We start from the raw sequence: 72089 nt of genomic DNA, 5'->3' as shown, positions 1-72089 counted from the left end.
CATTCTGCATCAACATCATCAACACAGTCTCCTTTCATAGAAGACTCAACAATGGCTGCATTTGTAGTGGAACCGGCATTTGCAGTGGAACCACCCTCTTTCTTCTTAGCCTCTTTGGCCTTCAACTTAGGACACGACTTGATCAAGTGATCATTAGCTTTACAATTCAAGGCAAGATTCATCACAGAGGTAGCCAGTAGTGACTGGTTATTTGCCATTGTGGTAGTGCCCAAGAAGAATGGAAATCTCAAGGTATGTGTGGATTATCAAAATCTGAATGCTCAAACAATCAAGGATCCTTTCCCATTACCTTTTATGGACATGCTTCTTGATGAGATTGCGGGCCATGAGATGTATAGCTTCATGGATGGCTACAGTGGTTATAATCAGCTAAAGATTGCTCCTAAAGATCCAGTAAAACCACTTACATTACTAAATGGGGTGCATTTATGTATCTGGTCATGCCATTCAGTCTTTGCAATGCTCTAGCAACATTCCAAATTTGTATGATGGAGATATTCAGTGAATTTCTGCACCAATTTTTTTCCATATTTATGGATGATTTCACTGTGTTCTTGACAGGGGAGAAGCATTATTATTCCTAGAAATGGTCTTCCAAAGATGTAAGGAAAAGAGGATCTGTTTGAACCCATTCAAATCTATTTTTCTGGTCTGGAAGGGACAACTACTGGGACATATAGTATCCAGGAATGGCATAGAGATGGCCAATGATAAAATCCAGAGTGTCCAGCAGACCAAGGCACCCTGCACAGCATCAAGTTAAGTTCATTCTTGAAATATATAAATTCTTATAGAATATTTGTTCATATGTTTTCTTCCAAGGCAATACCCTTGTATGAGCTCACAAAGAAGACCAACAAGTTCATTTAGACTATCGAATGTGAGGAGAGTTTTCAATGTTTGAAGAATGCCATTATTAGTAAGCCAGTACTCCGACAACCTGGTTGGAAGTTATTTTCCATGTGCATGCCGATGCATTGGGACTGGCAATGGGAGCAGTCCTGGCTCAATTAGAAGGAAGGACTGACTATCCAATGTATTTTGCTAGTCGGAGATTTAGTCACGCTAAACAAGGATACACTACTACGGAAAGAAAAGCCATAGGGATGATTTTTAGTGCTACTAAGTTTTGACATTATTTGTTGGGCAAGCTATTTCATTTTATGTGGATCATTAGGCATTGTTATTTTTTATTAACAAAGTTATTAATCAAGGGAGATTGATAAGATGGATGATGTTTTTGATGGAATTTGAATTTTGCATCTTTCATAAGCCCGGTAAATCCCATTGTGGCAATGATTTCCTGTCCAAAAGCACTGATGGCTACTCAGAAGTATCCTTGAGGGATGAGCCAGTGGATGCAGAACTATTTCAGGTAACGGCTAAGGAAAACACAGATCCAGAGTGGTATGAGGTATATCAAGTCCTTTCCAAAGGAGGATTCCCAATAAATTGGACTCAAAATCAGAAGAAGGCTTTGATTTATTAAGAGTCTGAAGTTCACCATCATAGAAGGATTTCTCTATAGACTGGGAGTAGATGGGGTTCTTCAAATATGTGTGCCAATGGAAGGAAGAATGAAAGTCATTTTTGAGGCACATGATGGGGATTCTAGAGGAAATTTTTCCACTAATATTACTTAGAGGAAGATTTTGCAGGCTGGATTGTGGTGGCAAAATCTGATATATGATGCTAGAAGTTTCTGCAAAACATGTGAAATTTGTCAGAGGATGGGCAGACCAACAACAACCAATATGACTCCACTTACTCTAGTTCAATCACTAGGAGTATTTATGAAATGGGATGTGGACTTCATGGGGCCATTGAAGAAGATTACTCCAAGGAAGAACTGGTATATATTGATGGCTACATGTTATGTCACCAAATGGGTAGAGGCCAAGGCTCTTTGTCATAAAATATAATATCTAACTAACCCAAATGATTTTCTCATATTAAATTGATCACTTAATGTGGGAGAATAAACGGGAACAAGTGTTAAGATATAGGAATGTGCTTTTAGATCTATCTCAACACGGGGCCAATGTAAAGGGGCCCAAAAGGGAGATGGTCTATCAAAGAGCAAGGCTAACCAATGGAGCATAAGACCTTAGGGTTAGCTTCATTGAAGACCTCCAATAAATGTGTGTAAAAGTCCTTTTGACCTTAAGTAAGCTAGGGCTGAGCTTGAGGTGGGAACCCGGCCCAAGCTCGAGGTGCTTGTCCTACTTGAGGTGCTTGTCATGCTTGAGGTGTTTTTCATGCTTGAGGTGCTTGATTAAGATGCTTGAGGTGCTTGACTGGCTCCATGCTTGAGGTGCTTGTCTTGCTGCATGATTAAAGTACTTGAGGTGCCTTGAGAAGCTTGCCTGAGATGCTTGTGGGAACCCCCCCTAGTTCAAGTGCTTTGTCATGCTTGGTGAGTAAGGTGCTTGATCACCTAAAAGTCAAAAGCATTCCTACAAGAGGGGGGGCGAGCCCTTTTCCTAGGGCCTAGAGAGAGAACACCCACTCACACACACAAGGGAAGCCCATCTTGAAGAGGCAGCAAGGACACATGTCAGGCACCTACCCATGTTACCTTCATGTGTTGCTTGAAGCCTATTGCCTAGGCTTCAAAGGGGTCCAATGATAAATTACATGAATTATCTAATTGTTTTAGCATTTATCAAGTCCCCTCTCTCAAAGGGGAAAGGGGGACACTTGTCCCAAGGCTACCCATGTTGCTTGTAATGGCTCCTGCTTGTGATTGGCTAGGCCTGGAGGGGTCCAATGAGCTTCAGGCATGAGCTACAAGGGGGGGTCGACCCAAGCAAGCTAGGGGGGTTCCTAGGGGGTATACTCACCCACACACACTCACAAGAACTCTCATTGTGTGATATGCAAAGTGCAAGAGCTCCCTCTCCAAGCAAGTAGAGGTTGAGAGCCTACACCAACACTCTTGGCTATGGAGTGTAAATCCAACCAAGAGCCATGCTTCAATGCTTAAGCTTGCCATCTCCTTCTTCTTCATTACTATGCTATTATGTATGCTAGCAACAAGAGTATGATAAGTGAGGAACTAATTCTTTCTCCTACGAAATGTTTCTTCTTCCTCTTCCCTACCCTCATTTCCTGCTAGCTCTCTCCACCTTCGAAGGTGTTTGAGGTCTTGGGACTGAGGCTTGGGATAGTTAAAGCTTTCTTCAAGTTTATGTTATGTTTGTGGTGCATGAAGCCTTCCATCTTCATGGCATCACCTAGGTCACAAGGAACACAAAGACTGTATTGTAACAAGTCTCTCTTTATGGGAGAAATCATAATACAAATGCCTATTGGAGGGGGGACCGGCTCCACATAAATCCGGTCCTCAATTGTTGTCATGTTCTCTAAACTCTCTCTCTTGCAAAAGTATTGTCTATGCCAAGTTAACTAATTTCTATGATTATGTTGCTATCTTCAATTATGTATACCCGCTATGCTCACAAAATCATTTCTTGAAAGTACTCTCATTAAATTCCGCTATTCTCAAATTGAATAGGCAAATTCCATTACATTGGTATCAGAGCATTTGGTTTCTCTTTTTTTGCTTAAGAAGAGAGGTCCTTAAGTAGCCTATAAATGGTTGATGTTGTTAATTATAATAGAGTAAGTGGAACTGGGATCTAATACCGGTTTTGTTAAGCCCACTATGTGGGGGATGGTGCACACCTCGGGAGCTTTGGACTTAATAATGGAGTCTTTTTAGACTTTCCTACGACTTTACCATTATTGAGCCATAAGAAGTCCGAAAGGAGCTAGCCCTTGGCAACTCTGCTATGTTAGACCTACTCCTCTACTCTCTATAATTAACAACTTTGAGCCGTGGGTGTAGATACTTAAGAGCCGATTTTCAAAGGCTAAGAGGAGTGGCAACTAAGGTTTTGAATTGCCAAAGCATACACTAAGTACATACATAAAATTTTGTTAACATGGCTGACAATAATCAAGAGAGTAGAATGAACATTGATAGCTTTGATTTTGCACATGAAGGTGCTAATGATGATGCTCCCATGTTTGTGAATTATCTTGTGACTAGGTTGCAACAAGCTATGGGCAACCCTACCTTGCAAGCTGAAGTTACTCAACAACTTCGTGCCTATGGAATTTCCCTTCCTCTCCAAGAGGAGAGAGAGCTTAGGAGGCCTCTTGAAGAGACCCCCAAAAGAAGACTCTCTCCCATTCGAGAGGAGGAATCCAAAGAGAAAGAAAGCAATGAAAGTCTAAGTTCTTCTGAAGATGTGGCTCCACGAAGAAGGCGGTCTAGACGATCGCCTACTCCTCCCAAGAGGAAAAGAGCAACCCATAGTCCTTCTCCTCATCACTCTCAAAGGCAAGAGAGGAAACAAAGGAAGAAAAGGGCTAGGAAGAGGTCACCCTCTTCTCCTTCTTCTTCACCTTCCTTCTCTTCCGATGAAAGTTATGGCTATTCTCCTAGAGAATACAAGAGGGGAGGGCATCGCAAATCATTTCCTGCATGGCGAAGGTCACAAAAGCTAAAGAAGTTCAAGGAGGGAGGAAAGAGTATCTCTTTTCTCACCTACGATGGCACCTTTGGTGCTACCGACAAAGTGTTGGCCTTCATCCAGCAATTTGATGCGGCCTTTGGGGACGAGGGCTTCACAGAGTCCTCCAAGCTACGCCATGTAGCTATGAACTTCCAAAAATCAGCTCGTCAATGGTGGGCTAGCCTTCGTGGCAATGGAGAAGCCCCAAAGACATGGAAAACTCTACGAGTTTCCATCATGAAGCAATTTCTTCCAAGCGATACTAAAGATAAAGTTCTTACCGAATGGCGCGGCTTGAAGCTCCTCTCTCATGAGTCTATCAACAAGTATGTAGATAAGTTTTGGGATTTACATCTCAAAGCTACTGTCTTTCAAAAGATAGACTTTGCCGAGCAAAGACAACAATTCTGTGCGGGATTACCTGAAGAGATGGCCGAATATATCAACTCTCAATGGCCCGGTACTATTACCGAAGTAATCCACCACACCATGGTTGCTTCACGCATCAATTTCCATCAAGGGGCTAGACGTAATGTCAAGCCCATGGAAAACAAAGATAAAAATGATGCAAAGGGGAAATCCAATGCTCAAAATAATTCCCAAGGCACTTCCAACAACAACAACAACAATCGGTCCAAGGAGAAGGGAGTTTACAAAGGTAAAAACAAACTCTCTCCTGAAGAGCTTGAAGCTTTTCGCAAGGACCATAAGTGTTTCAAGTGTGGGGAGCAAGGACATGGCTATCATTCTTGCCCCAAGAAGAATACTCGCAATGAGACTCCTAGGGCTTCCACCATCGAAGCTCCAAAAGAGGATGCTCATTGCAAAGGATCATCACTCTCCTATGCTTGGGGAAAGGTAAGAGAGCATGATGCCTTCATCTTGTTTGACCCTGGCTCTACTCTCAACTTCATATCAATAGAGTTGGCCACCAAGTTGGGCATTCAAGCTTTTGAGATGGGAGATATAGTAACAGCTGATGCAGCTTTCAAGGGACAACAAGCCTCCGTTACTCCCTTGATTGGGAAGTTGAGGCTTCATGTCCAAAGCTATGTCGACAAAGAAGACTTCTTCATCTCTCCCCTCCAACATCAGGATGTTATCCTAGGGGCACCATGGTTTGATCGCATGGCTGCCAACATGAAGTTCCCTGAAAGGAGAATTTACTTCACCTACAGGGGAAAGAACATGTATATAGATGCTAGTGAGCGTGGTCGCACTATTCCACTTGTAAATCCTCTTTCTTTTGATAAATCAATGAAGAGCTCAGTTTCTGCGTACATGATTTATGTCAAAGAGTCTCTAAAAGCTAATAATGTTTCATCAAATGAAAATGATAGGAATCAAGAAGAGTTAGACTTGTCTACTTTTCTAAAAGGATTCCAAGATGTGTTCATCGATGATATCCCTATGGACCTACCTCCAAAATGAGGGGATGATGACCATCGTATTGAGCTCCTTCCAGGAAGCTCACCGCCTAACAAACCTCCTTATCGAGTCTCACAAGCTCAACAAGAGGAGATCATGAGGCAAGTACAAGAGCTGGTAGACAAAGGGATGGTGAGGCCTAGTTCCTCTCCCTTTTGTTCTCCAGTCCTTTTAGTGCAAAAGAAAGATGGTACATACCGTATGTGTGTGGACTATCGAGCACTAAACCATATCACTATCAAAAACAGATTTCCCGTACCTCGGGTAGAAGATCTGTTTGATAAGCTACAAGGCTCTACCTACTTCAGTAGGATTGACCTTAAGAGTGGCTATCATCAAATAAGGATAGTGGATGAGGATATCTTAAAGACCGCGTTTCGCACAACATTTGGTCTTTATGAATATCTAGTCATGCCTTTTGGCTTGACTAATGCACCAGCTACGTTCAATCGTTTGATGGAGAAAATTTTTAGACCATATCGAAAATTCACTGGAGTGTTCTTCGATGATATCATCATCTACTCCAAGTCTTTGGAGGAACATAAGCAACATCTCCAAGTGATTTTTCAAGCCTTGAGGGAGAACAAACTTTTTCTCAACCAAAAGAAAAGTGAATTCTTCCTTCAAGAGATTCAATATCTAGGCCATATTATCTCTCACGATGGTATTCGTATGGATCCATCAAAGTTAGAGGTAATAAAATCATGGCCTAACCCAAGGAATCTACATGAGCTAAGAAGCTTTATTGGTATGTGTGCATACTATAGACGCTTCATAGCAAAATTCTCTCAAGTAGCAGGACCACTACACGACTTAACCAAGAAGAACGTTAAGTTTGTATGGACTGCTAAGGAGCAAAATGCTTTTGAAAAACTCAAAGAGAAGCTTACTTCCCAACCAGTCCTCGTGCTTCCGGATCTCTCAAAGCCATTTGAGGTCCAATGTGATGCTTGTGGTGATTGCCTTGGAGCGGTTTTGCTTCAAGAAGGGCATGCCATAGCATATGAGAGCCGAAGGCTCAATGGTGATGAACGAGCCTTGGGCATTTATGAGAAAGAGCTTTTAGCTGTTCTACATGCCCTAGACACATGGAAGCACTACCTATTGGGGACTCCATTTATCCTACGAACCGACCACCAAAGTCTCAAGTATTTCATGACGCAAACCAAGCTTTCCGACAAACAAATGAGGTGGGCAAATTTTCTTTCGCAATTTAATTTCCATATTGCTCACATAGCTGGTAAGCACAATCAAGTTGCCGATGCACTTTCACGACGACCAAAAGTTAATGCGGTGTCTATAGCTACTCACAATGATCTATCCTCTATGATAGATGAGTATGCTACTGACCCTGACTTTAGAGACATAATGTCAGCCCTTGCTTTGGGGAAGAAAGAGGAACCATTCACCTTGCAGGATGGTTATCTTCTCCACGGCAATAGGCTATGTGTTACCCATTCCCTTCGTGAGAAGGTTATGTATGAATCCCATGCTCCTCCATATGCAGGGCATAGAGGTATTCAACCTACTCTCCGAGGAGTAGAGACGTATTTCTATTGGCCTACCATGAAAGTGGACATACAAGAGTATGTTTCAAATGTGTAGTATGCCAAAAGACCAAGTATGATAGAGGGAAGCAACCTAGATTACTCCAGCCATTGCCTATTCCAAATTCACCATGGGAGAGTATATCCATGGATTTCATCTTTGGATTACCCAAGTCTATTCCATGGGAATACAAGAATATGGACAATAGTCGACAGGTTTAGCAAGCAAGCACATTTTATTCCTGTCAAAAAGACTATTAAGGCACATCAAATGGCAACTCTCTTCATATCTCAGATTTTCAAACACCATGAATTACCCACATCCATCGTGTCAGATAGAGATCCTAGAATGACCAGTAATTTCTGGAAAGGTCTCTTTGAAAATCTAGGAACAAGATTGAATTTCTCTTCGGCCTATCACCCACAAACGGATGGCCAAAGTGAGATAGCCAATCTTACGATACTCGATCTACTCAAGACTTATGTTACCGAAGTAGATCAACGCTCACAATGGGAAAAGTATTTACCGCTAGTAGAGTATGCCTACAATAATACTGTACATACTTCTACGGGCAAAGCACCTTTCGAGATCATAGAAGGAAGACCTAAAAGTCCCTTGCTACTGAAAGTACATGGGAAGATCTTCGCCGCCGATGAGTATAGCCGTGACCTACATGGATTTCATCTTTGGATTACCCAAGTCTATCCATGGGAATACAGGAATATGGACAATAGTCAACAGGTTTAGCAAGCAAGCACATTTTATTCCTGTCAAAAAGACTATTAAGGCACATCAAATGGCAACTCTCTTCATATCTCAGATTTTCAAACACCATGAATTACCCACATCCATCGTGTTAGATAGAGATCCTAGAATGACCAGTAATTTCTGGAAAGGTCTCTTTGAAAATCTAGGAACAAGATTGAATTTCTCTTCGGCCTATCACCCACAAACGGATGGCCAAAGTGAGATAGCCAATCTTACGATACTCGATCTACTCAAGACTTATGTTACCGAAGTAGATCAACGCTCACAATGGGAAAAGTATTTACCGCTAGTAGAGTATGCCTACAATAATACTGTACATACTTCTACGGGCAAAGCACCTTTCGAGATCATAGAAGGAAGACCTAAAAGTCCCTTGCTACTGAAAGTACATGGGAAGATCTTCGCCGCCGATGAGTATAGCCGTGACCTACAAGAATCTTTTCAAAAGATTAGGGAGGCTATAGCCATCTCTCAACAAAGAAGACCATATTAGGTAAAGTGGGAAAATCCCAATTCCCAGGTTGGACAACTTTCAATATATCATGTATAAAATATAGAGATTTTGTCAAAAATTTGAGTTTTCTTTAGGTCTCATTCCACTTTATGCACATACAATACACAATGAAAAAAACTAAAATATCATGGTTTCAATCAATTGGATTATTAGGAGAGGAGTATATTGCATCCATTATCGTTGTCTATGTTCTACTGTCCTACCTACAACTTATCTCAACATGGAGAGCTTGGTTTCTAGGTCCACCACTTGTCCAAGTTAATGTAAAAGTGACTCAAGGTTCACAACTTGTGAAAGCAAGGATCCATTGAGGAATACAATCCACTTGGCTATTTTTCCTTAATTTATTGCATGTGACATTTAAGCAAGGTCCACTTCTAATCTATAACTTCTTAATTTGAGGCATGGGGCATACATAAAATATGTAGCATATGCTCTATTGCCTCATAGGAAGGTTGGTTTCAAGGTGCACTTATCCATGCTAGCCTATCTTGGAGAAATGATGGAGCTTGCTTCTCTCCTTGTTTCAATGGAGACTAGCTTGGACAAGTGGTGGACCTTTGCTTCTCTCTATGTTTCAACAGAGTTAGCTTGGACAAGTGGTGATCTTGGAACAAAACCCCCATGTAAAACATATCATGGGTATTCCAAGTGATTAGAAAGATTACCATTTAAGATATAACCTTATAGGTTGGACAACTAGATCTTGGCTTGGAGAAATGGTGGACTTTTGATTCTCTCCATGTTTCAATGGAGTCTATCTTGGAGAAATGGTGGAGCTTGCTTCTGTCCATGTTTCAATGGAGCCTAGCTTGAATAGTTGGTGGACCTTTGCTTCTCTCTATGTTTCAATAGAGTTAGCTTAGACACGTGGTGGATCTTCAAAATAAACCAACTACTATCAATGTTGCCTAGCTTGGACAAGTGGTGGAGTGTTTCTCTACTCCATGTTTCAATGGATCTTAGCTTGGACAAGTGTTGGACCTTAAAACAAAAACCCCATGTACAACATAGAATGGATTTTCTAGATTTCAATGGAGTCTAGATTTAACAAATGGTGGAGCTTGTCTTCATCCATGTTTCAATGAAACTAGCTTGGACAAGTGGTGGACCTTGTAACAAACCCTCCCATGTACAACATATCATTGGTTTTCTAAGTGATGGGAAGGAATACCATTCAAGATATAAACTTATAGCTTGGATAAGTAGTTGACTTTAAAACCAAATTCATCATAATACAATGAAATACAGGTCAGCCAATTCCTAAATCTTGAGACCAAACCTCCCATGCTATTAGAGATAATATATTGGATAAGTGGTGGACCTTCTATTATTTTCCCATGCCTAGTTTAGACAACCGGTACACTTCGCAGCTATAAAGGTTGGACGAGTTGTGGAGCCTTGTTTCTATCCATGTTTTAATGGATCCTAGCTTGGACAAGTGGTGGACCTTGGAAAAAAGCTTCCATGTACAACATATATGAGGTTTTCCATGTTTTAATGGAACCTATCTTGGACAAATGGTGAAGCTTTCTTCTCTCCATGTTGATTTTGGAACTACCTTAGACAAGTGGTGGAGCTTTTCTTTTCTACTCTTCATAATACAATGAAGTATATGTTGGTTACATGGTGAATCTTAAGGCCAAACCTCCCATTTTACTAGAGATGATAGGTTGGACAAGTGGATCAACCTTCTATCATTTCTCCATGACTATATTGGACAATTAGTAGACATAACATCTCTCTATGTTGTCTAGAGATGAGCTTGGACAAGTGATGGACCCTGCTTCTCTCTTCCCTTGGTTTACTAGTTTGAAGACTCAGTATATATACTTTCTTAGATCTAGCTTGAACAAGTGGTGGACCTTGCATCCACAATCTTAATTCAGTACAAAAAAGAATATGAAAAAATAACATAGGAATCTTGGTTTGAAGGTCAAGCAATTAGGTTCCAAATGCACATAATAATATATTTTCCACCCATATTAAAAGAAAGTTAAATATGTTATTATCAAATTGACAAAGGTAACGTCCAAGAATTATATCTTTCCATCTTATCAGATCTAAATCTTCATCAAGGCGACATGCATGTATACATCAACTTTCAAGCCATTCAAGAATACATGCACTTAGATTCCATAGTTTTGTTTTCAAAGTCTTTTAGGTTCTAAAACTCTTTCACATAAAGTATGTAATGACAAAATTCTTGAAGCAAACATTTGTGCCCAAGAAAAAGATCCCTCTCACATATTTAAAGTCCATGAATTCTCTGATCCACACTTACAAGTTTTATTTTGACATCAAACATCAATTCTTTCATAGTTCCAAATAAATGCAACCTCGATATGAATTGACAAAAAATGAATTTCTTTTACTATATGACCTAACATAGGCCCCAATCAAATAAAAAATGAGTCCCCAAAAATTTGGGTGCACTCTAGCAATACATCAGAGTCCCCTTACAATAGGATGCACTCCAATAGTACATTGAAGTCCCCTTAGAGTAGGCTGCACTCCATTCAAGTGTTCATAAAATTGACACACCTTTTAAAAAAAAAAAAAAGACTATATCAAATTATACAAATGTTGAAAGATACACACTAGAATAAAAAAAGCATCTTATAGCCATATTTATTCAATGCTTTCGTGTTGACAAGTACACACCAAGGACATAATTTGTCTCAGAATCACTATACTGATTTACAATTGTGTTGTATGTATAGACTCTCTTATCTCTTGCATACAACCATCCTACCAACCATGGAATTATGGTTCTCTGCAAGAAGTTTTGAAGTTGCTCGGAAGTTTGCCTCCACATCTTTGGAAATATAAGATATGTCCCTGGCATGTTCCACATCACCCTATATGGAGTGTCATCAAAAATTAAGGTATTGTTTGCATCCAAATCCTCAAATATCTTCCAAATATCACTCAGATTTTTGTGATAAACCCTTGTAAATCCTAACATGATATTTGGATTTTGGCAATTTTTGTTACTCATAAACACCTTGAACTTGGTATACTGCTCAGGAAAACACTTTTGTGTGATGCGTTGCACCCTTGTTAAGTTATAGCAACTCCATATCCATAGCTCAAAGTATTCAGCACAAAAATCCAAAAAACTTTGTGCGTCTGGTCGCACCACATGATAAACTTCATCTTTGTCCTCCACAAGTCGCATGTGTTGAGCCCAAGATGGCATAGAATCTCCATGTTTCATTTCAACTGTCTTGAGAAGTAACCCCTCTAGATCCAAGATAAGTACTCTTTTGATGTCCTTGAAAGCAAGTGGTAGGTGATAAGGAGGTGATTCATTCCTTGGACAAGGTCTTGGAGGAGGTTGGATGGGTAATTCAATAGTTTTCTTCAATTTATGCCAGCATATAGCCAATCCATTTTTCTGTAATGGTTCTGAAATTAAAGAACAAGAACACTTAATGCAAACACAACAATAGACATGAGTTTTACATTGTCTACCCTAAGGTTTTATTAGATACCAAAATCCATCTATGATCTACTCATTAATAGAAAGAAAGTCAAATTAAAATCCTGACTCTTTTTTATGCTACACTCTCTCTTAGTCTCAATACCATGGAGTTCAACTAGACTTAAGTCAACTAATAACTACTACTTGTTGTTAAAGGTATTCTTGAAGTGTATAAGGCTTAACCAATGCTCTAGTGTAGAATGGGTATTTAGGTCTCAAGGTCTACCACTTATCCAAGCAAAGATCCATTTAGATATGGAAACCCAATTTTTCTTAATATAATGATATAGAGTGGACAAGTGGTGAATCCTGAGACCAAGCCACTCATGCTACTAGGGATAATAGGTTGGACAAGTGGTGGACCTTGAATGTAAACCCCCCATGTACAAAGTATCAGGGGTTTTGGGTATTTCAATGGACTCTAGCATCTTGGAAACATGGTGGAGCTTACTTCTCTCCATGTTTCAATGGAGTCTATCTTGGATAAATGGTGGAGCATCATTCTCTCCATGTTTCAATGGAGCCTACCTTGGACAAGTGGTGCACGTTTGTTTCTCTCTATGTTTGAACAGATTTAGCTTGGACAAGTGGTGGACCTTGGAACAAAATCCCCATGTAAAACATATCATGGACATTACAAGTGGTGAGAAAAAATACCATTCAATATATAACCTTATAGGTTGGAAAAGTGGTGGACCTTAACACCCAATTATTATTAATATAATGACATAGAGTGGACAAGTGGTGAATCTTGCGACCAAACCTACTAGGAAAAGTACGTTGGACAAGTGGTGGACCTTGAATGCAAACCCCCCATGTACAAAATATTACTCATGCTACTAGGAATAATTTGGTATTAAGGTCCATGTTTCAATGGAGCCTAGCTTGGAAAAGTGGTGGACCTTTGTTTCTCTCTATGTTTCAATAGAATTTGCTTGGACAAGTGGTGAACCTTGGAACAAAACCCCCATGTAAAGCATGTCATGGGCATTACAAGTGGTGAGAAAAAATACCATTCAAGGTATAACCTTATAGGCTGGACAAGTGGTGGACCTTAGCACCCAATTCCTCTTATTATAATGACATATAGTGGAAAAGTGGTGAATTGTGAGACCAAACCTACTAGGGATAATAGGTTGGAGAAATGGTTGACCTTGAATGTAAATCACCCATGTACAAAATATCATGGGTTTTGCGTATTTCAATGGAGCCTAGCATCTTGGAGACATGGTGGAACTTACTTCTCTCCATGTTTTAATGGAGCCTATCTAGGAGAAATGGTGGAGGTTCCTTCTCTCCATGTTTCAATGGAGCCTAGCTTGGACAAGTCGTGGACCTTTGTTTCTCTCTATGTTTGAATATGGTTAGCTTGGACAAGTGGTGGATCTTGGAATGAAACTCCCATGTAAAACATATCATGGGCATTTCAAGTGGCGAGAAAGGATACCATTTAAGATATAACCTTATAGGTTGGACAAGTGGTGGACCTTAACACAATAGAATGACATAGAGTGTACAAGTGGTGAATCTTGAAACCAAACCACTCATGCTACTAGGGATAATAGGTTAAACAAGTGGTGGGCCTTGAAATAAAACCCCCTAGAGTGTTTCAATGGAGCCTAGCTTGGAAACATGGTAAAGCTTGCTTCTCTCCATGTTTCAATGCAGCCTATCTTGGATAAATGGTGCAGCATCATTCTCTCCATGTTTCAATGGAGCCTAGCTTGGACAAGTGGTGGACCTTTGTTTCTCTCTATGTTTGAATAGAGTTATCTTGGAAAAGTGGTGGACCTTGGAACAAAAACCCCATGTAAAACATATCATGGGCATTACAAGTGGTGAGAAAAAATACCATTCAATATATAACCTTATAGGTTGGACAAGTGGTGGACCTTAACACCCAATTATTCTTAATATAATGACATAGAGTGGATAAGTGGTGAAATTGGGACCAAACCTACTAGGGAAATAGGTTGGACAAGTGGTGGACCTTGAATGTAAACGCCCCATGTACAAAATATCACTCATGCTACTAGAAATAATTTGGTATTAAGGTCCATGTTTCAATGCAGCCTAGCTTGGAAAAGTGGTGGACCTTTGTTTCTCTCTATGTTTCAATAGATTTATCTTGGACAAGTGGTGTACCTTGGAACAAAACCCCATGTAAATCATGTCATGGGCATTACAAGTGGTGAGAAAAAATACCATTCAAGCTATAACATTATAGGTTGGACAAGTGGTGGACCTTAACACCTAATTCCTCTTAATATAATGACATAGAGTGGACAAGTGGTGAATCATGAGACCAAACCTACTAGGGATAATAGGTTGGACAAGTGGTGAACCTTGAATGTAAACCCCCCATGTACAAAAAATTATGGGTATTGGGTATTTCAATGGAGCCTAGCAACTTGGAGACATGGTGGAGCTTATTTCTCTCCATGTTTCAATGGAGCCTATCTAGGAGAAACAGTGGAGGTTCCTTCTCTCCATGTTTCAATGAGCCTAGCTTGGACAAGTGGTGGACCTTTCTTTCTCTATATGTTTTAATAGAGTTAGCTTGGACAAGTGGTGGACCTTGGAATGAAACCCCCATGTAAAACATATCATGGGCATTTCAAGTGGTGAGAAAGGATACTATTTAAAATATAACCTTATAGGCTGGACAAGTGGTGGACTTTAACACATATTTCTTCTTAATATAATGACATAGAGTGTACAAGTGGTGAATCTTGAGACCAAACCACTCTTGCTACTAGGGATAATAGGTTGGACAAGTGGTGGACCTTGAATGTAAACCCCTCATGTACAAAATTATGGGTTTAGGGTATTTCAATGGAGCCTAGCTTGGAGACATGGTGGAGATTGCTTCTCTCAATGTTTCAATGGAACCTATCTTGGAGAAATGGTGGATCATCCTTCTCTCCATGTTTCAATGGAGCCTATCTTGGACAAGTGGTGGACCTTTGCTTCTCTCTATGTTTTAATGGAGTTAGCTTGGACAAGTGGTGGGTCTTGGAACAAAACCCCTTTGTAAAACATAGCATGGACATTACAAGTGATGAGGAAAAATATCATTCAAGATATAACCTTATAGGTTGGAAAAGTGGTGATGGACCTTGAAAGTGGTGAAGGATACCATTTAAGATATACCCTTATAGGTTGGACAAGTGGTGGACCTTAATACCCAGTTATTCTTAATATAATGACATAGAGTGGATAAGTGGTGAATCTTAAGACCAAATCACTCATGCTACTAGGTATAATACGTTAGAGAAGTGGTAGACCTTGAATGTAAACACCCCATGTACAAAATATCATGGTTTTAGGGTGTTTCAATGGAGCCTAGAATCTCTGAGACATGGTAGATCTTGATTCTTTCCATGTTTGAATGGCACCTATCTTGGAAAAATGATGGAGGTTACTTCTCTCCATACTTCAACGGAGCCTAGCTTTGACAAGTGGTGAACCTTTGCTTCTCTCTATCTTTGAATAGAGTTAGCTTGGACAAGTGGAGGACCTTTGCTTCTCTCTATGTTTGAATAGAGTTAGCTTGGACAAGTGGTGGACCTTGGAATGAAACCCCCGTGTAAAACATATCATGGGCATTTCAAGTATAGGTTGGACAAGTGGTGGACCTTAATACATAGTTCTTCTTAATATAATGACATAGAGTGTACAAGTGGTGTATCTTGAGACCAAACCACTCGTGCTACTAGGGATCCTAGCTTGGACAAGTGGTGGACCTTGGAAAAAAGTCCCCCTATACAACATAGATGAGTTTTTTCATGTTTTAATGGAAGAGAGATTCGACAAATGGTGGAGCTTGCTTATGTCCATGTGGATTTTAGAACTAGCTTGGACAAGTGGTGGAGCTTTGCTTTTTTACTCTTCATAATACAATGATGTATAGGTTGGTTACATGGTGAATCTTAAGGTCAAACCTCCCATCTTACTAGAGATGATAGGTTGGACAAGTGGTCAACCTTCTATCATTTCTCCATGCCTATAATTAGACAATTAGTAGAACTAGCATCTTTCTATGTTGTCTAGAGCTGAGCTTGGACAAGTAGTGGACCTTGCTACTCTCTTCCCTTGGATTATTAGTTTGAAGACTCATTATATATACTTGCTTAGATCTATATAATTACTCATTAGTTAGGTTACAAGTGGGTATGTAATTTGTTAGCCTCAAGGGACTTTGAATATTGAATAGTAAGAAAGTCAAGTGCTGGTTTGAAGATCTTTTGCTTATCTAAACTAGACTCTAACTCAATAATAAGTTTCATAAGTTCCACGAATTGTCCTATCTAGGCTCCAAAAGAGTCTTAATTGGTTTGTGCTAGATTCTAACTTCCTTGATGGGGTAGAATCCTAGAAAAATGAGGCACTATAAGTTTTACCTTAGCTCAAATGGATTTTTCACTTAAACTCGACTGCAATTTGGCTATCTAGTCTTTGTCTCGATGGAGTTTAACACTAGATACATAGTAGTGATATTTAAGCTTCATGTCTCTTCACTTGATCGAGATATGAGACCATACTTTCAAGGTCACCACTTGTCTTACCTAAAGACCAATGTGAGACATGGGAGCAAGAAAGCCATCCGATATTGTTTTAAGGACTATTACATAGGCAATCAATAACTTAAGTAAAGCAAAAAGACTTGGATCTTTCACAATTAATAACTTAAGTAAAGCCAAAAAGACTTGGATCTTTGACAGTTTTTTTCAAACTAAAAAAGCACAATCTCATGCTAACAAAACTATAAATCACAATTGAAAGGTTTGAACAAGAAAAAGATCAACAATCTTAATAAGAAGGATACTTTTCATTTCATTTGATGATTACAAACTAAAATAAAGTCTCTCAAGAAATTGATAAACAAAAAATGTAGGTGACTGCTTCATTATTTTGAGCAAAAATATCAAAATCTCTATTGATTGAGCTCCATCTAGTAGTATCCTTTGTAAGATCCTGCAAGAAGGAATAAAAAGAAAGATTTGTTAGATACCATGCACATGAGTGTTCAAGCATGTGTATCAAGAATATATGACATGTCACTAGTACCTTAGGGTTGCTTTCTATCCAGCCTTAGAAGATTGTTCTCAGCTTTCACCTTATTTATATAAGCCTTTGCTGTGGTTGCCTTCAAAACTCCTTTTGTGTTACAACCCAATTGCCTAGCTAAAGTGGTCAATTGTGACGCCTTCATGCTTTCAATGGGTGTACGCTCCTTTGCCAAGATCTCTTGTATTTGGGCTCTTCTCATTTCATTGCGGTGGCTTGTGTCACTTGCATCTTCAATGATAGTTTCATCTCTGTCACCTTTTGCAGGTGGTATTCTTCTTGTAAAGAACACCTTAGCTGACCAAACATCATTTTTCTGCTTCCAATACTCCATGATTTGTTTGTATTCACTATCATTTGTCACTATAGGTTGTCCATAACGATTAGAAGCAATTAAATCACGCACATCCCTTCTCTCATCAAGCTGAATCAAGTATGGCAGTAGCTCCTCCAAGAGCATATTGTCAACCATCTTCTCAGCATCAAATTGTGGTGGAAAAATGCAATTGTTTGCTGGTGAAATACATCCCTTGTAAGGAGAGTCATCAATAAGCACTGTTCTTTGTGGATCACATTCAAACCCCATGGCAATTTTGGCTAGAGGCTTGAACATTGCCTCAACGTTTGGATTGTCGGGTCTAAACAATTTTTGAGTTTGAGCGGTGTAGCAAACATCTTGCGACCAAATTGCAAAGAAAGGCAATGTATCCTCAGCTAAGTTGTTTAGTGCTGCAAGGATTTGATACACATTATTCCTAGTAGCTGTCGACCAAATTGCAACATTAAACCTTTGTAAAATAGTCTTCAAGAATTGGATGCAACCTGGCCTGAGTATAATATATCTTTTTGAATCCATTTGCACTGAGTTGTGGTGTGAGGATGGTTGAGGGGAACGTTTCAACAATAGACCATTTAAATCCAATATAATTGTAAGCATGGATTTCTCAACATCTACGCTACATGACGTAGTACCAATTGGCAATAGCTCGTGAGTGGACTTTTCAGTCTCTTTTGATGTATGTTGCATTTTTGAAGCATCGATTTCTTGGTTCTCATTATTGGAAGCTTGCTCAAGTTGCACAACACTAGACTCTAGTATAGAAATATCATCCATCTTGGGCACTTTAGAAACCATAGAATCTATGGATTCTATAGTTGTTGACTGAACCATAGGAGCATTATCCATCCCAGTTTGTGAATCTAAGAAAACACACACACAAATGGTATCTCAAAACCACTAGAATTTTATTCACCATATTTATATGTAGAACTCCTAGTAAGAAATTTATTTAAGGTAAAGTCGTTGTTAGAATCCTTGCAACCATTTTCAGCATTCGTACACCAAACACCACTTGTCTAAAATACAATCTACTAACTCAACATTTTCCATCCTACACTTTATTAAAGATGAGTACTTAAAGTGAAAACTAAAAGCCACCCTTGTTGAGGAAACATGGATACAAGGTCCACCAAATGTCCAACCTAGACTACAAGAAAATAATTAGAGATTTGGCTTAGATTTGGATTCAAAGGCCACCACTTATTCAAGTAAGATAACTCCACTTGTTTAAGACAGTAATGTTTGAAGCCCCACCACTTGTCCAACCTAGACATTGATTAAATTTTGGTAAGATTTATCACAAATCTAGAGTAGAATCAAGATTCTATGGCCAAGGTAGTCAAATATGTTAGACAACACACAAAGCATAAGAGCACTCTAGATTCTCGTTGAGCATAAACTAAACAATAATCAAATGTTATATTTACTTGAGATTTCATCCATGAAAAATGAAAATGATGCATGTACTTGAGATTTCCATCCATGTACAATACTTTACAATGTCAAGTAAAGTTATAGTCAGCAAACAACTCTTCTCCTGCTTCAACTTGACAAATAGTCTCAATGCATACATGGCCATATTCTTCTGACTTGATGTGTGAAGAGGTGCATTTATGCCAAGGTGGCAAATTTGGATCAAATGTATAGCGTACGTTGGGACAGACATTTGTACTGTGAGAACTATTTATATAGCCCGACACGTTTCCTTCTTCTACACAACCAATAATGTATGATTGATCTTCCTCTTCTTCTATGTTTGGATCCTCTAGAAGAGAATATTTATAAGCTCTTGGAAATATTTTGCATATCTTTTTCCAGTCTTGAAATCTATACTTATGCCCTCCATAGTTTAGAATAGTCAAACCACTTTCCAGGGTAGTATGCACAAATAGCCCATAACCAGCTCCTTCAATACATGAAAGTCGCACTTCAAAATCCACACCGTTAATATGGAAAATTACATCTTTGGGAATAGGAAAAGTTGGTGTCCCAAAAGGATCTTCATGCCAATCATAGTGTGAAATACATCTAGTTTTTATATCACTTAACTCCTTTGTGTCTGCAAAAAGAAGAAAATATTATGCATAAAATAATGACAATATCAAAGAAAGATATCATTATTTTATAGTCCAATAGGTCCATTGTATGGAAGACTTAGAGTGCCTCTTACATGGTGCCTCCAAGGTTTCCAAAAAATAAAATCATTGGAAAAAAAAGGCCACTGTGTCTCCAATCTATTGCCCATTTGAAGCATAGAGAGAACCAAGGTCCACCACTTGTCCAAGCTAGACATGGAGCATTGACACAAGATCCAACACTTATCCAAGAACCCTATAGTATATGTGGTAACATGGGATGCATTGATGCAACAAAAGTAGTCTAGCCTCCTCATCCATCTCTTTTTTCTTGTAGCCTAGAGGGATTAGTTTCAAGGTCTATCACTAGTCAAAAACTACACATAGAACATTGATACAAGGTTCCACCACATGTGAAACCTATCATCTCTAGTAGCATGGATGGTTTGATATCAAGGTTCATCGCGTGTCCTACCTATACTCTATTGTAGCATATAGATTCTGGTTTGGTGGTACTACACTTGTCCAAACTTGGCTTGTTGTTGATATCTGGAGGTAATCAAGGGTCCTCCACTTGTCCAAGTTAGGCATATAAAACAATTGCAAGGTCCACCATGTGTACAACATATGATTGATTATAGCATGCATGGTCTTATTTCATGGGCAACCATCTTCTCTCCAACATGTGTCCAACCTCGGCTCCATTGAAGCATGGAGAGAAGCAAGGTCCACCACTTATCAAAGCTATTATTTTCTCCCAGTGCTTTCAAAACCCATAATACGTTGTACATGGGGGGGGGGGATTCTTGTTTCAAGGTCCACCACTTGGCTAAGATTGGATCCATTGAAACATAAAGAGAAGCAAGCTCTACCATTTGTCCAAGCTAGGAGCCATTGAAACATGAAAACCCCATAATATGTTGTATACGGGGGGTGTTTTTCAAGGTCTACCACTTGTCTAAGCTATGGTCCATTGGAACATGGAGAGAAGCAAAGCTCCACCACTTTTCTAAGCTAGGATCCATTGAAACATGGAGAGAAGCAAGCTCCATTGTTTGTCTAAGCTAGGCTCCATTGGAACATGGAGAAAACAAGCTCCACCACTTGCCTATTATTGCATAGAGATTCTGGTTTGAAGGTCCACCACTTGTCCAACCTTGCCTTCATGTATGGAGATAATCAAGAGTGCAATGCTTCTCTAAGCTAGGGACATAAAAGAGTTTCAAGGTCCACTACATATACGATCTATGATGGGTTGTAGCATGGGAGGTTTCATTTTAAGGTTGACCACTTCTCCAGCTCCGCTTGTCCAACCTCAGATCCATTGAAGAATGGAGAATAAAGGTGTACCAACTCTCCAAAATAGGCAAGACAATCTCTATAAAACCCATGAATTGTTAATATATGCTATGCTGTGGAGTTTTGTTTGAAGTTCCACTCCTTATCCAAGCTACAATCCATTGAAGCATGGAACTAAGTAAGATATATCTCTAGTCCAAGATAGGATCCATTGAAACATAGAGAGAATCAAGGTCCACCACTTGTCCAAGCTATGCATGGGTAATTGATATAAGGACCACTACGTTTTCACCTATACTATGCTCTATCATGGATGGTTTCATATCCCACCAATTTTCCAACCTATTTAGTAGGTTGTATTATGGGGGTTTGGTTTCAAGGTACTTCACTTGTCTAAGGTGGGTTCCATTGAACCATGGAGAGAAACTATGTCTACCACTTGTCCGAAATATGCTCCTTTAAAACATAAAAACAAGGTCCACCACTTGTCCAAGCTAAAGTTTCTCTCCATTGAAGCATGGAGAGAAACAAGGTCTACCACCTGTCCAAAATATGCTCCATTGAAACATAAAAGCAAGGTCCACCACTTGTCCAAGCTAATATAACAAATGGGTGTTGGTTACAAGGTGTACCACACTTGTCTAAACTAGTCTTCATGCAAGGTCTACCACATGTCCAAGCTATATGAGCTTGTTTTGAAGGTCTACCACACCTCTTGAAATTAGGATCCATGTAAGGTCCACCTTTTGTCAAGCTATGCATTTAATGAGTACTAAAACTAAGTAAATTGCAGTACTTAAATACCTTTCCAAGCTCATTAAGATTTTGGTCTCTAAGGCCGGCCACCACCACATGTCTAATCTATGCTCTAATTGATTACTTATGCTAGTTCTCAAAGTCCAAACATAAGCTCCCTTCTAGCAAGGTTAGTTTAAATTTAGGCTCCAGCACCTGTCTAAGCTAGGTTCAATTTATGAAGCATCACCATTTAACCATGCTACGATCTAATGTATCATATCAAGGGGGTATTGATAAAAGGTCCAAAACTTATTGAGTTCAAGCTCTTAAGTAATTAAGTCTTTGTGAGTATTAAATGTTATAGTTTTAGTCTACAGATCCACCATTCAAAAACTCAAGTAATTTACTATTTACATTCAAACCTTGAATGCTTGAGATAAAAAATACAAACTCAATCAATACTATATAAAGCAAAATCTAACATTAAGAGTATCAAATCAGTAACAAGAAACACTAACATGCACAAGAAACTCAAAACATACGTGTCTCCATTTCCAAAAAGTCCTCCATTGACAGAGGATGGTGTTGTTGTTGTTCTTCTTCTCTTTGTGGAGAGCACTCCTCTGTAACAGGCACAATGTCGCCTGATTGCGAAGTGGATTGTTGAAGTCCAGCCCATTTTTCTATATCTTCATGAGACTTAACAAAGTCTAGCAGCATGGTCTCCACGCTTTTTGCCTCCTCCACACTATCAATTAAGCAGATAACTTCTTTTTTCTGTTGTATTCCTTCTTGTGCAACCAAGGAGCCATCACCAAAAACATCAACAAGCTTGCGGTCTTCAAAACAATATGTACGAATGTAGTGCTTGACCAAAGCTCTTTTTTTGGCCTCCAAATATTGCAAATCTGACATATCGTTATCTGCTACTTGAAGAAGAGAACAATCAATTGGCATGGGATGTTCCTCTGATCTTCTTCTCAGGTCTTCAAATGCATTGCCTTGTCCCAAGAAGGCAATAACTGTTAGGAATTGAATTGCTCCTTTGCAAGGAGCTGATGGAAAGTGATGCAATGCACCACAACAATGGTAGCTCAGATTATCTCCCATGGCGTGAAAGGCACATTGCAATTTTGTGAAGTTAGTGAAATCCACAAATGCAAGAAAGACAAATCCAGGATCTGTTGACCCTCCAGCAATAGCCAAGATCCCATCCAAAGCATTGTTAAATGTCTCCTCACTCCACTTCAAATTGCCTCCAACGTTTTTTGTCATATCTAAAACACATAAGCCAATAGGCACTTTATTATTGAAGTGGCGCATCAAGTAGAGATTGCCTTCCATTTGTAGGCTCACCACATAGATTGACCATGGCAAATCTCTAGGCTCAGTTTTCTCCTTTTGAAGGTGAATTGCCCATTGCATGTATTTTATTGCTCCATCTGGAAAAGCCATTTTCTTTGTTCCACGCGTCAAACTAGATCTGATCCATTCCTCGCATAGCATTAAAATTGTTTTATAAACAACATCATTGATGTTATACATTTTGACCACCTCCTCCCAGTCTTTACATGGTGAAGACTCATTCAAATTGTTGAAGCCTTCAAGAAGTGCATCTTGAATCAATTTGTCTTGCTTCAACTGCTTGATTCGATCATACATGTCAGTTGCATCACCATCCTTTGCACTCTTTGACAGTAAAATCTTCTCATCTCTAATCTCTTCTTGAATAGTCTTTACCTCTGATTCCTCAAGGCCACAAAGGTATCTAAATACAGTTGTTGGGGGTTTCTTATTCTCCTCTTCTAGATTTTCAATGATTTCTATCCAGCAATCATAAACTAAATCAGAGTACGTGACCATGTGTGCCTGTTTAGCAATCCAACTTGCTGCTGCACTCATTCTTGCCAATCGAAGAAAAGCCTAAAAAGAAATAGAGAAATAATTAAACTATTGAGCAAGATTTGTTAATTAAACACTATCAAAAAGACAAAGAAAATAACTTACATCCCATCCGGCACGAGATGCATGTCCCTCTGCAATTCCACTTGCTGCCTTTGGTGGTCGTCCTGAGAAGATCCATTGACTCCGTAAATGTCTCAATATTTGGCTGTAAGGTTGCTTGACATACAATGCCTGAGCCTCCTCATTTGCAATGGCAGATATAGCAGTTGCAACAAATGGAGGAGCATTCACAACAATGCGAGCCTTTCTAAATTTATACACGCTAATCAGTCTTTCAAAGATCTCTTTGTTGTTTTGTTCATTGTGAAGCAAAACTTTTGCAGCATAGATTGAATGCTGCCCATCAAGAATCCAATAATGATAATCTTTAATTTTTTGCTCCTCTACCTCTTCTACTGCCAAAGGAGTCCCCTTCTTTGATTTTGCATTTCGAACAGGCATCAAATATGCACATGCTGCAGGCTTGGTCGTACTCCGTGAAAATCCAAATAACACACTTTCAGCGTGTTTTTTATCCATAATACGTGCATTATAGTGATCAGGAGCAAGCCAACAATTTTGAATAGGGATATCAAATTCCCTATATTGGAAAGGAAAATAATTTATGTACTTATTCATTCCACCTGTATCTTTTTCTTGTCCTTTCATGGCCTCAGCTTCTAAAACATCTGGATCCACAATTCTCATCTTTGACATTGAACCCTCTGTTGATGAGGATGCCAAAGATGCCTTGTCTACATCCAAAATGGAACTAGTTCGCTTAGCTTCTACTTTCTGCACTTTTGCTTGCTTCTTTGTGGATGGTGGTCGTGAAGCTTTCACCTTTTTTCGTTGTAGTGTGGCAATGATGGAGCTTTGAAGTTGATCTGCTGTGATATTTGGATTTGATTCTGCAAACTTCCATCCTCGAGAAAACATTGTCTCTTCTTTGTTTCTAGACATGCGCTCCAATGCATATGCTCCTGGAGATAGTTGAAATTCTAGATTCATTGGAACTAGAATGTCAATGCATTCCACCTCTGGATGACTATCAACTACAGAGACAGATGCTTCCACAACTTGTCCAACATCTTCAAACAAGCTGTCATTCTCCTTTTTGGCAATAAATAGATGCACCTTATGAAATTGTGCACCCTCTATACCATGTATGTCCAAATACCATTTCCTAAGATCATTGCAAGTATAGTCAACTGAGACAGCAACCCTTGCAACCTGTTTCTTTGGAGCCATCTTTCCTGAAACAAAAAAAACCAAATGTTATTTTAACATATACTTTTTTGTAATGGATTAAGTTTGTGTGAATACAAGTTCCACCACTTGTTCAAGCTAGATCTAAGCAAGTATACATAGTGATCATTTAAGCTAGTAAACTAAGGGAAGGGAGAAGTAAGGTCCACCACTTGTCCAAGCTCTAGACAACATGGAGAGATTTGAGGTCTACTAATTGTCTAATATAGGCTAACTATATTGAAACATAGAGAGAAGCAAAGGTCCACCACTTGTCCAATCTAGGGTCCATTGAAACATGGAGAGAAGGATGCTCCACCATTTGTCCAAAATAGGCTCCATTGAAACATGAAGAGAAGCAAGATGCACCATGTCTTTGAGATGCTAGGCTCCATTGAAATACCTTAAAACCATGATATTTTGTATATGTGGGGTTTAAATTCAAGGTCCACCACTTGTTCAACCTATTATCCCTAGTAGCATGAGTGGTTTGGTCTCAAGATTCACCACTTTTCCACTCTATGTCATTATATTAAGAAGATCTGGGTGTTAAGGTCCACCACTTGTCCAACCTATAAGGCTAATATCTTAAATGGTATTATTTACCACCACTTGGAATGCACATGATGGGTTTTACATAGGGGTATGGTTTCCAATGTCCATTATATTAAGAGATCCAGGGTGTTAAGGTCCACCACTGTCCAACCTATAAGGCTATATCATAAAGGGTATTTCTTTTCTCTCACCACTTGGAAATGACCCATGATAGGTTTTTATACATGGGGGTTTGGTTCCCAAAGTTCCACCACTTGTCCAAGCTAACTCTATTGAAACATAGAGAGAAGCAAAGGTCCACCACTTGTCTAAGCTAGGGTCCATTGAACATGGAGAGAAGGATGCTCCACCATTTGTCCAAGATAGGCTCCATTGAAACATGAAGAGAAGCAAGCTGCACCATGTCTCCAAGATGCTAAGATCCATTGAAATACTTTAAACCCACGATATTTTGTACATGGGGAGTTTACATTCAAGGTCCACCACTTGTCCAACCTATTATCTCTAGTAGCATGAGTGGTTTGGTCTCAAGATTCACCACTTTTCCACTCTATGTCATTACGTTAAGAAGATCTGGGTGTTAAGGTCGACCACTTGTCCAACCTATAAGGGTATATCTTAAAGGTATTCTTTCTCACCACTTGAAATGTCCATGATATGTTTTACATGGGGTTTGGCTCCAAGGTCCACCACTTGTCCAAGCTAACTCTATTGAAACATAGAGAGAAACAAAGGTCCACCACTTGTCCAAGCTAGGCTCCATTGAAACATGGAGAGAAGGATCCTTACCATTTGTCGAAGCTAACTCTATTGAAACATGGGGTTTACATTCAAGGTCCACCACTTGTCCAACCTATTAACGCTAGTAGCATGAGTGGTTTGGTCTCAAGATTCACCACTTTTTCACTCTATGTCATTATATTAAGAATATTTGGGTGTTAAGGTCCACCACTTGTCCAACCTATAAGGCTATATCTTAAGGTGTTCTTTCTCACCACTTGGAGTGACCAGCATAGGTTTTACATGGGGGTTTGTTTCAAGGTCCACCACTTGTCCAAGCTAACTCTATTGAAACATAGAGAGAATCAAAGGTCCACCACTTGTCCAAGCTAGGGTCCATTGAACATGGAGAGAAGATGCTCCACCATTTGTCCAAGATACCTCCATTGAAACATGAAGAGAAGCAAGCTACACCATGTCTCCAAGATGCTAGGCTCCATTGAAATACTCAAACCCATGATTTTTGAACATGGGGGTTTACATTCAAGGTCCACCACTTGTCCAACCTATTATCTCTAGTAGCATGAGTGGTTTGGTCTCAAGATTCACCATTTTTCCACTCTATGTCATTCTATTAAGAATATCTGGGTGCTAAGGTCCACCACTTGTCCAACCTATAAGGCTATATCTTAAACTTTATTCTTTCTCACCACTTGGAGTTACCAAGATAGGTTTTACATGGGAGTTTGGTTCCAAGGCCCACCACTTGTCCAAGCTAACTCTATTGAAACATAGAGAGAAGCAAAGGTCCACCACTTGTCCAAGCTAGGCTCCATTGAAACATGGAGAGAAGGATGCTCCACCATTTGTCCAAGATAGGCTCCATTGAAACATGAAGGGAAGCAATCTGCACCATGTCTCCAAGATGCTAGGCTCCATTGAAATACCTAAAACCCATGATATTTCGTACATGGGGGGTTTACATTCAAGGTCCACCACTTGTCCAACCTATTATTCTTAGTAGCATGAGTGGTTTGGTCTCAAGATTTACCACTTTTCCACTCTATGTCGTTAATAATGAAGATCTAGGTTTTTTAAGGTCGACCACTTGTCCAACCTATAAGGCTAGATCTTAAAGGGTATTATTTCTCACCACTTGGAATGACCATGATATGTTTTACATTGGGGTTTGGTTTCAAGGTCCACCACTTGTCCAAGCTAACTCTATGGAAACATAGAGAGAGCAAAGGTCCACCACTTGTCCAAGCTAGGCTCCACTGAGACATTTAGAGAAGGATGATCCCCCATTGGTGGAAGATAGGCTTCATTGAAACATGAAAAGAAGCAATTGCACCATGTCTCCAAGATTCTAGGATCCATTGAAATACCTTAAACCCACGATATGTTTACATGTGGGGTTTAACGTCAAGGCCAGTCACTTTTCCAAGCTATTATCCCTAGTAGCATGAGTGGTTTGGTCTCAAGATTCACCACTTTTCCACTCTATTCATTATATAAAGAAGATCTAGGTGTTAAGTCGACCACTTGTCCAACCTATAAGGGATATCTTAAAGGTATTCTTTCTCACCACTTGAAATGTCCATGATAATGTTTTACATAGGGTTTGGTTCCAAGGTCCACCACTTATCCAAGCTAACTTTATTCTTCTCATAGAGAGAAGCAAAAGGTCACCACTTGTCCAAGCTAGGCTCCATTGAAACATGGAGAGAAGGATGCTCCACCATTTGTCGAAGCTAACTCTATTGAAACATGGAGGTTTACATTCAAGGTCCACCAGTTGTCCAACCTATTAACGCTAGTAGCATGAGGGGTTTGGTCTCAAGATTCACCACTTTTCACTCTGTGTCATTATATTAAGAATATTAGGGTAATTAATGTCCCCACTTGTCCAACCTATAAGACTACATATCTTAATGGTTATTCTTTCTGACACACTTGGAGTGACCATGAAAGGTTTACATGGGGTTTGGTTCCAAGGTCCCCACCACTTGACCAAGACGAACTCTATTGAAACATAGAGAGAAGCAAAGGCCACCACTTTCTAAGCTATGGGTCTATTGAAACATGGAGAACGGATCTCCTCCCACCATTTGTCCTAGATAGACCCCATTGATACATGAAGAGAAGCAAGCTGCACCATAATCTCCTAGATGCTAGCCTCCATCGAAAACTCTTAAACCCACGTTATTTTTGGACATGGGGAGTTTAACATCAAGATCAACAATTTGTCCAAACCTATTATCGCTAGTAGCATGAGTGGTTTGCTCTCAAGATTCACCACTTTTCCACTCTCTGTCATTATATTAAGAATATTTGGGTGTTAAGGTCCACCACTTGTCCAACCTATAAGACTATATCTTAATGGTTATTCTTTCTCACCCCTTGAAAGACTATATCTTAATGGTTATCCCTAGCTATTATTGCTAGTAGCCTGAGTGGTTTGGTCTCAAGATTCACCACTTTTATTAAGAATATGTGGGTGTTAAGGTCCACCACTTGTCCAACCTATAAGGCTACATCTTAAAGGTTATTCTTTCTTACTACTTGGAGTGACCATGATAGGTTTTACATGGGGGTTTGGTTCCAAGGTCCACCACTTGTCCAAGCTAACTCTATTGAAACATAGAGAGAAGCAAAGGTCCACCCCTTGTCTAAGCTAGGGTCCATTGAAACATGGAGAGAAGGATGCTCCACCATTTGTCCAAGGTAGGCTCCATTGAAACATGAGGAGAATCAAGGTGCACCATGTCTCCAAGATGCTAGGCTCCATCGAAAAACATTAAACCCACGATATGTCGTAGATGAGGGGGTTTACATTCAAGGTCCAACACTTGTCCAAGCTATTATTGGTAGTAGCCTGAGTGGTTTGGTCTCAAGATTCACCACTTTTCCACTCTATGTCATTATATTAAGAATATGCGCGTGTTAAGGTCCACCACTTGTCCAACCTATAAGGCTACATCTTAAAGGTTATTCTTTATTACCACTTGGAGTGACCATGATAGGTTTTACATGGGGGTTTGGTTCCAAGGTCCACCACTTGTCCAAGCTAACTCTATTGAAACATAGAGAGAAACAAAGGTCCACCACTTGTCCAAGCTAGGGTCCATTGAAACATGGAGAGAAGGATGCTCCACCATTTGTCCAAGATAGGCTCCATTGAAACATGACGAGAAGCAAGCTGCACCATGTCTCCAAGATGCTAGGCTCCATCGAAATACATTAAACCCACGATATTTCGTAGATGAGGGGTTTACATTCAAGGTCCACCACTTGTCCAAGCTATTATTGCTAGTAGCCTGAGTGGTTTGGTCTCAAGATTCACCACTTTTATTAAGAATATGTGGGTGTTAAGGTCCACCACTTGTCCAACCTATAAGGCTACATCTTAAAGGTTATTCTTTCTTACTACTTGGAGTGACCATGATAGGTTTTACATGGGGGTTTGGTTCCAAGGTCCACCACTTGTCCAAGCTAACTCTATTGAAACATAGAGAGAAGCAAAGGTCCACCCCTTGTCTAAGCTAGGGTCCATTGAAACATGGAGAGAAGGATGCTCCACCATTTGTCCAAGGTAGGCTCCATTGAAACATGAGGAGAAGCAAGTGCACCATGTCTCCAAGATGCTAGGCTCCATCGAAAAACATTAAACCCACGATATGTCGTAGATGAGGGGTTACATTCAAGGTCCACCACTTGTCCAAGCTATTATTGCTAGTAGCCTGAGTGGTTTGGTCTCAAGATTCACCACTTTTCCACTCTATGTCATTATATTAAGAATATGCGCGTGTTAAGGTCCACCACTTGTCCAACCTATAAGGCTACATCTTAAAGGTTATTCTTTATTACCACTTGGAGTGACCATGATAGGTTTTACATGGGGGTTTGGTTCCAAGGTCCACCACTTGTCCAAGCTAACTCTATTGAAACATAGAGAGAAACAAAGGTCCACCACTTGTCCAAGCTAGGGTCCATTGAAACATGGAGAGAAGGATGCTCCACCATTTGTCCAAGATAGGCTCCATTGAAACATGACGAGAAGCAAGCTGCACCATGTCTCCAAGATGCTAGGCTCCATCGAAATACATTAAACCCACGATATTTCGTAGATGAGGGGTTACATTCAAGGTCCACCACTTGTCCAAGCTATTATTGCTAGTAGCCTGAGTGGTTTGGTCTCAAGATTCACCACTTTATTAAGAATATGTGGGTGTTAAGGTCCACCACTTGTCCAACCTATAAGGCTACATCTTAAAGGTTATTCTTTCTTACTACTTGGAGTGACCATGATAGGTTTTACATGGGGGTTTGGTTCCAAGGTCCACCACTTGTCCAAGCTAACTCTATTGAAACATAGAGAGAAGCAAAGGTCCACCCCTTGTCTAAGCTAGGGTCCATTGAAACATGGAGAGAAGGATGCTCCACCATTTGTCCAAGGTAGGCTCCATTGAAACATGAGGAGAAGCAAGGTGCACCATGTCTCCAAGATGCTAGGCTCCATCGAAAAAACATTAAACCCACGATATGTCGTAGATGAGGGTTTACATTCAAGGTCCACCACTTGTCCAAGCTATTATTGCTAGTAGCCTGAGTGGTTTGGTCTCAAGATTCACCACTTTTCCACTCTATGTCATTATATTAAGAATATGCGCGTGTTAAGGTCCACCACTTGTCCAACCTATAAGGCTACATCTTAAAGGTTATTCTTTATTACCACTTGGAGTGACCATGATAGGTTTTACATGGGGGTTTGGTTCCAAGGTCCACCACTTGTCCAAGCTAACTCTATTGAAACATAGAGAGAAACAAAGGTCCACCACTTGTCCAAGCTAGGGTCCATTGAAACATGGAGAGAAGGATGCTCCACCATTTGTCCAAGATAGGCTCCATTGAAACATGACGAGAAGCAAGGCACCATGTCTCCAAGATGCTAGGCTCCATCGAAATACATTAAACCCACGATATTTCGTAGATGAGGGTTTACATTCAAGGTCCACCACTTGTCCAAGCTATTATTGCTAGTAGCCTGAGTGGTTGGTCTCAAGATTCCACTCACTTTTATTAAGAATATGTGGGTGTTAAGGTCCACCACTTGTCCAACCTATAAGGCTACATCTTAAAGGTTATTCTTCTTACTACTTGGAGTGACCATGATAGTTTTACATGGGGTTTTGGTTCCAGGTCCACCACTTGTCAAGCTAACTCTATTGAAACATAGAGAGAAGCAAAGGTCCACCCTTGTCTAAGCTAGGGTCCATTGAAACATGGAGAGAAGGATGCTCCACCATTTGTCCAAGGTAGGCTCCATTGAAACATGAGGAGAAGCAAGGTGCACCATGTCTCCAAGATGCTAGGCTCCATCAAAAACATAAACCCACGATATGTCGTAGATGAGGGGTTTCATTCAAGGTCCACCACTTGTCCAAGCTATTATTGCTAGTAGCCTGAGTGGTTTGGTCTCAAGATTCACCACTTTTCCACTCTATGTACATTATATTAAGAATATGCGCGTTAAGGTCCACCACTTGTTCCAACCTTAAATAGGCTAAATCTTAAAGGTTATTACTTTATTACCCACTTGGAGTGACCATGATAGGTTTTACATGGGGGTTTGGTTCCAAGGTCCACCACTTGTCCAAGCTAACTCTATTGAAACATAGAGAGAAACAAAGGTCCACCACTTATCCAAGCTAGGGTCCATTGAAACATGGAGAGAAGGATGCTCCACCATTTGTCCAAGATAGGCTCCATTGAAACATGACGAGAAGCAAGCTGCACCATGTCTCCAAGATGCTAGGCTCCATCGAAATACATGAAACCCACGATATTTCGTAGATGAGGGGTTTACATTCAAGGTCCACCACTTGTCCAAGCTATTATTGCTAGTAGCCTGAGTGGTTTGGTCTCAAGATTCACCACTTTTATTAAGAATATGTGGGTGTTAAGGTCCACCACTTGTCCAACCTATAAGGCTACATCTTAAAGGTTATTCTTTCTTACTACTTGGAGTGACCATGATAGGTTTTACATGGGGGTTTGGTTCCAAGGTCCACCACTTGTCCAAGCTAACTCTATTGAAACATAGAGAGAAGCAAAGGTCCATCCCTTGTCTAAGCTAGGGTCCATTGAAACATGGAGAGAAGGATGCTCCACCATTTGTCCAAGGTAGGCTCCATTGAAACATGAGGAGAAGCAAGGTGCACCATGTCTCCAAGATGCTAGGCTCCATCGAAAAACATTAAACCCACGATATGTCGTAGATGAGGGGTGTACATTCAAGGTCCACCACTTGTCCAAGCTATTATTGCTAGTAGCCTTAGTGGTTTGGTCTCAAGATTCACCACTTTTCCACTCTATGTCATTATATTAAGAATATGCGAGTGTTAAGGTCCACCACTTGTCCAACCTATAAGCCTACATCTTAAAGGTTATTCTTTATTACCACTTGGAGTGACCATGATAGGTTTTACATGGGGGTTTGGTTCCAAGGTCCACCACTTGTCCAAGCTAACTCTATTGAAACATAGAGAGAAACAAAGGTCCACCACTTGTCCAAGCTAGGGTCCATTGAAACATGGAGAGAAGGATTCTCCACCATTTGTCCAAGATAGGCTCCATTGAAACATGACGAGAAGCAAGCTGCACCATGTCTCCAAGATCCTAGGCTCCATCGAAATTCATTAAACCCACGATATTTCATAGATGAGGGGTTTACATTCAAGGTCCACCACTTGTCCAAGCTATTATTGCTAGTAGCCTGAGTGGTTTGGTCTCAAGATTCACCACTTTTATTAAGAATATGTGGGTGTTAAGGTCCACCACTTGTCCAACCTATAAAGCTACATCTTAAAGGTTATTCTTTCTTACTACTTGGAGTGACCATGATAGGTTTTACATGGGGGTTTGGTTCCAAGGTCCACCACTTGTCCAAGCTAACTCTATTGAAACATAGAGAGAAGCAAAGGTCCACCCCTTGTCTAAGCTAGGGTCCATTGAAACATGGAGAGAAGGATGCTCCACCATTTGTCCAAGGTAGGCTCCATTGAAACATGAGGAGAAGCAAGGTGCACCATGTCTCCAAGATGCTAGGCTCCATCGAAAAACATTAAACCCACGATATGTCGTAGATGAGGGGTTTACATTCAAGGTCCACACTTGTCCAAGCTATTATTGCTAGTAGCCTGAGTGGTTTGGTCTCAAGATTCACCACTTTTCCACTCTATGTCATTATATTAAGAATATGCGCGTGTTAAGGTCCACCACTTGTCCAACCTATAAGGTTACATCTTAAAGGTTATTCTTTATTACCACATGGAGTGACCATGATAGGTTTTACATGGGGGTTTGGTTCCAAGGTCCACCACTTGTCCAAGCTAACTCTATTGAAACATAGAGAGAAAGAAAGGTCAGCCACTTGTCCAAGCTAGGGTCCATTGAAACATGGAGAGAAGGATGCTCCACCATTTGTCCAAGATAGGCTCCATTGAAACATGACGAGAAGCAAGCTGCACCATGTCTCCAAGATGCTAGGCTCCATCGAAATACATTAAACCAACGATATTTCGTAGATGAGGGGTTTACATTCAAGGTCCACCACTTGTCCAAGCTATTATTGCTAGTAGCCTGAGTGGTTTGGTCTCAAGATTCACCACTTTTATTAAGAATATGTGGGTGTTAAGGTCCACCACTTGTCCAACCTATAAGGCTACATCTTAAAGGTTATTCTTTCTTACTACTTGGAGTGACCATGATAGGTTTTACATGGGGGTTTGGTTCCAAGGTCCACCACTTGTCCAAGCTAACTCTATTGAAACATAGAGAGAAGCAAAGGTCCACCCCTTGTCTAAGCTAGGGTCCATTGAAACATGGAGAGAAGGATGCTCCACCATTTGTCCAAGGTAGGCTCCATTGAAACATGAGGAGAAGCAAGGTGCACCATGTCTCCAAGATGTTAGGCTCCATCGAAAAACATTAAACCCACGATATGTCGTAGATGAGGGGTTTACATTCAAGGTCCACACTTGTCCAAGCTAATATTGCTAGTAGCCTGAGTGGTTTGGTCTCAAGATTCACCACTTTTCCACTCTATGTCATTATATTAAGAATATGCGCGTGTTAAGGTCCACCACTTGTCCAACCTATAAGGCTACATCTTAAAGGTTATTCTTTATTACCACTTTGAGTGACCATGATAGGTTTTACATGGGGGTTTGGTTCCAAGGTCCACCACTTGTCCAAGCTAACTCTATTGAAACATAGAGAGAAACAAAGGTCCACCACTTGTTCAAGCTAGGGTCCATTGAAACATGGAGAGAAGGATGCTCCACCATTTGTCCAAGATAGGATCCATTGAAACATGACGAGAAGCAAGCTGCACCATGTCTCCAAGATGCTAGGCTCCATCGAAATACATTAAACCCACGATATTTCGTAGATGAGGGGTTTACATTCAAGGTCCACCACTTGTCCAAGCTATTATTGCTAGTAGCCTGAGTGGTTTGGTCTCAAGATTCACCACTTTTATTAAGAATATCTGGGTGTTAAGGTCCACCACTTGTCCAATCTATAAGGCTACATCTTAAAGGTTATTCTTTCTTACTACTTGGAGTGACCATGATAGGTTTTACATGGGGGTTTGGTTCCAAGGTCCACCACTTGTCCAAGCTAACTCTATTGAAACATAGAGAGAAGCAAAGGTCCACCCCTTGTCTAAGCTAGGGTCCATTGAAACATGGAGAGAAGGATGCTCCACCATTTGTCCAAGATAGGCTCCATTGAAACATGAAGAGAAGCAAGATGCACGATGTCTCCAAGATGCTAGGCTCCATCGAAATACCTTAAACCCACGATATTTCGTAGATGGGGGGTTTACTTTCAAGGTCCACCACTTGTCCAAGCTATTATCGCTAGTAGCATGGTTTGGTCTCAAGATTCACCAGTTTTCCACTCTATGTCATTATATGAAGAATATCTGGGTGTTAAGGTCCACCACTTGTCCAACCTATAAGGCTATATTCTAAATGATATTTTTTTTGACCACTTGGAATGTGCATGATATGTTTTACATGGGGTTTTGTTCCAAGGTCCACCACTTGTCCAAGCTAGATCTATTAGATATATATTATACATACAATATTCAACTAGATTCCCTACCTATCATGTACAGTAGCATGGATGCTCTAGATTGAAGGTCCACCACTTGTCCAACCTATACTCTCTTATGTAAGGGAGATCTCGCTATAAATTCAAAACCTTCCCGCCTAAATTTAAAATATCCCTCCCAAATCTTAAATATCCCGCCTAAATTTTAAACTATCCCGCCCAAATTTTAAAATTCAAACTTTTTTATAAAAATTTAAATTTTACTACTTAAATTTAAAATATTCCACGCAAAATTGATTTTAAATTCAAGTTTACCACAAAAAGATATCATTATACCACCTAAATTCAAATATGCAAACCTCAAATCATTATATTGTACATAAATTCAAACAAATTCAAATTAACAAGCCTAAACTGATATTAGTTTGCATAGATATGAATTTATCACACCTAAATTATGTCACCATGTTAGAGAGAGTGGTTAGAGAATTTGAACAAGGTCCACCACTTGTCCAACCTAGATACCAAGAAGGATTGAGTGTACAAGGTATTGTTTGGAGATCCTTATAGTCCATTGGTCTCAAGGTCCACCACTTGTGGTAAGGGTCACCAAAAAGTGTATATATTCATCCAAAGAAATACACGTATTTTTGGTCTACATGTCCTAGTTTAAACCATTTATGTCCATTAGGTGTATCACTAAACAACACTACTATTTTTGAGAAACAGAAGTTACAATCATATCTACAAATGGATTAGAGGAAAATCAGCTCAGCATACATCCGGAACTCGCTACAAGAATCGACTTTAACAGATCACGCAAGTAAGTCTTCCATTCAATTTTACTAGTATTACAATGTGTTAGTTATTTGTGATATTTATGTATGTATATATACTATGTGTGCATATCGTAATTAAGTGTAATTGTGTATCTGCATTATGTATGAGTATTACAATGAAATAACACAAATATACATACATACACATAGATAACACAGACGCACACATACATGAGCATGTATTTTCAAGAGAGAGATAGCAAATACAGAGATAGATAGATAGAGAGAGAGAGAGAGAGATAAATAACTGTTTTTTAGAGAGAGGAGAGAGAAAGATAACAGATTTCACTGTGTTTATGTATGTGGAAGAGAGGAAGACGATGTATGGGAATATGTGCATGTATTTTCAAGAGAGAGACAACAAGATAACAGATTTCATTGTGGTTATGTATGTGGAAGTGAGGAAGACGATGTGTGGGAATATGTGCATGTATTTTCAAGAGAGAGACAGCAAGATAACAGATTTCACTGTGGTTATGTATGTGGAAGAGAGGAAGACGATGTGTGGGAATATGTGTATGTGTGCGGGGATACTTTTAAACTATGTATCTCTGTCTTTTGACGAGAGAGTGTGTGTGCAAGAAGAGTTACAGAGAACCATCTTCTCTATATGGAGAAAGACAAAGAGTGAGAGAGAGAGAAATACCTGTTTTTTCTCTATTCGTGAGGTGTGCAATGTCTCCTGAGAAGACTGCCCGATCCTGCCCTTCTGGAAAGCGTTGTGTACGCTGCTGTTTCTTTGTCTTGTGCGCGAACTTTCAATCCTGTGCACTCCACCTGCGTGTTGTGTACGATGCCGAGCTTGCTCCTCTACGCGCGCGTATACTCCAACTTGACCCCTTGACCCCGCCCCTTGACCCCGCCCGGGGCGCTGCCCCGGACCCCGCCCAGAACAATATCCCAAAATCAACCTCCCAAACCCCGCCATCGAGAGCGCTATATTCCACATCCCCATCAAGAGCGCTACCCCCAAACCTCACGTGGAAGCGCTGCCTTGTCACCCCATTGTGGCATTGCCCTAAGACCCCGCATCTGGAGTGCTAAATGGGAACATTCTTCATTAGTGAAATTTTGAACATAAATTATATTAGCATATACTTAAATATAATACAAATATTAACATATTAGCTATACTACTAATTTACTATAGCAGTTCTAGATTATGTCCCATACTATATTTAAGGTGCCAAAGGTTTGGCCTTATGGTCCTAGATTTAGCCAAGTGGTCAACACATATAGGACCAAGTGCACACTGTGCCACAAAACTTGGCCACCACTTCACTTGCCAAAGTTTAGGCCACATGGTCAATCCTAACTTTCCAATGTTCTTATTATGTCACCTTTTGCCTCGTGGAAAACCTAGGCTTGTTTTCACATACTCAGGCACTTCAAGCCACAATAAATTGTCATTACTCTTCGACAACCCTTTTGTTCAAGTCTTTGAAAAAACGTTGTTTAAGGCCACCCTAAACCATTTTCATTTAGGGGTGTCTAAAACTAGCTTTTTGGCAATTCGAGAAGAAAATGGTCAAAGTTTTATACTTAGTTTTAACCACTTGACCAATTCAAATATTGGAAAGCAAGGTCTTGTAATAATTTTCTTTGGACATCACACATTAAAACTAGGTCCCTCACTTGTCCAAGCTATGCTCTAATACAATAAAGGGCTTTTGGTTTCAAGATGCACCACTTTCCCAACCTTGATTCCATTAAAGAAGCTAGCTCTACTTAGACATTTAATAGCAAGGTCTTGCAGCAGTTCAGATTGAACATTTTCCATGGCAGCTAGGTCCACCACTTATCTAATCTATGCTCTAATAGAGTAAGGGGGTTTTGGTTTCAAGATCCACCACTTGTCCAAACTTGATTTGGGAAGCAAGGTCCTATAATAGTTTGCTTTGGACATTCACCATTACAACTAAGTCCACCACTTCTCCAAGCTATGTTCTAATACACTAAGGAGGTTTTGGTTTCAAGGAGAACCACTTGTACGACTCTGTTTTTGGAAGTAAGGTCTTTACATAGTTCACCATGGACCTTGGACATTGGATACTACAACTAAGCCCACCACTTGTCCAAGATATCCTCTATATATAGCCAAAGGGTTTGGGTTTCAAGATTCACCACTTTTCCAACCTTTCTTCCATTAAAGAAAGGAGGGGCTTTATAACTAGGTCCACCACTTGTCCAAGCTATGCTCTGATATGGAAAGGCACCACGTGTTCAACCTTGCAAGACTCAAGGGATACTTGGACATTGGAAAGCATAGTCCTATAGTAGTTGATAGGTGGCAGTGGGTATTACAACTAGGTCCAACCTATGCTCTCATATAGCAAAGAGGCTTTGCTTTCAAGGTCCACCACTTGTCCAACCTTGCTTCCATTAAAGAAATGAGGGGCTACGTAAACATTGGCAAGCAAGGTAGCAAGGTTCTAAGGTGTTTCACCTTGGATATTGGGCATTATAACTAGGTCCACCACTTGTCCAAGCTATGCTCTGATAAAGAAAGGGGATTTTCGTTTCAAGGTCCACCATGTGTTCAACCTTTCTAATATAGAAAGGGGATTTTTGTTTCAAGGTCCACCACGTGTTCAACCTTGAAAGACTCAAGGGATACTTGGACATTGGAAAGCATAGTCTTATAGTAGTTGATAGGTGGCAGTGGGTATTAAAACTAGGTCCAACCTATGCTCTTATATAGCAAAGAGGCTTTGGTTTCAAGGTCCACCACTTGTCCAACCTTACTTCCATTAAAGAAATGAGGGGCTACGTAAACATTTGCAAGCAAGGTAGCAAAGTCCTAAGGTATTTCACCTTGGATATTGGGCATTATAACTAGGTCCACCACTTGTCCAAGCTATGCTCTGATAAAGAAAGGGGATTTTCGTTTCAAGGTCCACCATGTGTTCAACCTTTCTAATATAGAAAGGGGATTTTTGTTTCAAGGTCCACCACGTGTTCAACCTTGAAAGACTCAAGGGATACTTGGACATTGGAAAGCATAGTCTTATAGTAGTTGATAGGTGGCAGTGGGTATTAAAACTAGGTCCAACCTATGCTCTTATATAGCAAAGAGGCTTTGGTTTCAAGGTCCACCACTTGTCCAACCTTACTTCCATTAAAGAAATGAGGGGCTACGTAAACATTGGCAAGCAAGGTAGCAAAGTCCTAAGGTATTTCACCTTGGATATTGGGCATTATAACTAGGTCCACCACTTGTCCAAGCTATGCTCTGATATAGAAAGGGGATTTTTGTTTCAAGGTCCACCACGTGTTCAACCTTGAAAGACTCAAGGGATACTTGGACATTGGAAAGCATAGTCCTATAGTAGTTGATAGGTGGCAGTGGGTATTACAACTAGGTCCACCACTTGTCCAACCTATGCTCTCATATAGCAAAGAGGCTTTGGTTTCAAGGTCCACCACTTGTCCAACCTTGCTTCCATTAATATAGCAAGGAGGATTTGGTCTCAAGGTTCACCACTTGTCCAACCTATGCAAACCTTTTTCATGTTGTAGCATGATTTTTGGTTTGAAGAGTATTTTTCTATAACTATGGATTTAACAATGTAATCTTTTTACTTACAGGATGGACTTCGAATCTGGGGAGAAAGTACATATGATACTTGACAATGAAATCGTTGGTATTGGTTGTGTGTGTAGAACAGATCCAGATTCCACTTGTGGTGGTACAAAGATAGGGCTGGGAAATGTCTCCATACTAGTGGAGGAATGCTTGAGGGATGTGGTCCTACCTTTTCCTACAATGGATACTTCATCTCTCCAAGGCTCATTATGGAGTGATGTTCGATGGTCAAAGCTTCTTTTGCAATCTTTTGTATTAAATGGGAACTTAATTGATCCACACGAAAGCTACAATGGTGATGAAGAACATGATCATTCTGATCCTCTAGTTACAGATGCAATACCTATGACAAGCCCAGAATTTGAAGCAATGATTCGAGAGTCTTGGAGAAATCAGAGGGTCCTTTTAAAAGATGACACAATGATGCAAACCATGAATGAAGGGACCATCTTATATGTATTTCCACATGATTATGTCAACTTTCAGGAACTTGGTCCTGATTGTGCGGGTGTGGGTATTGAAAGAGAAAATGCAAGCATTGATGATGTGGTTGAAGTGGGTAGCATCACTTTGCTAAAGTGGCCCATCAAGCAGACAACAATGTTGAATGGGAGCCCATTACAACGCTTTGTTCCTGTTGATGGCATGCATGCTACATATGAGGATATATCCAACGATGGCAATGTTGGAAAAAAACTTGATGGGAGTAATGTTGTCCAGTTGTCAAGGAAGAGACGATACACTTTCATGAACAGGACTCAAAAATCAAAAGCAGCACCAGCTTCGACTTTTTACCTTTCAAACAAATCAATTCAAAGGGTATCATGCATTGATTGTTGTGCACAAAAATGCTGCCAATTTGCAGATCGTGATATGGTGACAAGGTTACGACAACAATTTTGGGGAGAGTCTCAAAAATCACGCACTAATTATGTTTATGATGTTCTTTCTATATGTTATCAGAAAGATGAGAAGTCACGATACCAATTCAGGCTAAATGGCTCTATTGTTTGTTGTAGAGCATGGTATGAGCTACATGGAATACCAAAGACATCATTTTATCGATACAAGGAGAACTTTGAAAATGGTGTGCGCCAATATGTACATGGGAACACATGTACATTGAGAAGGGGACTTCAACATACTAGTTTAGCAAGAGCACTACTAAATGAGTTTGTGGAAAACAACTCTGAGAAGATGCCACATAGAAGTAGAACACTGCTAGATGGCTCAAGAGAGACTCAATTGGTGATTCCATCAACATACAAACAAGTGGATATTTTATGTGAAATCAACACGACACTTGACCAAATGGGCTATGAGAAGAAGCTATCCCAATCTTCTTTTGGTAGAATTTGGAACAAAGAGTACCCACATGTCACTTTAACAAAGACGAGTGAGTTCTCTAAGTGCAATATTTGTAGCTCAATCAAGGCAAGGTTAGAAGCTAAACCTTCTCTTGAAGAGAGAGCTCTTCTCTTGAGGGAGAGAGAAGTTCACATGGCACAACAAAAGAGTTGCAGAAGCCTATATTATGCATGGCGCACGTATTCAGAAACTCAACCACAAAAATATGTATGCATAATCCATGATAAGATGGATCAAAAGAAGACTGCCATTCCTAGATTACGCATTGTTCCCAAGGGTGTGGATTCAGGATATAATCTGCAGGTGGCATTGATTGGCATGATCACTCATGGACATGGAGAAGGTCATTACGGACACTTTGTCTTGAATGGTTTGTGGCCAGCTGATCCAAATCTTACAATTGGCTCAATTGCTAATTGTTTACATAACCTCGAGAGGATAGATAAGCATCCTCTTGGTGATCTAGTAACAAATGGACTTCCAAGGAGCAATATTTCACTACTACATGCTTTGAACTCAAGGGATGCTTTGGACTACCATAACTTGAGTGATGGAAAAGAGCCCATTGTGCAGTCGTCAGAAATTGCAGAAGAGGAATTGGGGTCAACATTTCGCAGATTGCCAGAGAACTTGTTGCTACAATTGGATAATTGTGCAGGGGAAAACAAAAATTGATACTTATTTGCCTATTTGTCAATGCTTGTTGCAAGGGGTGTTTTCAAAACCATCCAGCTGGGATTTTTAATGGTTGGGCATACACATGAGGACATAGACGCCATGTTTAGTAGGTTTTCAGAGAAGTTGAGAGTTACACAAACCTATACTTTGCCACATTTGATGGATACATTACGAAACAGCTCATCTTCATCTCCAGCACCATTTTTTCTCACAAAGATCCCCGATTTCAAGCAATATTGTGATGGCTATCTTTGTGATGGACAAGACATACTTGTTGGACATTCCAAACCGCTTCAGTTCAGGTTCTTTATGCAGGATGAGACACCAATGATGCAATATAAGGCACATGTAGGTGTATCAAGTTGGAGTGGAAGTATTCGCCTTTGGAAAACAGACACAGAAGGCAAGCCAATGTTACCACATGGAGATCCACCTCTAGTACAAATGGCGGAGTATGTCAAGGCCCACGAAGAAGTCATTTTGGGGCTAAAGAACTATATAAAATTTTGGAAAAATTTAGGGAATGGTTCAAGTATTCCGCGATATTATAGACCCGTGATAGATTATTGGAGTAAGGTAATTGAAGAGATTGGAAAAGCAATCATATCAGAGGGAGTCTTGTATGAAATGTTTTGGCCAAAAACTCAAGAATATTCTCACCTACAAAGCACTACACTGAATTTGCAACAAGGAGCAGAAAGATTCCTAGGCCTTGAAGAGTTGAACGATCATTTTTGTGGGCCTCAACGAGATAGGCCAAGGGAAGAGTTTGACCCTATGTCTGATGTGCACCAAGGTGACTTTCTTATGCTTGTTCCGAGTGACACAGAAATCTATCCAGTGTGGCTTGCAATGGCTTTATCTGACATTGATAATGAGCCTATATCACCAAACTACAGAAAACTCTTGATTCAATATTGGGAACCTTGCGCGAGAAAAAGTGGGATGACAGATACTCAAGCTTACAGTAATTGTTGGAAGGGTTATTGGGCTGTCAACTATAAGGACCCACAAGTGTGGGAAACTATAGATGCAATTGTTTGGTCCTGGAGACCCAACAAAGAAGGACCATTTTCTAGAATAAAGATTCCAGAAATTTGGAGTTTCGGGTAATTTTTGGCCTATTTATGGCATTTTTGGACATTTGGAATAAATTATAAAAAAAAAGTTTTTGAGCTAGACGCATGCCTTGCGGCACATAAGATTTCCTTGTCAGATAGATCTTTATGGTATGTTGGGATAGTTTACGTCGACATTAAAATACTCTTCTTCTTTTTTGCTCGCGGCATTCACGCACTACCGTCTGTCGCTATCAACACCACACGTGCGCACCAATAGACCCAGAACTCGCGTGCACCCTCTCTCTCTCTCTCTCTCTCTCTCTCTCTCTCTCTCTCTCTCTCTCTCTCTCTCTCTCTCTCTCTACCCTCTGTGCGTGCCAAAACCGCAGTCGTCTCCCTTCTCTCTCTGTGCGCGCCAAAACCGCCATCAGCTCACCGGCACGTGCTGCTGTTTTGTCTCTCTCTTGTACAGCTCTAGGGCTGCCAGACTCGGATTTTTTTCGCCGCTGTCAGCCTCGAAGTCAATGGCCGACGTCCCGAGTGCAGCCAGGTAAGGCAGGTAAAGTATCTATTTTATTTTTTATTTATTTGTCAATTTAAATCATAAGAAATAAAAATTTCAAAAAACTCCAATAAAAAATAAAAAACATCAAAAAATCACAAAAAACATTAAAAAAGATAAAAATATTAAAAAAAAACCAAAAATCCAATAAAATTTTTAAAAAAGAGAGATTTTATATCTATATATATATATATAAAAGAAACCTCATAGAAAACTCATTCAAAAAATAAAAAAGTTTTATCTGATAATTCATAAAAACAAAAAAAATCTTTAAAAATAAAAAATGCACCAAAAAATTCACAAAAACAGTAAAAAACCTTTAAAAACTTACAAAAGAAACCTCTTAAAAATAAAAGAAATACACAGATAATTCACAAAAAACACAAAAACAATACATAAAAATTTCAAAAATAACACAGATAAATCAAAAAAATTATAAAAATTTCAAAAAAACTAAAGAAAAATCCATTTAAAAAGTGGCCGTAAAAATCAAAATAAATCACAAAATTCATAAAATCTTCAAGAAAATTTGTAAAAATAACAAAATTCAAAGAAAAATAGAAAATTACCCAAAAAAATTATTACAAATCAAAACCTTTCAAAAAACAGCATAAAAAATCATTAAAAATTTAAAAATGTCACAAAAAATTAAGAAAAATAAAAAGAAAGTCGTCGAAAGTGCCAGAAAGAAGCAAAAAAGCAAAAAACAAAAAACACTATCAAAAGAGACACACCTTGAGCAAACAGCTCAAAAGCAGCCAAGTCAAAAAAATCAAGGCTATAGAAGTATACCGCAAAGCGAGCAAAAATCAGAACATCAGCCAGGAAAAAACTAAGCAGACAACGGAACAGTCAAAAATAGCAGAAGAACCAACCCAAAAAAGTGAGAAAACGACCAACTCAAAGCCGTTAAAGGGGCAGACAAATTTCAAAATTTTGCATGCTAGAAACGGGCAGGTGCAAGTAATTGCATTGCAAATTAGCTTCCAGTTGGACAAACAGGGATCACTCACATATGACAACAGATTAGGCTAGTCGATATCAAAATCTGGTAGGAGACAGTTTTTATAGAACAAGCCAATATGGACTCAAATCGAGCCGAGAGTTCAAGTACAGCAGAGCAAGCTAGTAGCACTAGCAATGCATGCACAACTACAACAGAGCAAATTTTACAACTATATGGCTACAATGGAGATAAAGTCTTATATGTAGATTCAAAAGTCCATAAATACTTGATGAACAGCAACGGCAACACAGGAGTCAAGATCCTATTGATCAGAGTAAAGTCAGACTCAGAGAACTCCCAGATGTTCACAGACTTCAGTGGAGCTAGGTATTGCAAGCTCAAAGATGAAGTGTAGATACAAGTGTAAAAAATTTACCCAAGTGGTTATCCAACAATGTGCACAAGCCAGCACAACATACAGTTGGTGCATATGCAATCAGGATCATTGTACATGGATTACAGTGATCAAATCTATAGTCAAGAGCCAAAAATGGAAGATCCAACAGATCAACCAATTGAAGCAAGTCTAATTGGAGAACCAAGCCAAAGACAATACAAAGGTCAAGATGGAGCAGTTTACTACTTGATGCTCAGTGTTCTGAAAGAAGATGTCGATATTTGGCAAGCACATAAAGAGAAGCTTCTCAGCTAGAGCTTGACATGATAGAGCCAGTTGAAATACCACCAGTCATGGCATATTGCTCAGATTGTGGACAAAAAGGTGGACATTTTGAAGATTGTCCAAGAAATCCTGACAACAAGGACACATCAACTGCCAAGCAAGGTACAAAGAAAATTGGAAATGCGGATCTTGATGTAAATGCATTTAACTTGTCACTTTTAATGCAATCAAATGATTCTACATTACCATTGGAAGCACCAGTAAAAGCATTGCAAGTTCAAAATCAGCATAAAGATGTACAGGCACCTAAAAAGCTTAAAATTGATTCTTTGAACAACAAATTCTTGCATGAATTTGGTAAAGGTGTCGAAATATCACCGAATGTTGAAAAGACTGTTAGGTTTGCAAATGATTTTGCGTTCAGTGCCACAGTGTGCAATCATTCAAGAGTCTAAGGGACACATCAAACATAATGATGTTAGCTTTGTATGGTACACATAGTTCATATGTACACTATAAAGACCAAAAAGGGAACGTGTACAAAAAGGATCAACAAGTGTTTGAACGGCCCACATACCAGCTCATAGAAGCGCGTCTAGGAGAGATCAAAAAGGATAATTCATTTTAGAGGAAAGAATCTATTATAGCCCATCCTCTCTAGAGCTAAATGATATTACTCGTGTGAACCCAGAAATCTGTTTAGAGCCAAACTCTCCTCCATCAAAAATCAAGCTTCAATGTGTGATCAAACGAGCATATATTTTGACCAAAACAGTCGTAGATATAGACGAGAGTCTAGCATCTATGATGCCTTGGGTCCTGAAACCACAGAAGCTCGTATTATAGGAGATCCATGGGATAGACAATATCAAGGCAAAGATAATGCTATCTACAGCTTGACTTGGAGAATAATCATGTTTCATGGAGGTACATAGGAAACTATGCAGAAGGTTTATAGATGCCAAACATCAACAGTGCTACCCAAAGTGTACCTTCATAGTCCCAAAAGGTGAGACTAAATCAAAGCCAAACAATTTGAACTCATACAATGAAGCAGGCTATAGTGATCACCCTAGGAAGGAGGGAGCTGTAAATCCATCAAGCTCAGCTTATGTACCAGGAAATGCTACACCAGTTAGAAGCCCTAGAGCCTCTGGCCAACAGACCCCTTCAAGACAAAAACCATTAAAAGATCATATGGTTGTTGGAAGTTTCCAATTGACCCAGATTCCATCAGAGTCTATAGACAAATGCCTCTATGAATATCATCAAGGACAGAAGTTTCAGCTGATCTCCAAAAGTCAGAGTCAAAAACCAACAAATCTAATAGTTTTCAAACAGTTACATGTGATCAAGCTCACATGTGCATATCAAGATGCACATGGTAACGAATATCAGCAAGATAATGATCTTGTACAAACACCTACAGATGGCCCGACTGAAGTCAAAGACTATCTGAGGGTGATGCAAGGCCTAAAGCTGCCAGAACAGGTGATAGAAAATTCAAAATCAATGAAAGCTAAAGTCTAGAAAGCTACACAAAGGTCACCACCAAAATGTCCCTCGAAGAGACAGATTCTGCCAGAAAGTACAGTGGATCTATTAAGATCAAGGGTTACCCAGACGCAGAAGGACAATGCTAAACAATTGCAAAAAGGTGTAATATTACAGCCAATGGAGTCAACATCAACGGAAGCAGGTGGTCAAAGCAAAGAAAATGCAGATAAATCTCAACCAAAGGACACGGCCACAACAAAAGCAGTCAATACAAAAAGAAATCCTAAGACGATCAAGTGCAACATTATTGGTGAAAACGAAGAAAATATGTCAAGAGAAGTAAAGCTAGATTTTCACCTAGACAAGAACCTCATAGCTGGAAGATGGTCCTAAATTTGTAAGCATATCAAGAGACAAATGAGCAGAATGCTGGGAAATCATCTCCACCACCATTCAAGTAAGTTCACAGATTATCATAGCTCAATTTCATGTGATCACAACAAAATATATGCTAGACGACATCATAATGGGAATACCAATGGAATGGACCATAAGATGTTAGAGATAGAGAATGTAAATAGGATGCAGTATTTAGAGATTATCAAGAATGAAGACCAAGACTGGTGACCCATGGATGACAGCACAAAGTCCTCAAGCACAATTAAAATGGATACCAATGCCAAAGAAAATCTTATTGAAGATGATTTATCTCCATCAGACTTAACCTTACAAGAGCGTAAAAAAAATCAAGCAATATCAAATGCAGATCAAACAAAACAAAGAACAACCACAAAAGCTATTGATCAAAGAATGCCATCAAAGCTAGAAGTAAAGAAGAATGAGGTTGCAAAAAACCAAGAAACAATAGGAAGTCCAAATATCAATCAGATAGTGCTAGACAAATCAACTGATGAAAGTCAGATTGGAAAATAGAGTCTCGAGTCACTCTCATAGAGACACAATTAGATCAAGATGAGACCATGGCAAAAGCAGGACAGAGATCTTCAATAGAACCAAAAACAAGTATAGCTATAGTTCTCAGTAGTACAAAAGGAGCAAGTGTCAGATGCAATGCTCTATTGGATAAAGAAGCAAAGTGCAATATGGTTGCAGACAACATTCAGAGCATTCTAAAGATTACTCAACGCAAGCCAGGTAATAGGAAAATCATGTGTAAGGCTACAAGTCAAAAATAAATGGTTGCTACCCTTAGCATCCAACAACATGAAGAGCAGGTAAAATTTCAGGTGAAGCCTTCAAAGGAAATGCTTGCAAATGTCATCCTTGGACATCAGTGGTTAGATCAACACAAGGCCTACAAAGAAGTTACAATGCTAATACTTTCTTTTCCAAGAGGAAGCAAGCAACAGTTACAGATCACACCATTGAGTTGCAAAAGTCACAAGAATCAAAGACAAATCTTGTCGACAAAGGTAAAGCTAAAGTGGAACTTACCAATTAACAAAGAAGGTGTAACAGCATATGCCTCTATATCAAAGAACCCTCATGAATCAGCTTCTTCAAGCAAGAAAGTCTTTCAAAACTTCAAGTCAATTGCTGACCCAACTAAAACCTCTAACACTAGGTTGGTAATGGGACACTTTTATGTCCTGTTAAGTGACCATTTTCCTTGAATTATGTCAAGAGTTTCAAAATGGATCTTGAGGCGCTATCTGTCTAGAAAGTTGTCTCATGAGCTGAAAAAAACTCGCCATTTTTTTGGAATATCAATTACATCTTTAACCTTGTCCTTGCACAACATTTCACAACCTAAACTGTGTGAAAAAACGGGTCCTGTTTTTGGCTTTTTTCAACTTTTTGCAACTATACCACTCTAGAATTCATGTTTGTGAGGTCTAAAATGCTAGAGAATTATCTTTAGTAGTCCTCAACATGTCCTGATGCTTCTAGGGAGAAATAAATATTAAAGTTGTAAGTTATGACCAAATTACAAAAATTGTCAAATCCTATTTTTTAGCCAATTTTAGCTCTTCTATGATTTTTTTGGTGGCTTTCATGATATCCAAATGCAGTTTTGATTTTCTATGTCGCATATTGTAACATAAAGCTAATATTCCTTGAGTTTTGGGGCACCTAATACCCTATTTTTCATAGTAGACAACGATGGTTGAGTTTTTCAATTATAGAAGAAAAAGAAACATTCTGGTATATCAAGTATAACTTTTTCAATATTGTTAGTTTCTTGTGACAACTACATGCATTTTGTCGGTAGTAACCATATCTAGTCATAAGGATCAAATTTGGCTAGATATTGAATAGTTTCTATGGGATTCTACAACTCATAATGTTGAACCCAATTTTTTCATGTTTGCTGTATTTAGCACTTCATCTTTGTCCCCAAGATTCCCCTTGGTAAGAGATGTATTATTCTTTTATCATGCTCCATGGCTCCTTATGAACCTAAAGGACAAAAGGGAACTAAGAAAACATGCATATATTATTTGTATTGAGCGTGGCTATAGAAACTTTGATGATAGGTTTGCAGAATGGTAAAAATTCAACTTTTTTGTACCTATTTCTTTTGGCAAAACAAAAAATAGTGAGTGAGAAGCAATCATATGTTCTGATCACCAACCCATTGAAGTTAACTAGGGAATTTATCTCAAGTCCTACAAAAATCCTTAATCTTATTTTTATGCAAAAAAACATAAGAAATGACTGTTTTGATGAAAATGTACTGGTCCATCAACTTTGGAGGCTTGGTGTGACAGAAAGATGAGAAATTTTATAAGTTTCTTATTTTTTCCATGTGTAGTAGGCCTTGAACTATAACCTCATGAAAGGATTTTACAAAATGAGTGGATCTACTATGGTTTTGGAGGTTTTTTTCAAAACCCTGAAAGGACACTTTTATGTCCTGTTAGGTTACCAACCTAGTGCTAAGGATTCATCCAACAAAGAAAATATGTATCAGCCAAAGTACTCAAGCAAGCAAAGGAAAGTCAAGCAAGTGTTTGTTCCGAGTAGTTTAGTTAAATTCAATGATCCGGTTTGGATTAAGGACTGGAAATCAACAGAGAAAGACAAACACATGGGATGGATAGCATCACGATGGAGCTTAAAAGAATAGGAGTACTATGGAGGTAACACACAGATATGGGTGTCAAAATAGCAGGTTAGAGCATATGAAGTGAAGTCACGATCCTCCCAAGAAAGAAATCCCACAGGGTATCAACCTTGACAATATCCTAGGATCCCTAAGAAGCAGGTATACAATAGAACAGCATTGAAAGATGCTAAAGTCTACCACAACTCTCAAGAGGATACAAAACAAAGACAGATATCAAAGAATGTTCCTCTTGAACAAGGATTCTACATAGGTTATACGAAGATTTGGCTACTAGTCAACCACAAGACAACTGCAATTCCAGACGTGCATGAAGATCTGAATAAATCAACAAGACCTAGAGTGAAACAAAGTCAACAATGGAGATACAAAGGTCATCAAGAGATTTGGATTCCTAAGTCTTCCAATGAATTGATTCAAAAGCCAAATGCCAACAACGAACAGAGGCCTACAACAACATCAAAGACTGCTATCAACAGGCCCAATTGGAGAATCAAACAAATAATATAGTCTTCAAAGTCAAAGAAGGACAACCCAACCAACGCGAATGCAAATTCAAAGATGATGAAACAGGTATGGCAACATTAATATGAGAGCACATATCCTCGTCAACAAAAACCATTCTTAAAGGGGTGCCAGCTTGCAAAGCCATGTAAGATGCTTTTATAGCTACACCATCTTTCTGAAGAACCCCTCAAAATCCTTCTTGCACAGCATATTGTTTTCCATGCATTTTTGTGTATGCACAAATAGGATGTCCAATCATCAGACATATGCATTAGACACTCTTTTTTGCTTCCACCTATGCACCTTGAGTGGACTACAATAGGAAACCAATGTCATGCTAACCAATAGGTCATGTAGTGGAGTCAATACTAAGCAATTAGGAAGCTTGGTGACTGCCCAATGCTCCCTATTTCTTGGTGTTGACCTTGGTGTTAAAGCCATTACAAGTAACAACAAAGACCTTGGGGCATGATAACCAACAATGGAAAGACATGTCATACAGTGAAGTCAATACGGGGCAAATAGGAAGCTTGGTGATAGCCCAGCACTAGCTATCGCTTGGTGTTGACCTTCATATAATCGACAATGAAGACCATGGTGATGTGATTACAAAAATGCAGTTGAGTCAATACTGAGCGAATATGAAACTTGGGGACTTCCCAACACTCCCCATTGCTTGGAGTTGACATTGGGATTAAAATCATTACATGTGACAGTGGAGTCAGCATCGAGAAAATACGAGGCTTGTTGACTGCCCAATGTTCCCCATCGCTTGGTGTTGAACTTGGCAAACTGGCGTCGACCCAGTAAATTTCCACAGATATTACATTGTTTAATTTCATATCTATCAGTAAATAATCCCTTGAATACTTTATTAATATTTCCAATGCTAATAAGTACTCCAATAATGCGCGTATCTGAAAGTCATTTTTTCCCACTGGCATTTTTCCCTTTGGTCATCCAGGTACTATACCCTAATTTAGATCCTCATCATTTTACTTCTCTTGTACATACTTTTCATAAATAAACAGCAGCCTCATCATTATGCTATTACAACGAACAAATGCAACATCCTCTCTCACATCAGACATATTTGGACCAATCAAGATGTTGCAGCAAATTGAACCTCATCAACAAATTCAATGACAAATGAAGACAATCATCCCATCGAACAACCAATAAAAAACCTTCCACAGCCTCCACGGACACTTTTCAATAGTGCCAGAGGACGAGCATTAAAATCGAAAGGGGGGAATGTTAACTGAGTCAGTGTCAGTTAACAAAAGTTGCTAGAGAGAGAAGACGTAAGGATTCATATCAAGAATGAATACAAAGAAGCAATGAAGATTGGAGTTACACAATTTTTTCTTTTTTCCAAAACGGTCAGGTATTGTAAATTCTCGATTTATTTCAAGCCATTGTAGTATTTTAATGTATTACGGGCTCAATGGGAGTTCCAAGCTGTAAAGAATAGGTCAGTTAGTGTGCCTAGGTAGCAGATTCACTAAGTGGTGGAGCCTTCCTAGCAACATGCGAGTCTTCAAAAATATATGCATATGATAAGGAGCATGACACTAAATGAATTAATCAAAGAAGGTCTTTATTTGGTGGATAATTGTGAGGAATATAAAGAAAAGGACTGTAAGAGTCAAGAGGATGACACGTCCTCTTAGCACACTAATTCATAGATGAGTGAGTCCATTGCAAAACCAGCGGCACCTATCGATCAAGAAAATTTTATTGACAAAATGGTCAAGAGGTTAGATCCTCTTGTAAATGCTGATTTGATGGAGCTTAAGTGGTGCAAAATTGAGAGAAAATGGGCAAACCATACGAGAGAATAGTGTTACTATGGCATGGAATATGCTAGGGAGAGGTATGTGAAACCTAATCCAGTAGCACCTCCTCCACCTAGAAACACTATGGGAAATGCACCAGGTCTAGTAGGAGTTTCAAGGCCACAACTTGTCTTAGGACAATAACCTCCGCTCTCAAGGCCACAGCTTGTCTTAGGACAACATTCCCATGATGGAAGCATCCAATAAACAAGAATTAGTACCTACTATAATGTATTATAACAACCAAAGTGGGTACTGCCCTTCAAAGCGACAGAAGATGACAGAAACACATGGAGTGATGAGACCGATACAATCTCCACCTTCTACATTTTGACCTGAAGAAAGAAGGTACGAGATGGACAAAATTGCATTGTGTCTCATTGCTAATAGAGGTTTATCTAGGTATAAGCATGTTTACATCCAAGAGGAAATGCAAGAAGAAGCTCCTTAACGAGACTGTCACAAAAGCCGTGGCAACCACTTGGTCAAACAATGTCCTCAAACGGAGATCACACAAGTAAATGCCTATTTTCTTGACTGTGGTGTCATTCACTTGATCCTCGATTGTCCAAGAAATCCAAACCAAGTCAGAAAGATCACAAAAAATGTCTCAGGAATTGTTTAGCTACCCAGTAGCTCAAAAAATGAAAACGTCGCACCAGTTCAAGTAATTACGAGTGCAAGCTTAAAAGGAAGTTGAGGACAAGAAAGAGACAGATAAAATGAAAACTGACGAGAGTCCAGAGACGAGGGAACCAAAGACCAATGCACCTAGTCAAAAAAACAAGAGCAAACAGAATAGTTGGAAAGCTACAAAGGCTAGGATGAAAGCACGTAGGGAACAAGACCAAGATTCCATAGTTGAGTAGCTTACCTAAGCTAAAGATAAGATAAGACAACATGAGGAAAGTGTTATACCTTCTCTTGCACAGATGTCTCAACCTCCAAAAGAACCATCAATGGAAAGTGAGCCAAAAAGTGCTAGCTCAAGAGGATCAGTGCTGGTCGAGAAGGTTAATGAGCCATTTGACGCCCTCCTAAAAGCCTATGAAACACGGCTCAAAAACAACCAAACCCAAGAATAGAGATGGATGAAATATCCATATGCGGAACTAGAAATGCAAAGGCTTGAAATGTGCAAGAAAATTATTCAAATAGCCCAAGCTTTACCAAAACCATCAGTTGGAAATCTTGAGGGTGTGATCCTTGTCCCACCTACACCAGTAATCCCACCAAACCAAGAACAAAAAGAGATAGAGTCTAATCAAAAGCACGGACAAAAGCTCAAGGACCCCGCATTAGAGACAAGGATAGTGTTGAATACCATGGATAACTCTTTCAAGGGATTTCACATAGTTATACCTCACAGCTGTAAAGAAATAGATGGCCTTGACAAATTGTGGAAACAACTCAGAGAGGCCAATGAAGCGAGTGAACTAAGCAGACGAGTAAACCAGACGGGTGATGGAAGAGAAGTGTCTCTTCCACCAATAGAGGAAATTGAGACTGGATCTCAAATGAATCTAGAAGTGGAATGTATTGGGGAGACAAAGGATCTGTACAGTATCATCCTATACGAGAGAGTACAAGGCCAAGTCAGATGTTGTTCCAGTCCCATTTTAGAGACTGTCTCCCAACAAGGTCATCGATTCAAAAGGACTGATAGACATTTTGTCGACACCAGTGACCTGTAAGATAACATTAGCCAAGTTGCTCAAAATAAAATCAAACTTGTGGGCTATTGTGAAAAAATGCCTAGAGAATTTTGGTGTAAAAAAGCAAATGACTCAAATTGAGGAACGGATCAAAGAGCTAGAAATGCCTCAGTTAAACACTAGACCAGTGCCACTAAAAAAGGTAGGTGAGTACTATGAGGAATAAAATGGGAACACCACTCTTCCTATGGAATTCCAAGGTGTAAAAACCATGGCAATCCTTGACAATGGAGATGGCATTTCCATCACAACAAAAGAGATCTGGAAAAAATGGGGAAAACTAGCATTGAGGGCTACCAGGTTGAAACTACAGCTTGCAGATGGACACATGGAAAAGCCCATAGGAATGCTAGAAAAATCAGTTGTTACTTCTTGTGGCATTGAATATGAGCAAACCTTTGCTATTGTTGACTTTGGCAAGAAGAACAACTATGACATAATTCTACATAGCGACGCTCATAGCGACGCCGGCTGGGCTAAAAAAATAACCGAGCACGCCCAAAAACTCAGATCTCAGATCTGAGTTTTTCGGCGCCCTCAAGCAAGGAGCAGGTAACGCTCTCCCTCACTCTCTCTCTCTCTCTCTCTCTCTCTCTCTCTCTCTCTTTTTCTTCTCCACACACACACACACACACACACGAGGAGAGGAAGGAGAGCCAGGTATGCTCCTTCCCTCTCCTCATTCTCATGTTCCCTTCCCCTCTTTCTCTCTCCCTCTCTCTCTCTCTCTCACACACACACACATACACACACACACATAGTGTTTTTGAGAGAGAGCGAGAGAGAGAGAGAGAGAGAGAGAGAGAGAGAGAGAGAGAGTACAAACAAAAACAAAAACGCACACACACATACATAAACAAAGAATGCACACACACATTGAGAGAGAAAAAGAGAGAGAGAGCATGCATAAACAAAAAACGCACGCATTGAGAGAGGAAAAGAGAGAGAGAACATGCATAAACAAAAAACGCACACATTGAGAGAGGAAAAGAGAGAGAAAACATGCATACGATCCAAAAAAATGCACACACATTGAGAGAGAAAGAGAGAGAAACTAATTTAACGTCGTAGGAAACTAATTAAAATTAAAAGACCTAAAGATCTAGCCGACGAGGAGTTGAACTCAAGACCTATTATTCAAGAGGGAAATGGCATAATCAATCTATCATACTTGGCATGGGTGATAGAAAGGTTATACCATTTATCTCTTTTTATTGGCACACACATCCACACACGCGCACACACACAAGAAGAAGAGAGTTATAACGTCGTAGGAAACTATCTTAAAAGACGTTAAAGATTAGGTTATATGTAGACTTACATTAAATTAGATTTAGGTTTATTTTTAACTAGATTTACGTTTATTTACGCTAGATTTAGATTTACGTTATATTAGATTAGATTTAGGTCTCCATAGACTGCGATGCCTGCATGAAGCGAGTGAAGAAAGCCCTCAATGGAATATAGGGTAATGCTGCCTTCACTCATGGTGGGCTCCGTCGATCCAAAAGTACTAGTGAAATGTCTTCAGAAGATAGGGAAGAAGGTGGATCTTCAGGGCGGCAAGAGTCACTACATCCCCGACACAATGACCATCTAGACAACCTCTAGTCATTCAACAGCAACTTCAAAGTTAGTAACAAGAGCAAGAATGGTCTAAAGGGCCAATTGTTGTCGTCAGATGTGGATGGAGATGAGGCAGCGTCACCGCCGGAAGTTAACTCTCACATCTTTAGTGATGAGAATGCCAACTCTTGCTGAGGTATGTGAAAAATTATGTGTTAAATCAGTTTTAAGGTTCTTATAATCCCTGTTAGTTTAGTTCTTTTTTTTTAATATAACATAATTTACGTTAGATTTAGATTTATGTTATATTAGATTAGACTTAGGTTTATTTAGGTTTACCCACACACACACACACACACACACACAAGAAGGAGAGACTTTTAACGTCGTAGGATACTATACCAAAAGACGTTAAAGATTAGGTTAGATGTAGACTTACGTTAAATTAGATTTAGGTTTATTTTTAGTTAGATTTACGTTTATTTAGATTTACGCTTATTTACGTTAGATCGAGTCCACGCAAGAATTACTTACGGTTTAGGGTTTAGAGTTAGACGAACAGTGAAAAGATCTACTGTGAAAAGATGTTAAGATGCTGTGAAGTGCTACAGCTAGAGAAGAGGCAAAGGGGTTTTGTCCACTACATGCAGTATCATGTAGACGTGGGTGTGTAGATTTCTTGTACCCACAAATATAGGTATTGACCAATAAAGACGAGATTATAACCCGGTGGTTCTGATCTCCGTGCACCTCTAGACCGAGGTGTGCGGGGATTGGACATGACTAGAGAATGTGAGGCAAAGAGAGAGAGAGAGAGAGAGAGAGAGAGAGAGAGAGAGAGACAGAGAGACAGAGAGAGAGAGAGAGATAAGACGAAGAATGCCAATAGAATATTAAATTTTTTGTCCAGGTTATAAGTTTTTTATCCTCATTATGAGTAGCGACGAGGATGTGGGACCGTCCAACCGAAACACCTATCTCTCAACGAGGGTCTTATGTCCTTGTAATCAATGCAAGCATGTTGTGCGACGGACAAGACGTGTTTCTTTGCAGCACGTTCGCGAATTTGGCGAGTTCGATCCATCTATTATAGATCGAGTTGTTGCCAATTATAACTCGTCGGACTCTGACGCTGGCCAACAAGCAGCAATCTTGCAACCCAATAGACGTGTTCGCAGGCGCTTTGGTCAAGCAGCATATGTGAGGCCACAAGATGTAGCCTCTGACAGCTCGGGGGATGATCATGCAGAGCACATTCCCAATGAGGCAATGTTTGAGCCCGAGATTGATGAAATGATTGAGACGATCATGGATTCAAAAAGGCTTATCTATGATGATATGAAAAGTGAAGCCGATACGCCATTGTATAATGGAGCACGTATGTCTAGATTGAAAGCACTCCTGGTTCTTCTCAACATGCAAGCAAAGTTTGGATGGAGTGACACTAGCGTCACAGCGCTTTTCAGGTGATCTATTACAATTAGTTTACTTTAATAAAACTCTAAATGTATAATGATCTGATAGATTTTTACACGACTGTATCATATTTTTATGTTGTGTAGATTGCTGAAAGAGCACATACTACCAGCTGACAATGTGATGCCAGATTCCCGAGATGAAGCAAGAAAGATTTTGCGAAACTTGGGGATGGATTACAATTCTATCCACGCTTGTCCTAATGACTGCATTCTTTTCAGAGGGGAATACATAGACATGGAGAAGTGTCTGAAATGTGATTTCGAAAGATATCGAGTAGATCTCCACGGGACAAAAATTCCACAAAAGGTTTTGCGACATTTCCCTCTGCTTCCTCGCATCAAGCATTTCTTCGAATGTAAGTCCATGGCCGCCCTAGCATCATGGCATGAGGAGAATAAATCTTCAGATGGTGTGCTACGAATTCCTGCAGATTGCGTAGCGTGGAAACATATAGATGGAACATGGTCGGATTTTGCCAAGGAAGCTCGAAATTTGCGCTTAGGCCTGGCTATGGATGGCGTAAATCCATTTGGTCAAAGATCAACATCTTACAGTGTATGGCCCGTTGTCATCGTCAACTACAACATTCCCCCGTGGTTGACTACGAAGAAGGGGCACCTATGGCTAAGCTTGATTGTGCCAGGGCGATATAAAGTGGGGAATATGGATGTGTATCTTTGTCCACTATTGGAAGAGCTACAACAATTGTGGATTGGCATAGAGGTGGTGGATATGAGCCGACACACAGGACGACGGAATGCTTTGATCAGAGGCATTCTAATGTGGACCATGCATGACTATCCCGGGCTAACAGAATGCTCAGGTGATCTATTGACACTCCTCCCTCAGACACTGTAAATCTTGTTTTTTCCCATAGTTGATCTATTATCATGTGTATACATGCAGGGCTTCAAACAAGCGGATACAGAGCATGTGTCACATGTGGACCTAGACTGAATGCACGTAGGGCACCCTCATTGAAGAAGCAAATCTACGAAGGTCATCAAGCGTATCTTCCAGAGAATCATGTGTTACGCGACGGCTTTTTGGGAAGAGAGCCACCAAGGATGTCTGCACAAGCATGGTTAGAGCAGAAGGAGATGTGTGATGACGGATTGCCTCCAGGGATGAAGAGACTATCTCTATGGTACGAGTTACCATACTGGCCCCGACTCATGATCAATCACTTGCTCGATCCAATGCACATATTCAAGAATGTGGGTAATCTACTATGGGACCATCTGACCGGCAAGAAAGATACTTTGGGAGCCAGAGTTGACCTTAGAAATGTGGATCGTATGGAGCAATATTGGCCACAAACAGCGTCTGATGGATCGATAAAACTCCCTAAAGCACCATGGATTTTCACAGGAGCCCAAGAACGCAAAGTAAAAGAGACCATTCGATCTTTGCGGACCCCCACTGGCGTAATGCACTCGCTCTGAACGTGTTTTACTAAAGAAGGAAAGCTTACCGGTTTGAAGTCACACGATTGGCATAAAATGTGTCAGGTACGTTCATAGTGGACTTTAATATCATTGCATAAAATGTGGACTTTAATATCATTGCTGCACATACTTTACAGTTTATTTTACCGGTTGCCATTGAGGGATGTTTGTCTCTCGACATCCGTAACACAATCTACAAACTTGCAAAGCTAGTGCAATGGATCTCACAAAAGAAGATCAACGTAGACTCCATACCATTCGCCAAACTAAATGCTGCGGAGCTTGTGTGCATGTTTGAGAAACATTTTCCTACTACAATGCTAACCATTCAGGTGCATCTTCTTGTTCACATAGTTGATGAGGTGGAAATAGCTGGCACAGTTCATTCCAGATGGATGTTCTTCTTAGAGAGTTTCATGAAAATGCTTAAGGGATATGTGCGTCAAAAGGCACGTCCGTAGGGTAGCATGGCAGAAGGTTGGTTGGTATCAGAGTCCCTAGTGTACATTGGAGAGTGGCTAGACGCATTTGATAAATCCCGGGACACGCTATGGCGAACCATAGATGATGAGCGCATATCTGGGATTGTCATGTGCAATCTCGGTGTTGAGAAGGAGATGACGGAAGATCTAGAGGCTAAAATCAACCGATTTCGCATGCTTCACAATCCAATGATGCAAAAGTGGATTTCACAATATGAGGATGCAAAGCAAGAGCGACAAAGGGCACGAATCGAGTGAAGACGGGGAAGACGACCAGCGATGCACTATCCAGCGGTTCTGGAGAGCCTACCAACCTTCATGAGCTTAAGATGGTTGCACAACCAATTGAAAAGCGCACAACAATGCGGTGACGAAGTGACTGAAGAAGAGTGGGAGTACTCTCAGGGTTGCACGACCAAGGTAAGTTTGCAATGTACGACTAGCAAGTGACTTTATTTATAAACGTTTGAACGGCCACTCATAATCTTTGTTCGTTGTAGTATAAGTCATACACAGCAGCATGGTGTAAAGGTCGACATTTTAGGGTGGAACGAATCGACAAAAAGCGTTTTACTCAAGATTGTGGAATCATGGCAAAATTTGAACAGTCTAGTCGACGACGTTCCTCTGATGCAGATCCTGTGGTGGCGGAACTCACTTACTTCAGCACGCTGCAAGAGATTTTGAGGATCGATTACAGAGGATTTTTTGTCGACTTGTTCGACGTGCAATGGTTCAAGATAATCATGGAGGGTCGCAACGCTACTGTGCGTAGAGGAGAGTCTGGTTTTCTTGAGGTGGATTCTACTAAGAAATGGACTGACCTAAGAGACACTTTCGTACTACCCGAGCATTGTGAACAAGTAAGTATGTAAATAGTTAACATCCCCCTTTTATAAGTTATGTGCTTGAAAGCTCTCATGTAAGTTATGTGGCTCTGGCAGGTAATATTTCATCCTACAAAGTCTACATCAAACTGGTGGTACGTCATAGAGGTAGCCCCTCGTAGTGCAAGGACGTATGAAGGCTACCATGTGCCAATCACAACGACATCAATGGAGGAGATCAGAGAAGATGATCAATCTGAAGCCGCTGCGGTGGTGCCAGACGAGCATCAAGATGCTACTACTCTATATGGGGTGCATGCAGAGGAGCTACAAAATGAAACAGAGGATATGTGTTTAAACGGAGAGCTCTTTATAGATATAGGAAGTTATGCTGAGTTATGCGAGGATGAGAGAGAGATCTCTTAAAGCCACAAATATTATATTTGAACAATTTTGCTCCGTGTTGTAAAAGCTCTGGCTCTCTAAGTACCTTCCATGGTGTATAACGCTCTTTTCTACTCGCGTTCACATCTTTTGATTGAAAATTCTGAGTTTTCGACTTGCCTCTTCTATCACTCAATTCATTGCGTCATTGTATTTATATGAATCATTACGTCATTGTATTTAATGGTCTTTGCGTCATTGTCTACTCTATTCATTCAATATTAAGTTTAAATATTTGTGTGTTTAATGCAGGTATGGATGATGAGGAGTTTCTTTCTTCTTTGTCACCGCAGCAGAGACAGTGGTACGTGGAGCATCATCGCTCTGGCGCATCATCGCGCGTTCCTACTCCATCCGCATCTCCCTCTCTTTCGGAGCATTCGGAGCGCTCCGAAGCTTCGGCGTCGACGAGACGAGCTTCACACTCGTCTAGACACCGGCGCTCTAGTGGTGGCGGTGGCGGTTGTTGTGGGGATTCCGCCACCGATGCCTCCACACCGCCTCGTGTTCGACGAGGCTCTTTACCCTCCCCTTCTTTGCTCGCCCCCACACCAGCCACAGCATCGCCATCTACGCCACGTTTTGCACGGCTGACTGTTCCTAGAAGCTACACACCTCTACCTACTCCGCCAGGAGCCACCCCACTCGACACTCCTCGCTTCGGGGCCCAGACGCAGGTGGAGACACCTGACGTCCGTACCCCCATCGACACGCAGCTAGAGACCCCTGCTGGGACACCCAGGTTCACGCGTCACCGGCCAGAGGGCTTGCCTTACTCCGTCGACATCAGCGGCGGCATCATCATGGATGATGACGGCAAGAAGGTGATCTCGCGCATGCGTGGTCTTTGCTCTCAGCTGTTTAGACACTACATACTAAACAAATGGAGTGAAGTACCAAGTGATTTAAAAAACAGAGTCATCAGCATACTTCATGATGAGTTTCCCATTCCAACACGGGATCAGCGCTTCAATGAAGACCTGATGAAGATTCGAATGCGCGAATACTGCAAACACAAGCGTTCCGAAGTGCAAAAAGCAATCAAGAATGGGTGGAACAGGCCAGATTGGCTGGCCAAAGAAGATTGGAAGAATGCGAAGAAAGCAGCGCGCGAGAATCCCGACAAGTGGAAGCAACAAAAGGATGCAGCCAGAGCGCGAGTAGAGGCAGGGAGCTCGCACCACTTGGGGAGCGGTGGATGGGCATCATTTGAGGCCGATTTTGTAAGTGTTTTCACATTGCTCTTTATGTTCGATAGTTTAGGGTTTATGAGTTTTTTAATTCTAACATAATGAAATCTTTGTATGTTTTGACAGTGGTCGATGACAGGACGTGATCCCACACCGTACGAGCGCGAGTACGCAGGCAGGAAGGGCTTAAACGCCCTGATGGACATTCTCAGTTCTCGCGGCGGCATGGTTAGTATTAGGGTTTACCCTTTTTTATTTTTTGTATTGTTTTATAAATGTCGTTATATGTTTATACTTACTGAAAGCTGTCTTATTGTCTTTTTTTGCAGAATCCGACAGATACGCCGCTTGGATGCGATGAGACGTCTGACTAGACGACGTCAGTTTAGCCGTAGATAGATAGCATTAGTTTAGGGTTTCTCATAGCTTATGTATCATGAGACGGATTTTATACGTCTTTTTGAACCATGTATATTATTACATTTGTCACCGCAGTTCCTTTTGCCAATCAATTCTTTATGCCTATGATGTTGTACAATTGTCATTATTACATTTGCCAATCAATTCATTTTGCCTATGATGTGTACAATTGTCAATTTTGCAAACAATGCGTCTTGTGGGTGACTATTTTGGGTCTATTATCTACCCTTGCACTTTTTTAAAAAAGTGAATCAAGTACAATATGGTTGATGGAATGCCCTGCCACCAAAAAAAAATTCTCTCGGGCGTCGCTATAAGCGTCGCTATTTATGGCTCTGTAGCGTCGCTATAGTCTTCTGTGTAAACGTCGCTATAACCGTCGCTATGAGCGTCTCTATATAGCGACGCATATAGCGACGCTCTCGTAGCGATGCTCGTAGCGACGGTTTTAGCGACGCATATAGCGACACTCTCGTAGCGACGCTCGTAGCGACGGTTTTAGCGACGCATATAGCGACGCTCTCGTAGCGACGCTCGTAGCGACGGTTTTAGCGACGCCGAGGATTATAAAAACCCAGTGTATTTCCGTCGCTAACAGCGTCACAAGAGCACACAACCTCTTGTAGTTCTTGTAAACTGAAGGTCTTGAGTTCGATCCTCAGTGGGGGCACCAAAATGATAGCGGGAAAAGGAGCAGTGCAATCGGGTGGCCTCTATACTCGTGCACACTCCACAAACCACGCCTCATGCAAACAAGCAAAGAACAAAACAAAGGGGGCACCACCCTAAATTAAGAGGTTTAGGGACCTCACACATAGTGCACATAGGCAAGTGAGACTTCTGGCATTATGATGGCATCAAAACATATGGCAAAACACATAGAAACGAAGCTTAGGGACCTTATATAGCATATATATACACAAGACATCAGCTTAACAATACAACGGCATCTGATCATACATAACAAGGATATAGAGAAGCAAGCCAAGGATGGCATAATCCCTTGTCAAAAACAATCAACCCAGCAAGTGGGTATGATCCTAATAGCAACACATCAATACCTTAGAGAATGATGGCGAGGATGGTGGCCATGGAGCATGAGAGAAGACTCCTTATTTAGGTTTTAGGGCTAGTAATGTAGCATACTAGAGGGAGAGAGAGAGAGGGAGAGAGAGGGAGCTCCATCCATAGCTCCTCATTGTGAGCAATGTCGCCATAGCTTCGTTGCTTGGTGAAGTGGGTGAAGTGTTATGTTTTGAGTGAGAGAAGGCCTCCTTATATAGGTTTCTGAGAGGGTTTAGGATTAGGGATAAACATGCTTAAATCCGTTGATTGGGGTTACGTTTTGCTTAGGGTGGTCAACGGATTGAGGTCACCTGATATGTCACCATCAAGATATTCTCTAGAGTGATGTGAGAGGGGAGGGTAAATGCTGATTTTTCTGATTGTGACACATGGGGATAAGGCCTTGACCAGCATTTAAGAGCAGGTAAGGTGGCTGTTGAAACTGGAGGTTCTGTACATGTCAGGGGGGGGCCTGCGGGGGGGAGGTGGCAGCTGGGTCCTCCTGAATATCAAATTCTCAAAAAATCCTCAACCATGGCTTCTTTTGACATGTGTTCTTTGAAAAAATCAGCATGTCTCTTTTCAACTCAAAAGTCTTTATCCCTGTTGACTCACCTTTACCATAAGATTTTCCCCTTTTCTCCTCCTGTAACTGCATTGTTGATGCCCAATCACTGCTTCTAGTAACAGTGAACCGTTACCTACCAAATACTTATGGTGCAGTAAAAAATATTTACCATGGGTAAAAAAAGTTGCTATAGGTAAAAAGTGATTTGTATTTACCATGTAGGTGAAAAATATTTACTGTATGTAAAAAATATTTACTGTGGTAAAAAATATTTACTGTCGGTAAAAAAAGTGGAAACGGAGTATGCTGTGCTGTGAGTCCACACAAACATCCTCGTGTAAATTTCACTAGAAATTCACACCTAGAATGGGCTATTCTGTAAGATATAGGTTGTAGGCGTGCATAAGAGCTCGTTCCCACGTATCTTCTGTCCATGGCACTTTTTACTCTTTGGTGCTTGGGAAGTAGATTTTTCTTCTCTTTCGAGATCCCTTGGACTAGAGTATCCTCATCTCCCCAACAACTGACTGTGCCTTTATTGCATCTTCAGAAAGGGTCCTAAAAACCATGCATCAAATTTCATCCCAAAACAATCAAATTAGGTGCAAAGTGTAGGTCAATTGACTTACACACCTAATTTTAGCAATAAATTAGCAACACATTGAAATCAAATTAATCACCCAAAAATCGAATGGAGTAGGTCAATGCACTTACAATCCATTGCATCCAAGCAAATCCTTGCTCCATGCGATAATTCCATTATGCACACACATGTGTGGCTCTTCGAAATTAGCCCAAAATTTGACGATTGTAGGCCAAAAATCAAACACTCAAATCATCAAATTAGGCATGGATTAGCACAATTAACTTGATAAAAGTGATGATTTCACCTCTTACAAAGAAGGGGATTTAACATACTTTACACTTCAAATGTTAGTGGTTAGGTTAACAAAGTTAGTCAAAATTAGTAGAAATTAGCATGAAATTAATACAAATAGCATGGAATTGAAGCAAAATTAGTAAGGGTTAGAATGAAATTAGTAAAATTGGGGGTTTGGGATATTCATAACTCAACATTAGCATCAATTTCTTGCACAAATATCATCAAATCACAACAAAATTGAGTTACACACACTCAAAAACAAAGAAATTAGTCGTGAAATTACTCTATTCCAAACATCCTATACTCACTAGCTTAGGTTATCGATCCCCGGAAACGGCGCCAAATGAAGGGAAGTGTTGTAGCATGACCTAATTGCAACCCACACAAAATTATCAAATCCGTGGATTGGCAACGCGGCTAGGGCAGCATGAAAGCATGAGCATCAGATGAATAGGAATAGAGGATTCAAGAGATCACCTCTCCAATGCAAGTAGAGATTAGCCATGGCAAGACTAACTCTAAACATACTCTAATCACTAATCTAACAACTCCTACACACATCAAGTCCACCAAAGTACGACTTGCCATAGACTAGAAACCCCAAGCACACTAATTACCACATGTCAATTATGGCACTTCATCAATAGCTACACACACGAGGTGAATGGTACTAAGCTTCATAAAACCTATCTACACACAAGCAAAGAATAGGGCACACACACAAATTGCAAGATTAAGACCCAACTTAATCAACCTAATTTGTGATGCTAAATATCACAAATCAATTGCTCGGAGAGAGAGATAAGAGTGGTTAATAGCAAGAAGTACACTCGGGGGGTTCACTATGAGTAAAACTACCGTATCACGTGCGTTCAAGATATGTTTGTAAAACCCCTTATCTATGAATTTTACGGTTACAAATATAATGTACCCTTTTCTTTTAAAATCTATAAGTTTTTATCAAATTCGAAAATATAATGTCCTTCTGTATATATATTTCTATAAGTTTCAAAAACTTTAAATACCCTTCTGTTGAACTCACCTGATAGGTTCACTCAAGAGAGAGGGAGCTCTCAAAAGTGGATCCTCAAGAGTGGATACTCAAGAATGAAGCCTCTTTGCATAAAGGCTTCCTTTTAAATTCTTTCACAAAAATCCCTTCTACTATGGGTTTAAGCTTGAACCCTCTAACTACCATATACAACTTTGGAACTCCAAGTGAGCCAAGACTTATACAAAGTAAGTGGGAAATATTGTGACATCCACAGCATGTCTCCCAGTGATACAAAACCGGTGTAGCCTGTGTTAGCTGCTGCTAACAACAAATCTGGATACCAAAGAGCCAGCTCGGCCAAATATAGGTATGGATCAAGAAGATGAAAATCACAAGATCCAAGACCAAAAGGAAAACAATCAAAGTGTGCACGAAGGGCTAAGAAAATCACAAAGTTCTAAGCTTTTGTGACTCAGATTTGGGTTCCAAAGAAGTTGATTCAAGCACAAAGAGATCAAGAGTTTATTTGGATTTCAAAACAATCAAAGTATCAATTACCAAAGTTTGAATCCAATCCTCAACCAAACGTACAAGGACTGAAGAAAAGACCAGTGCTGACTCCCAAAAAGACAAGGTGGATCCCAAAGAAGTCTCTTCAAACACAAATAAAGCAGGGACAAGTATGGGTTCCCAAACAAACAGCATCAACAAAGCAGCCACTAATCACACAAAAGTGGGTCCCAAAGGAAACCAATAAACCTACTGTCACTACATTATCTCTTGAATTCTTTCAATTCTTTCTACAGTTACAGTATAGTTAGAAGAGAGCTCACTTCAACCTTGCGAAGCATTGCCAAATACAACAACCAACCACAAGGCTAAAATGGATCCCAAAGAAGCATCAAACAGATAAGTAAGCCTTCAAAAATATCTACAACCTTCAATCAAGCAAACGACACAAGAGCTTCAAAGAACATCACATTGCTTAGAATAGGAAGCCTTGTCAGCAAATGCCAATAAGAAAATTGCTTATACCCACATCTTGCACATCATAAATTGTTCCATGCATTGATTGTGTCTGCATAATAGGGCTACATTACAAGGCCTGCATAGGCACAATTTTCGATTGCCCAAGCACAACGCATACCATTGGTCATACCCTATCGCCAAGGAGGACTCCAAATAGGAGGGGGGGAGGCATTCTAAATGTGGACTTATTAATATTAGAGGGCAATGTTTTGTTCGTTGTATTGAATTTTTGCATTTGATTGTGATTATGTTTTGACAAAATTCAGAGTATATGCCCTTATAGTAGCATTACAAGAGAAGTTCGGGACAAAAGCCATATATGAGCCCCTAGGAACATGTGTACATTGTACATAGCATTTAGAATTCTATTTTTGAATGATTTTGGTTTTTGTTTGAGTTGATTTTTTGTTTTATTTCATTATTTTTGAGTTTTTTTCTTTTAAAAAAGGAAAGGAAACAATCCCTTATCCAGATGAAGAAAAGACTGAAGAGATGCCTGCACATTACAAAGAGAAGATGGTACAAGAAAATAATAAAACTTTACGAGCATGTGGCCAAAATGACTGAGAATGGTCATCAAACTCTGGGGTGGCCTACAAGGACAAAGGAGGTTGGTGATGTGACTAAATGAAAGCACCCATCAAATGTAAATCTACCTGTCATACACTTCATGTGACTACAAGCACTACAACACAACATGGAGACATAGACGCGCGTATATCGACGAAATTAGCGGGCGTCTCTATACGCGTCGATATACGCGTCGCAATATACGTTGATATACACGTGGAAAGGCTTTATTTCCCACGCGTATATCGACCTGTATAGCGACACGTATATCGACGCGTATAGCGACGCCAAAAAATTTGGGGGAAAAAAGCGAAACCCACGAGCATTAGGGGCCATTTTCGCTTGCGCTCTGCTCAAATCTTGGCCTCCACTTGCTGCGCAGGTATTATGCCCCCCCCCCAACCCCTCTCTCTCTCTCTCTCTCTACATCGTGTGTGTGTGTAGGAAAGAGAGAGAGAGAGAGAGAGAGAGAGCGGTGTGTGTGTGTGTATGTGTGTAGGAAAGAGAGAGAGAGAGAGAGAGAGAGAGAGAGAGGGAGAGAGCAGTGTGTGTGTAGGAAAGAGAGAGAAAGAGAGAGAGAGAGAGAGAGAGAGAGAGGTGTGTGTGTGTAGGAAAGAGAGAGAGAGGTGTGTGTGTGTGTAGGAAGGAGAGAGAGAGAGAGAGAGAGAGAGAGAGAGAGAGAGAGAGAGAGAGAGAAATGTGTGTGTGTGTGTGTAGGTAATCAAAGAGAGAGAGAGAGAGATAGAAAATTAATGTATGCTTAGGAAATTAAAATTAAAGAAAAATAATTAAAGAGAGAAATGAAATGAAATGTTATATTAACGTCTTCGAAAGGCCAAAGTGACCTATGAGACATGAGACAAGAAAGTTACAATGTGATGGATCTGATACAAAGTCAGAGTAAGAAGATGACAAAATAAAATATTATGGAATCCTAAACTGTTGGGTATGGACTAAACGGCTAAACCAGGTAGCTGGGATAGGTAGATCATAGGAGATCCAGCAATTGTCGCTGGTGGATCTCATCAATCTCCTCCATGGTCAGTAGTCTGACCGGGCGTTATGCATGTCGAGCCAAAGTGACCTAGCTAGATCCTCTGATGCAGCCTCTGTCGATGTTGTGTAGTCCTCTGCAGTCATGGACATCTAGATCTCCCTAGCTCAGTCGCTCGTTCGATCAGTAGAGAGATAGGGAAGTAGAGAGCGAGAGAGAGAGAGACAGAGGTAAATAGAGAGAGAGAGAGAGAGAGATAGGAAATAGAGAGATAGAGAAAGAGAGTGTTATATATATATATATATATATATATATATATAGAGAGAGAGAGAGAGAGAGAGAGAGAGAGATAGGAAATAGAGAGATAGAGAAAGAGATTTATATATATATATATATAGAGAGAGAGAGAGAGAGAGAGAGAGAGAGAGAGAGAGAGAGAGAGAGAGAGAGAGAGAGAGAGAGAGAGAGAGGTAGGGAAGTGAAGAGCGAGACAGAGAGAGAGATAGGAAAATAAGAAAATAGAGAGAGAAAGAGAGATAGCGAGAGCGAGATCGAGAGAGAGAGAGAAAGAGAGATAGCGAGAGTGAGATCGAGAGAGAAAGAGAGATCGAGATCACTTTTTTGAGCAAGAACCATGCAAGGCTTCTGAATCTTTCTCAAGTTGCTCATCCATCTCCACATTATCTTCTGGCTTGGACATGGAGGCCCCGTCCGGTTTACAATCAGGTAGAAAAATTTCATTGGGCTGAGAACTTCCATGGCTTGTGCTTTTATCAAGTGCGGCATTGGAAAGCTTTCTCTGACAGGCTACCTCGGAATGGAGGCAGGTGGGTTCGTAGACAGAGAAGAAACTATGGAACTAAAAGAGGCAAAGGGGTTTTGTCTGCTACATGCATTACCATGTACACCTGGGAGTGCACGTATGTGTCTACCCATATAGGATTTGACCAATAAAGAGGAGATTTTGACCTGGTGGTCCTTATCTCCGTACACCTCTGGACCGAGGTGTATGGAGATTGGGCAAGACTAGAGAATGCGAGGTAGTTTACATTGTGAGGAGTATATATATATATATATATTAAAACAACATTCATAATCATTGTAGATGGCAACGTCATCAACTAACATGGAGGAAAAGATTGCATTCTCGTGCACGCTCTGCAAGTATCAAATCCCGCGCAAGCATAGGATATGTAATGAGCATGTGCACAAGTACGGAGAGTTTGCTAGAGAAATCGTACAAAATCTGTGATACGACTCCTATGGAACGGGCATTGATTTCTGCGACATAGCACCTACATCTGAGAGAGAGAGAAAAAAGATTATACGTGAAGGTCCGACCAATATAGAGCCACGGATGGAAGCAGAAAAGGGCTTACAAACAGAAGACGACGGCATGGAGGAGATGCTCGATGCCTTCTTCCAGACAAGCGAGGAGAACGCGAACGAAGAAGCACCAGATGCCGTGCGCCTATCTCCTGAAGACATGTTGAGGAAGTTGGCATGTCAACCAATCTATGAAGGCGCCAAAATATCTGTGCTTCGTACTTGTCTGGCATTTTTGAATCTTCAGTCAGTGTACGGGTGGTCAGATGCAAGCGTCACTGCTTTGTTTAGGTACGTAATTTACAAAAGAGATTTTCCGATTGCAACGGTGATGTGCTCGGAGAGCTTTTTAATTTAATGTGGCTTAAACAGATTATTGCGGGAGCAACTTCTCTTGGATGGCAATGAAATGCCCCCCTCTAGGCCAGACGCAAAGCAACTTCTGACCTCAGTTGGCTTGGACTACAACAAGATTCATGCATGTCCAAATGATTGCATTCTTTTTTGCAATGAATTCGCAGATTGTTTGTCGTGTCCTAAGTGCAGAGCAATGCGCTACAAACAAGATGCAGCTGGCGAGACAGTGCCAGCTAAAGTGTTGCGGCATTTCCCTATTATTCCTAGCATAAAAAGCATGTTTCGTTGTGGTTCCATTGCAAAGTTGATGCCGTGGCATTCTACGAATAGATCCACTGAAGTAACATTTAGGGTGCTTGCTGATTCGAAGGCTTGGAGGCACATTGAAGATACCTGGCCACATTCTAAGCGTGAACCACGCAATTTGCGTTTGGGCATGGCAATGGATGGAGTCAATCCATTTGGCTTGAGAAGCTCATCATGGAGCACTTGTCCTATGTGCCTTATCAATTACAACCTCCCGCCGTGGCTTGCTATCAATAAGGGTCATTTGATTTTAAGCTTGATTGTACCTGGTAAGTTCAAGGTAAAAAACATGGATGTTTATCTAGATCCACTAGTTGACGAGCTCCAGAAGTTATGGCATGGGATCGACATAGCAGATGCGGTTGAACCAGTAGGACAACAGCATGCAAGGATCCATGGACTTCTTATGTGGACTATGCATGATTGGCCAGGACACGGAGAAGCTTCTGGTAATGGTTATTGTTTTACAAAATTCTCGCTATTCGCAAGCCCTTTTCCTTGGCCTGATTCATGCTTTGATATATGCAGGACTAACAACTTCGGGATACAATGCATGTCCAATTTGCGGGCAGTCTTTGGATGTGCGCTATTCTACCTCTCTTTGAAAGACAATTTATCAAGGCCACCACCGTTATCTTCCAGATGGCCATCACTTGCGCGAAGGCCAGCTTGGTCGCCTCGAATGTCGTCCTATGCATGTACAAGAGTGGCGTCACCGATGGGAGCAACATGAGGGGCAACCTGTTCCAGGAATGAAAGTTTGTCCATTCTCCATACATTGCCGTACTGGGGTGATCTACTAATTAACCATTTGCTGGATCCAATGCATATATTCAAGAATGTGGGAGAGCTCCTTTGGAAGACAATCATGGGAATGAAAGACAATCGAGCTTCACGAGATGATTTGCATTTGGTTGGAAAGATGCCAGAGATGTGGCCTTTCACCAATGCAGCTGGTCAAACAAAACTTCCAAGAGCGCCATGGGTATTGCTAAAAAACGAAGAGCAACAAGTGAAAAGGGTGATTTCAGAGTTCAGGACGCCAACAGGATATATGCGATGTCTCAAGACAGCATTCACCCGTGACGATCAACTGTCAGGGTTGAAATCGCACGACTGGCATAAGTTCTTGCAATTCATTCTTCCAATTGTAATCAAGGGGTGTTTAACGGAGGAAGTGTGGACCTGTATATACAAGATTTCAGAGCTAGTGCAGTGGATCTCTTCAAAGGAGATACGGGAGGAATCTATTGCAGTCGCAAGGGCTAACTCCATTGAGGCAGTTTGCATGATTGAAAAGTATCTACCCACGAGCTGCCTAACTATCCAAATGCACTTGCTCGTCCATGTAATAGATGAGGTTGCAGTGGCAGGTACAGTCCACAGCCGTTGGATGTTCTTTCTAGAGCGGTTCATGAAAACACTTAAGGGTTTTGTTAGCCAAAAAGCACATCCAGAGGGGAGCATGGCAGAAGGATGGCTGGTGCAAGAGTCTCTTGTATTGATGACCCAATTTCTATCCGTTTCTGACCCAAAAATGCCTCGACTGTGGAGCGATGAGGAGGATGCAAGACTGGTGGGAGAGGAGCCGCAAGGGCAAGGGGTGCCGAAGAAAATGAACCTGGCCATGCGAGAAAAGATCATGAAGTTCTGTATACTAAATTCAGCACCGATGCAAAAATGGCTTGAAAGGTACGAAGAAGAGAGAGAGAGACGCAATCTAGAGCGCCATGATTTCAAGCGAAGTCGAACAACTAGAGGCTTACCCTTTCCAGACTATCTCACTCCTCTACCTGAATTCCCTACAATGGCATGGTTGGACAAGACAGTGAAAGCAGCTCGACAGATTGGAGAACCCATATCTCTAGAAGAGGAAGAGCTGGCTATTGGATGTGACTGGAAGTATCATACATACATGGCACTGTGGTCGCATGGAAAGCATTTCAGAACACAACAAATTGATAGCAGAAGAAACACGTTTGACAGTGGGGTAATGGTTAGTTTCATGCAAAAGAGCAGGGCCAGTGCTAGAGACACGAATGAGAGCACTAGCAACCTGGATTACTGTGGTCTGGTGTCAGATATCCTAAAAGTAAGCTTCAGGCGGTTTGAGATGTTTTTGTTGGATGTGAAGTGGTTCAAGGTGATTACTTCTGGTCGCAATGCAACGGTACGCAGAGATGGAAACAAACTTGTGCAAATAGATTCTAGAAAGACTTGGACAGATGCGAGAGACACATTTGCTCTCCCCGAACATTGCGAGCAAGTGGTCTTTGTACCGGACCCTCGAGAGCGACAATGGTGGTTTGTGGTTCAGGTTGCTCCAAGAAATAAACAAGTATTTGAAGGGCAAGATCTCCTGGAGGAAAGTCA

Source organism: Adiantum capillus-veneris, chromosome 29, assembly GCF_014529385.1.
Source record: "Adiantum capillus-veneris isolate H3 chromosome 29, ASM1452938v2, whole genome shotgun sequence".
In the NCBI taxonomy this organism is placed as follows: domain Eukaryota; kingdom Viridiplantae; phylum Streptophyta; class Polypodiopsida; order Polypodiales; family Pteridaceae; genus Adiantum; species Adiantum capillus-veneris.
Note: the sequence above shows the minus strand (reverse complement) of the source record.